The 71,576-nt window shown below is 41.7% G+C and overlaps 2 protein-coding genes across 5 annotated transcripts; one reads left to right on the top strand and one right to left on the bottom strand.

The window, feature by feature from the left end:
- Positions 1-13,732: 13,732 nt before the first annotated feature.
- AZIN1 (antizyme inhibitor 1) lies at positions 13,733-50,203 on the top strand. 4 transcript variants are annotated; one of them, XM_066379272.1, is made up of 13 exons: positions 13,733-14,074; positions 18,871-19,008; positions 27,430-27,575; positions 33,710-33,907; positions 36,658-36,831; positions 37,528-37,700; positions 39,656-39,790; positions 41,268-41,349; positions 42,055-42,129; positions 42,710-42,872; positions 45,494-45,609; positions 47,456-47,670; positions 47,888-50,203. In XM_066379272.1, exons 4-13 carry the CDS (start codon positions 33,806-33,808, stop codon positions 47,997-47,999), a joined length of 1,347 nt encoding a protein of 448 aa, XP_066235369.1. In that variant the 5' UTR covers positions 13,733-14,074; positions 18,871-19,008; positions 27,430-27,575; positions 33,710-33,805; the 3' UTR covers positions 48,000-50,203. The 4 variants fall into 4 exon arrangements, with proteins under 4 accessions (XP_066235369.1, XP_066235370.1, XP_066235371.1 ...); XM_066379273.1 differs by having other exon boundaries at positions 27,430-27,587; XM_066379274.1 differs by lacking the exon at positions 27,430-27,575 and having other exon boundaries at positions 33,728-33,907.
- Positions 50,204-54,090: 3,887 nt separating this feature from the next.
- LOC136398571 (uncharacterized) lies at positions 54,091-61,472 on the bottom strand. The gene is made up of 6 exons (XM_066372750.1): positions 61,463-61,472; positions 60,419-61,117; positions 59,435-59,511; positions 57,782-57,938; positions 55,782-55,922; positions 54,091-55,006 (listed from the first exon to the last, which is right to left on the bottom strand). The coding sequence occupies exons 1-6, from the start codon at positions 61,470-61,472 to the stop codon at positions 54,744-54,746; spliced, it is 1,347 nt and encodes a 448-aa protein (XP_066228847.1). The 3' UTR covers positions 54,091-54,743.
- Between the last annotated feature and the right edge of the window lie 10,104 nt (positions 61,473-71,576).

The following is a 71,576-nucleotide window of genomic DNA, read 5'->3' as shown; positions in this document are numbered from 1 at the left end:
GTTTTGCAAAATTTTATTCATTAAAAACAAGTCAGTAAATAGCATCCACATTCAAGGAGACAGGATTATACAAGGATGTGAATATCAGAAGACAGAATTATTGGGGGCCATTTAAATTTTTTATTATTTTTTAATTTAAGTGAGAGGAGGGGAGATAGACTCCTGCATGAGCCCTAACCAGGATCCACCCCATCTGGGGCCAATGCTCTGCCTATCTGGGGCCACACTGGCAACTGAGCTATTTTTAGCACCTGAGGTGGAGACTCCACAGAGCCATCCTCAGCACCTGGGGCCAATGAGCTTTAACCAACTGAGGCCTGGCTGTGGTAGGGGAAGAGAGAGAGAGAGAAGGGGGAAGGAGATAGGTGGAGAAGCAGATGGTTGCTTCTCCTGAGTGCCCTGACCAGGAATCAGATCCAGGACATCCACAGGCTGATGCTCTACCACTGAGCAAACCAGCCAGAGCTTTGGGGGCCATTTTAGAGGCTGTTTGCCACAATGTCTAACAGTTATATTCTTAGACACTTATTTCTTTATTTTTGTAGCTCACCCTCTTATGGAGACAATTCACCTAAATCTGCCAATTAAATAATATTGAATCTAATGAGCTGAATACAAACACAGTTGGGGCACAAAGAAAGCAAAAACAATTTTACCTAGAGGGAAAAGTCACAGAAATTTCAGAAAAGAAAATTATGCTTACATTGATTCTTAAGGAATAAACATGAATTTATTAGGAAACAAGATGGCCAACTTAAAAGTTTATTTAATAAAAAAAAAGTTTATTCAATGACTATAATTTGGTTAGAGGTGTTCTTAGGTACTGATTTTTTTCTTACCTGCTGATTTTAAAGCTGAGTAGAAATATGACAGCCATGAAGAAAATATTTCATAATTTAAAAACTCTCCAATCTTATTAAAATGTAAAATGGTAAGCAATAGAAGAGATTTTATCAATTGATTTCAAATATATCTTTAGAAATCCTAATAGTTTAACTCAATCTACCAGCTCTCAATAGCCATTTTACTAAAGTAGCACTCCTAAATTCCATTTGTTTTCTAATAGTATCTCATGAGTTCACTGATCAACTAAAAACATAAAATAGTTCTTTATGACTACAATGTAGAATGCACCTAGAAAAAACATAAAGGTATTTTCCCATTTTCAAGGCTATTACTCTATTATTATAAAGCTGAAATTCTAGTTTTACTTTTCATTGTTTTTTTGTTTGTCTGCGCGCAAGAGAGTCAGAGAGAGGGATAGATAGGGACAGACAGACAGGGAGGAAGAGAGATTAGAAGCATCAATTCTTCGTTGGGGCACCTTAGTTTTCATTGATTGCTTTCTCATGTGCCTTGACTGTGGAGCTACAGCAGACCGAGTAACCCCTTGCTCAAGCCAGCGACCTTGGGTCCAAGCTGGTGAACTTTGCTCAAATCAGATGAGACCACGCTCAAGCTGGCAACCTCGGGGTCTCGAACCTGGGTCCTCCGCATCCCAGTCCAACGCTCTATCCACTGCGCCACCGCCTGGTCAGGCAAGTAACCCCTTTCTTAAGCGAGCAACCTTGGGTTTCAAGCCAGCAACCTTTGGGCTCAAACCAGCAACCATGGTGTTATGCCTATGAGTCTGTACTCAAGCCAGATGAGCCCATGCTCAAGCTGGCAACCGCGGAGTTTCAAATCTGGGTTCTCTGCGTCCCAGGCCTACGCTCTATCCACTTCACCACTGCCTGGTCAGGCGCTATTTCTCATCGTTGAGCTTACTAATTAACTCTGTGAACTCTGTAGACCCCATAGTTGCCCCACATTCTTGTACCTCAGGGGTCTCCAAACTTTTTACACAGGGGGCCAGTCCACTGTCCCTCAAACCATTGGAGGGCCGGACTATAAAAAAACTATGAACAGCCTGACCTGTGGTGGCGCAGTGGATAAAACCTCGACTTGGAGCCTGACCAGGCGGTGGCGCAGTGGATAGAGCATCGGACTGGGATGTGGAAGGACCCAGGTTCGAGACCCTGAGGTTGTCAGCTTGAGTGCGGGCTCATCTGGCTTGAGCAAAAAAAAAACAAACAAAAGAAAACAAAAAAAAAAGCTCACCAGCTTGGACCCAAGGTTGCTGGCTTGAGCAAGGGGTTAATCGGTCTGCTGAAGGCCCATGGTGAAGGCACATATGAGAAAGCAATCAATGAACAACTAAGGTGTCGCAATGAAAAACTAATGATTGATGCTTCTCATCTCTCTCCCTCCCTGTCTGTCTGTCCCTATCTATCCCTCTCTCTGACTCTCTCTCTGTCCCTGTAAAAAAAAAAAAAAGCCTCGACTTGGAATGTTGAGGTTGCCGGTTCAAAACCCTGGGCTTGCCTGGTCAAGGCACATATGAGAGTTGAAGCTTCCTGCTCCTCCCCCCTTCTCTCTCTCTCTCTCTCCTCTAAAATGATTAAATAAATAAAAATAATTTAAAAACAAACAAACAAAAAAACTATGAACAAATCCCTATGCACACAGCACATATCTTATTTTAAAGTAAAAAAAACAAAAAACAAACAAAAAAAAAACGGGAACAAATACAACATTTAAAATAAAGAACAAGTAAATTTAAATCAACAAACTGACCAGTATTTCAATGAGAACTATGGGCCTGCTTTTGGCTAATGAGATGGTCAATGTCCAGTTCCTTATTTGTCACTGCTAGCTGTAACAAGTGATATGACATGCTTCCGGAGCCCTGATGCGTGCATCCTGCATCACCATAAGTAGTACTGTACGTGAGCGATGCCATGCTTTGTGGCGCTGCCACATACAGTACTCCTCTCACTGACCACCAGTGAAAGAGGTGCCCCTTCCGGAAGTGTGGTGGGGTCCAGATAAATGGCCTCAGGGGGCCACATGCGGCCCGCGGGCTGTAGTTTGGGAACCCCTGTCGTACCTTCTTGCTTTCTCAACTGTAGATTTGGTATCCTGAATGTTTAGAATTAAGAATAGGACTAAACTTTAAATAAGCTGGTTTGGCAGTTTCCCAAAGTGGTAAATATCACAGAACATTAAGTAGGTTTTTTTTTTTTTTTTTTTGTATTTTTCTGAAGCTGGAAAGGGGGAGGCAGTCAGACAGACTCCCGCATGTGCCCGACCAGGATCCACCCGGCACGCCCACCAGGGGGCGATGCTCTGCCCATCCGGGGCTTCGCTCTGTTGCGACCAGAGCCACTCTAGCGCCTGGGACAGAGGCCAAGGAGCCATCCCCAGCGCCCGGGCCATCTTTTGCTCCAATGGAGCCTCGCTGCGGGAGGGGAAGAGAGAGACAGAGAGGAAGGAGAGGGGGAGGGGTGGAGAAGCAGATGGGCGCTTCTCCTGTGTGCCCTGGCTGGGAATCGAACCCGGGACTTCCGCACACCAGGCCAACACTCTACCACTGAGCCAACCGGCCAGGGCCTAGGTTTTTTAAAGGCTTCTCTCCATATAACTAGAGCAGTCACTGTACACTAGCTTGTCCAGTATCTTTTTCTGCAAGTCTGGGGCTGTCTGATCATGCAGTATCCCACTCAAGTTAACCAGACTCCCAGATCTAAGCAACGAGAGAGCAGCACAGGCAGTGAGGGAGGTCCTGCGCAATGGCAGCTCACAGTATTTGGAAGAATTATTGGTTCCGCTTTTCTGATCATTGTTCTCTAACAACTAAAAGGTGTAGTTCATATTGTACTATGGTATTAGGGACCAAATATTGGGTCTCGGTGTTCAATAGTTGTGTAACCCTGCTGCCAGTGGGTACAGTGCCTGGGAAGCAGGAGGCATGCCTCAACACAGACCCTCTGCATAAATCATCTCCCACTCAAGGGCTACTGCTGGTAGCTGATTTAGGATTCAATGTGTTGTTAAGCATCATTGTTTTTATGTACAAAGAACAATGACTGAGATATTTTTTAAACATTCTTCATGTTATAATATTAGTGTGTCCCTCATTTTCTATTCATTCACTTTCTTTGAATAGCAAACACTCTTTTCCTGGTAATCAGGAACACAAATAAATAAGACTTGGCAGTTTTTGTTTGATAGTTCATTCCCACTTTCATGACCACAAAACTTATAAAAGTAATACTACTACTATTTATTCCTCTAAAATTAGGCACAGGTTGCCTGACCTGTGGTGGCGCAGTGGATAAAGCGTCGACCTGGAAATGCTGAGGTCGCCGGTTCGAAACCCTGGGCTTGCCTGGTCAAGGCACATATGGGAGTTGATGCTTCCAGCTCCTCCCCCCCTTCTCTCTCTCTCTCTGTCTCTCCCTCTCCTCTCTAAAATGAATAAATAAAAAATTAAAATAAAATTAGGCACAGGCATTAATTTTTTCTGTAACAGGCTACTGATTTCCTTGAAGAGGAGGAGGAGGAGGAAGAGGAAGAGAAGGAGGAAGAGGAAGAGGAGAAGGAGGAGGAAGAGGAGAAGGAGGAGGAGGAGGAGGAGGAAGAGAGGGAGGAGGGGGAATCGTCGTCAACAAAATGACTATTCACAAGCCTGACCAAGCCATAGTGAAGTGGACAGAGCATCAGTCTGGGAAGTTGAGTACCTAGGCTCGAGGGCCTGAGGTTGCCAGCTTGAGCATGGGATCACTGGCTTGAGCATGGGATCATAAACATGCTGGCTTGAAGGTGGCTGGCTTGAAGCCCAAAGTCACTGGTCACTGGCTTGAGCCTAAGGTCGCTGGCTTGAGCAAGGGGTCACTTGTTTTGTTGTAGCCCACCAGTCAAGGCACATATATGAAAGCAATCAATGAACTAAGGTGCCACAACTATGAGTTGATGCTTCTCATCTCTCTCCCTTACTGTCTGTCTGTCCCTCTCTATCTTGACAAAAAAAGAAGCCACTCACAGATAAAAAGCATCCTAATTTTAGAATGCTTAAAAATTATAAAGAAATAGAACTTCTTTATATATTAATATGTATTCATATTTAAAGTTAAAATAATGCTAAATTCTGCTGGTTTAAAAAAATAGTATATAATGAATAGCAATGAATATGGTTAAGAAGAAAAAAGTGTTTAAGAGGTATCTCCAGTAATCAGGGGTTGGGAACCTTTTTGGCTGAGAGAGCCATGAACGCCACATATTTTAAAATGTAATTCCATGAGAGCCATACAATGACTCGTGTACGTTACACATTATCCAATAAAAATTTGGTATTGTCCCGGAGGACAGCTGTGATTGGCTCCAGCCACCCGCAACCATGAACATGAGTGGTAGGAAATGAATGGATTGTAATACATGAGAATGTTTTATATTTTTAACGTTATTATTTTTTTTTATTAAAGATCTGTCTGCGAGCCAGATGCAGCCATCAAAAGAGCCACATCTGGCTCGCGAGCCATAGGTTCCCGACCCCTCTAGTTCAACAACCTTCCAGGAAACAAATCTCCTCTGATCTCAAGCAAATCCTATGACAAGATAGCTTTCTGCTCCATGAGACATCCCATTGCATTGTCAGTTACCACACTGTCAGAAGTAGTTAGAAGTCTGTGTAAGGCCCTGTACTAAGTGTTCCATGAGAATAAAAGAAAAAAAAATCAAAATCCTTGCCCTAAAAAAGCTTAATATCTTGTTTTAGATAATAACTGTAATAATACAAGACAAGAAATAAAAAGGGCAAATGAAAGGCACAAACCAAAGCTCGTGGAAGCTCAAGGACACGAACAAGGTAGCGTGTCTAGCCTAGAGAACCCCCTGGCCCTAGCTCAGTCATCTGGAGTAACACTGTAGTTTTTCTCATTTACCTATACAGTTTGTCATATTCTGTAGAGGAAAGGTGTCCAAAGAGGCAATATAGCTGAGAGGCTTGAAGCTGGATCTCGGGCATTAGACATCTTTGGATATAAATCAGGAATTCTATCTGGGTGACCCTGAACAAGTTACTTAACCTCACTGTACTTTTTTGTTTTCTCATTTGGAAATGAGCTTTGTAAGACCTACCTGAAAGCTTATTGAAGGATTAAAAAATAATATAAAGGGGCTTTAGCATAGTGCTGGCACCTGGTGTTAAAAAATGGTAGCTCTTTATTTTCCTTTTCCCTCCGTACTTCCCATTTTTACCGTTCCTCATAATATGTTGTTGTCTAGACCCCCTCACCTTTACGGCTATCCTCCAAACTGTCTAGTTTTCACTCTCCTGTACAAATGTTACCTAGAACTTTACAACAACAAAACAGACAAGCTACAGTTGGCATCTGACCGAAATTAAGCCAAACTGCTACCTCTGCTCTGACCTGTTGTTTCATTAATACAGTGCAAATCGTTGCTTTTAAGTTTTGTTTGTTTATAGCATTTCCATGCCTTTGTTGGTTCATGGCAAGCTCATGGCCAACTACCTTCTCTAAATAATATTTAGATAATGAACAATCAGGCCTGTCCTGCATTGTACTTGTGCAATCGATATTTTGAACCTAAATGAAGACCTTTTCTCTCTCTGATGTAGGCCTGGATTCTTGGTAGCAAGTGACAGAGAGTTAGTTGGAAGTAACTTAGATAAGAAAGATGAATTTCTTTGTTGGTATAACTGGAAAGCAAGAAAAATAGGACAACTGGAACGCTGACTCTCTCTTCTTCATAATAAGAGTTGGCTTCATTTCTCACAGATTTCTTCTGGGACCCTGGTTGCTGGCAGTTCCTGGCTCATACTGTCATTAACTTGAGCCACAGGAGAAATGATTTCCTCATCTAGTCCTCTTCCTTCCAACCAAGGAAAGTACAATTTGAATTATAAACTTGTACCAATCATTATTGAGCTGTGTCTACCCCCAAAATAAGGTGAGATGCTGTAAATCCTTAGACCCGTCACCGTGGCCTGGAAAGCCAGGGTTAAGAAGATGGCAGTTCCAGCAGAAACCAGGGAATGCAGGGAAGAAGTTCTTCCAAAGGAATGAGGAATACATTTTCTAAGATAAATGAAGGAGGCTTAGAATTAAGTGATTTAGCCAAGTAGAACCAAGACTGGATGAAGGTTATTTTTAGTTTTGTTTTAGCAAGGAGGGGGAAAGAGAGAGACAGACAGACATCAACTTGTTCTATTTAGTTGTCATTGGTTGCTTCTCATATTTGCCCTGACCAGGGATTGAACCTGTGACCTCGGTTCACCAGGATGATGCTCTATCCACTGAGCAACCCAACCAGGGCTATTAAGTGAAGGTGGGTTTTTTTTGTTATGTTTTGTTTTGTTTTTTGTATTTTTCTGAAGTTGGAAACAGGGAGGCAGTCAGACAGACTCCCGCATGCGCCCAACCGGGATCCACCTGGCACACCCACCAAGGGGCGATGCTCTGCCCATTTTGGGGCGTTGCTCTGCCGCAATCAGAGCCATTCTAGCGCCTGAGGCAGAGGCCACAGAGCCATCCTCAGCACCCTGGCAAGCCTTGCTCCAATGGAGCCTTGGCTGCAGGAGGGGAAGAGAGAGACAGAGAGGAAGGAGAGGGGGAGGGGTGGAGAAGCAGATGGGCGCTTCTCCTGTGTGCCCTGGCCGGGAATCGAACCCGGGACTCCTGCATGCTAGGCCGATGCTCTACCACTGAGCCAACCGGCCAGGGCCAAAGTGGGTTTTTTTTAAGAGTTTTTTCCCCATTGATTTGAGAAAGAGTGAAGCACTGACTTGTTGCTCTACCTAACTGTGCAAGCATTGGTTGTTTCTCATATGTGCCCTGACTGGGGATCAAACCTGTGACCTTGGTATGTTGGGAAGATACTCTATCCACTGAGGCACCTGGCCAGGGCTAAATGAAGGTTTTTAAACTACTGTTGTACATGTCTGAATGACACAAAAGGATTAATTCATTTATGTTTCTTCTCTCTGTTTTGCCAAAGAAAGAACTAATCTTTTATTATTTTTATTGTATGGACTTTCTTCTTCCATTAGAGTTAGATAAAGCAAATTTAAATTGATACAAATGCTTCCAGGAGAATTTGCATTTAAAGCTTTAAATTAGATAAGCAAATTTGGATTGCTATGTTTATAAGAAAACTTGTATTTAAAATTTCAAATTAAATGGCAAAGTCATTTAATAATTCTCATGACATACAATGTAGCCTGCAGTTACTGTTATTAACAATCATTTAGGTGTTCATGTGACAGCACCTAGGGTAGGATATTTATTAAAGAAAATAGAGCAAACCATAATTCAAACTGGAAAAGCTTTGTATATCTGCTTCTGAGCTGTTTTGAGATAGAGATACAAATCTATCTTGCTATATATTATCCAATAAAAAAACATTTGTTACTAGATAATGCCTGGCAGCAAAATGAAAATAAAGTTAATTTTCCAAGGATTTCCTAACTTCCAAGGATTAGATAAGATATTTAGTCATGGGCCATGTCCATTGATCTTTCTAGTAACATAAATTACATTTAATTTATAAAACTTGAATACTGCTTTTCCCTTTTATGTAGGTTTCTGAAGCAATCCTCTTAAATTAACAGTAATTTGACATTTCTTGAAGTAATAAAAGATATCAGTGTATTGTTTACAACTTGCTTATTACAGAAACCATACAAAGGGTAAAATGCTAACCCATATATAATGACATATACAGTAACTGAAATGAAAATACAAAAAATTTTTTCTTGTCCCTATACCTAGGTTTGAATCTGGGCTCTATCACCCTTTGCTTGCCAGTCATAACCATTCTACGATTAAATTATCCTGTGGACAAAGTTACGGGTGATGGACATGAGCAACTTCAAGTCAGTGCTAGGATGCAGACTTCTGGACTGGAATGCCATATAACCCCATTGACTTGGCCCCCAAATTCTATGAGAGAAAAAAATTAAGATCAAAAGAGTCTTTCCAAAGTGATTTCTCATCTGAGGTTAAAATCAACCTAGGTAAAGGAATTGCAACTCTAAAGAATTTTACAACAGATACTCAGCAAATAAAGGACACCTTATATTTATTCCATTCAAATGGAGAACGGTATATAATGTGAACTGTACTCAGCAAGGTTATTTGTGAACAATTTTGCCCATGGTTATTTGTGAACAATTTTGCCCATTTTTACTAGCCCATGGGAGCCATAGTACCAGATTCTAAATAAGCAATTAAGCTTTTTAGAAAGTTATCAGTGCACAAAAAAGCTGTGGCAGGTGACTGAGATATCATAACATTTTAAAATGTGAATGTTTTGCCTGGCCTGTGGTGGTGCAGTGGATAAAACATCAACCTGGAATGCTGAGGTCTCTGGTTTGAAACTCTGGGCTTGCCTGGTCAAGTCACATATGGGAGTTGATGCTTTCTGCTCCTCCCACCTTCTCTCTCCTTTATCTTTCTCTTCTTTCTAAAATGAATAAATGAAATCTTAAAAAAAAAAAGTGAAATGTTTTAACTATTCAAAACCTGTATATTTTGGTTTTCTTTATAATAAAGAGTACTCAAAGAATGTACCTTAGTAATAAAAATCCTTACTAAGCTCACTTTAAACATTCCTATTAAACTGGAATTTTTACTATTATTGGACACTTAAACTTGTGACATTTATATATGACTATAACATATTTCTATTATAGGCTGATAATTACAGGTTTACCTCTTGTTCTGAGTGACTTGTCTTTATCAACAATCTAATTCATTCAACCTTTTATCTCTACTGGCACAAAAGTAAATTTGAATCAATGTACCAGATGACCTAATTATGAATGGTTATATCATTTTATCTTAGGGTTCTCTAATGTTAATACTTTCTCTGGCACTACCTGTGTATTTATGTATGAGTAACCCAACTTGGCAAAAAACCCAAAACCTCAAACCCCAAACACAATTAAATATTCTATTCTCATTAAGAAGCTATCATTCTGTTACATAATATGTTGTCTATTTCATTACAGCGCAGTTTTCAAGTTTCTTTTGTATTCATTAAAGCTAGCATTATGTTTTCAATTTGAATACAGCAATTCTAACCCTGAGGACACATAGTTTGAATAATAAAATTTGTTGAATTGCTTCATGATATAAATCAGTGTTTTTCAACCACCGGTCTGTGGACCCGCCCACCAGAAATTTCATGATGGTTTGTGAAAGAGTTAACCATCCTGATGTTGTATGAAGATTATAACCTAATGATCTTAATTGAATTCGCTTATTCTCGGGGTAATTTCTGCTTTAGCGATCCTCAAAATAATTCTATTTTCACTGGTATCCAAGTGTAAAACGGTTTAAAACCACTGGTATGAATGACGTCGGATTAAGCTCTGGTCCAGTACCTTCTACTTGAGAGTGGTCAATACTACCTTCACTTCAGCTTTCCTTACTCAAACTTCTGTGATTCATTTGTGTCTCCCACTTCACTGAAATTGTTCAGTTAAAGGTCACTGATATCTTCATTTCAGGCCCCTGTCGTTCTTCTCAGAGGATCACAATAGTTTTCCAAGTGTTCTACCTGCGACACACTACAGTCCTTTCTCTCCCAACCTATGTTACCTAAATTTTTCTAAAATTCGAACCACCCCCACGACTGAATCTTCTTCAGGACAAAAATCTTAACTTACTTAACATGAGATTGGATTTACCAGTAATTTGCCATTTGTTAAAATCAGAACCCCTTTTTCATCCTGCTTTAGGGATATGACATCCTGATAACTCACTCCATCTTGAATGGCTCAATAGTTTATTGTGACTATCTTACTTCTTCGGCTGATCCTCTTAGTCTTCTCTGCTAGCCTCCCTTCTTTCTGGCATATCTCTAGGTCCTGTACTTTTATATCCATTTTCCTGCAGACTTGAATATTTTCTTAATTATCATGTCTATAAGTGAAGCTCCCAAATTCACAGCCAAAACGGCTCCAGATCTCCCTATTTCTAGGGCCTTTGTGCTATCTTTACATGGGTATTTCATTGACAGCTCAAACTACGATCAAAGCAGGTTCATCTTTTTTCCTCAAAATGGGTCCTACTATTTCTACCTGTTATGATTCCAGAATTCTGTTGATTAGCTTAATATCCCCAAGTCATCTGACACTTTATCTCCCTTGACATTCAAGATTACCTCTGCCTTTACTATACCTTTTCCTTCCCATCTATTCAGAATCCCTTAGTACTTTATACTGCTGTAAGAGTCTCCTTCACTGTTTCCCTCTTCCAAACTTTCTATTTTCAATCCCACTGATGCTGGAGTAACCCTTTAAAAACATTGTGGACTATATATATGTACTTGCTTAACTGGTTCCAGAATAAAGTTCAATCTCTGATCCCTTCTTGATCTCACCCTAACCAAGTCTTCAATCTCATTTGCAACCCTGCTCTTATTTTATTTTATTTTTTCTTTTTCTGAAGCTGGAACCGGGGAGAGACAGTCAGACTCCCGCATGTGCCCCACCGGGATCCACCCAGCACGCCCACCAGGGGGCGATGCTCTGCCCCTCACGGGCGTCGCTCTGCCGCGACCAGAGCCACTCTAGCGCCTGGGGCAGAGGCCAAGGAGCCATCCCCAGCGCCCGGGCCATCTTTGCTCCAATGGAGCCTTGGCTGCGGGAGGGGAAGAGAGAGACAGAGAGGAAGGAGGGGCGGGGGTGGAGAAGCAAATGGGCGCTTCTCCTATGTGCCCTGGCCGGGAATCGAACCTGGGTCCCCCGCACGCCAGGCCGATGCTCTACCGTTGAGCCAACCGGCCAGGGCCTCCTGCTCTTATTTTGTTTGTTTTTTGTTTTTTTTTTTTTTTTTTTTTCTGAAGCTGGAAACAGGGAGAGACAGTCAGACAGACTCCCGCATGCGCCCAACCGGGATCCACCCGGCACGCCCACCATGGGGCGAAGCTCTGCCCATCCTGGGCGTCGCCATGTTGCGACCAGAGCCACTCTAGCGCCTGAGGCAGAGGCCACAGAGCCATCCCCAGCGCCCGGGCCATCTTTGCTCCAATGGAGTCTTGGCTGCGGGAGGGGAAGAGAGAGACAGAGAGGAAAGTGCGGCGGAGGGGTGGAGAAGCAAATGGGCGCTTCTCCTGTGTGCCCTGGCCAGGAATCGAACCTGGGTCCTCCGCACGCTAGGCCGACGCTCTACCGCTGAGCCAACCGGCCAGGGCTCCTGCTCTTATTTTGAAGCATGAAAGCCAACACGCTGTTCTCAGAACTAGTCCATTTCTGTGCCTTCTCTCACCTGTTTGCCTTGCCTGGAATATCTGCTCTCAAAATCACTTGTTTCCCATAGTCTTGAACCTTTGCTCTCAAAATCTTTCTCTACCTTTCCCCAGCAGCCTTTCTTTCAGCTGCAATCACTTACTTCTTCAACTAGGTTCCATATAGCATTTTATCTATTTATCTGTCAACAATTAGGTTATTTTGTGTTGTTGTCTTATTTCCCTTGCTAGATTGTAAGTAAGATTTCAAGTGGTGTATTCATTTCTTGCTTTCCTACCTCCACCAGGGGGTCTAGTAAAAGGCTGTGCTTATAAATATTCTGATTCAAAAAGAATTTTTAAAATGAAAGAGAAATCCAAGAGAGCAAAGTGAAATAAAAACAACATCAGGAATAGCGTAGACAACTCAATTTCTACCTGGTATTTTCCTCCAAGGCTTACATTTCAGCATTGCTACCTTTCCACACAGAAAGGCTCCCTTCTTTCCCATTTGATGATTTATTAATCAAGCACAGCTGTTCACAAAATAAATAGATGGTGGGGAAAAAAGAAAAAATTCAGTCTTAACTTTAGAGGGGCGTATCAATACATATTTGTGTCGTTGTGTCTCCGTTGCAAGGCATTAGCACTTTTGGACTCAGGTTTTCTGACCACTAGTGCGAAGACATTTTTAAAAGATTAGAGTAAATTAAAAGCTATGCAGGTCGTCTTAGGCCAGCCAGTAAAAAAGAAAAAAAGTATATTATGGAATAATAACATTAAAATGACGGCGAAAACAAGACGTGGGGGTTATACTAACGTGAGCTTGTAACATCAGTAATCCACTCTCCAACACTAGTCCTTTATTTTTTTAATAAGGGCTGGGTCTCACCGCACCAACACTTTCTGAAATGAAGACATAAAGCCACACTCCTTTCAAAAAATATTCCTACTGCACTATATTGAAACTTCCGAGCACTGAAGACATTTTTTGCGCGGTCACTAACCTCCGCAACCACCCTAACACCAGGCCGACTGGTCCTGGCCATTAGGAACTCGCTTCCATAAAGAAGCGCCGCAGTCCTCGTGGGCACGAGCCTCTCACTGGGAGGCAGCCCCCAGGCGTACCCTGCCGGGCCTTCACAAAGCCGAGTGCTCTCGAGGGTGGACGCTCCGGGATAGCCCCCGCGGGCCTCCCTTACACACTCTCCAAGGCGGGCGCGCGTCCCACCGCCCTGGCCCAGAACAACAGTCCGCGCCGCGGCCGCTGGGAAGCCAGGCCCAGCGCCCGGGGAGCTCCGGCCCGCCGCGGGCGTCAGCTTAGGCGCCAAGGGGAGGCAACAAGGGGCCACGCCGCGTTCAGGCCCAGCCGCCTCCCCTCTATCCCTTCCGCCCAGGTCCGCGGGACAACCGGCCGGGGAACTGCAACCGCAGAAGGGCGGGAAGCCGCTAGACTGTTGGCACCTGCACCGCGGGGTCGCCACACCCTGTTCCCTTTGGCTCCCTTCGCGCCGTCCCCTGCGCCCTCCCACCCCTCCCTTCTCTCCTAAACCGTAGCCCGACTCCGCCCCGCTCGCGCGGCCCTCCGGCCGACAGTGACGTCACCACGCCCCGCCCATCACTATAAATACGGGCGGCGTCGGCACCACCTCCCCACACTCTTCTGGCCCTTCGTTCTGCTGCAGGGTTTCCTTTTCTTCGCCTTCTGTCTCTTATCCTTTCTCGCTCTTCGGTTCTGTGGTGTGAGGAGGCAGAATCCTCTTCTCTCCCAGCCCTCGCCTTTCTTCTTGTACCCGCGCTGTTCTAATTCTCTCCGGCTGCCGCCGCCGCCACTGCTGCACAGCTGGTGTCGGTGCCGCGCTTTTCCCCCCACGTCGTCCCCGCAGCTTATGGCCCAGGCCGCCTTGGGTATTTCTGCTCAAGGTAACCACATCCCTCTTTAAAAATTCCGCCGAAAAAGAGAAGACGCTTTACCCGACTCTTTGGGCCGTTATCTCACGTGAGTACTGATCCGAGGGGGTGCGGGCGGGGCCGGGGCGTGGAGCCGGCCTCGGGGGCGGCGGGGTGCCTCCTAGCTGGGCCTCGCTGCCCGGCCGGCGTCCCCGCGGCGCCCTGCGGCCGGCCGCCTCGAACATGGCGGACGATGGTGTGTGAGGCGGCTGTCGGTGCCCCCGCGGCGGCGGCGGCGGCGGGCGCGCCTGGGGGCCCGACGCTCGGCGGAGCCGGAGCCCCAGCGGTTGAGGCGAGGGGGCGTGTGCGTGTGGGGGCGCGCGCGGGGTCTCGCGGCCGGGGGGCGGCGGCGGCGGCGGCGGCGTGAGGCCCCCACCCCTCTCCCGTGGTGCATTGCTGTTTCCGGGGAGGGGGCCGGGCCGCACGCTGCCCTGAGGGGCCTCGGTTTCGCAGCCCTGGTCCTGAGGGGCGCCCGGCGGGCGGTGCGACGGACCGCGACGGCTGGGGCCTTAGGTTATGAATGGAGCGGGGCGGGTCCAGTGCCGGCCTCCTGTGACAGCTGCCGGAGGAGGCCGGGTGCTGGGAGTGCGGCCCCCCTCTGCTGGAGGAAAGTTGACGCCACGCGGGGCCCGGCGGCGGGGAAGCCCCGGTGTCAGGTAGCGAGTGAGAGGCCTTTGGCCCCTTCTGGAAGCCTCGGGGATGCTGCTCCGCCCCCTGCGGCGCGCGGGATTGGGCCTAGTGGCCTTCACTCACCCCGTCGCCGCCTGGAGTCGGAGGATTAGTCACCATGGCTTCGCATTCCCGGCCGCGCCACGATTCCTGGGCAGGGAGGGAGAATGGTAGGTAGGCTCGGGTGGCTTATCAAGTACTAGTTTGACTGCCAGCAGCTAATGGTGGTGACGTGAGTTTTAACCCTTACCCGATATATACCCTGGGTGTAGTTTCTTAGACTAAGCTGCTGGTTCATAAAACTGAATAGGCCGGTACACAGTTAAAAACTTCATGATGTTTCAGCAGGTTTAACTGGATTTTGTGTTGGCATGTTCGATACGTTGATATGTTTTTTGTGTCCTGTCTTGTTCCCACTCTTGAGCTCCAGCTCGGGTGGGAACCCGAGGACACTAAAGGGGAGAAAATTGCTGTGTTAGGAAAGTTTGATGCAGAGGAGCCTGGCAAGGCCCTAATAACCCTTTAATTTCTTTTACAAATAAATATAAGAGTGCAGATTGTGCTGGTCATGAAGACAAATAAGCCCTGAGGCGTTTACATTTTGTAGGAGAGAGGTCCCTAATGACTGCGGGTGGGATGGAAGGTGCAGTAATCAAGTAATCAGTACCTCCCCTCTTGCCATCCAGGTCAGTCTAACTTAGAAGTTTTAAAACATAGAGAAGGGGAAAAGAATTTGTACCCTCACTTAGATGGACATTTTTTTGCCTATCTGCCACCCTGGTATCCATTTCATCAGTCTATCTTATTTTTCCATGTATCTGAAAGAAAGTTGGAATTGCCTTCCAACACTTCATCGCTCCAACTTCATTCAATATGCACATTTCATTAAGTAGGATTTAACACTGTTTATTATTTTTTTAAAAACTGCATAAAATGCACATGACAGTTCAATACACAAATCTTAATACCATTTGATGAGTTTTAACAAAAATATCTCTGTAAATCCAGACTTCTATCAAGATATAGAACATTGCCTTCTTTACCCCAGAAAGTTCTCTTTTGCCCTTTCAAACCCCATCTCCTCATCACAGAGACAGCCATGATTCTGTTGTTTTTTTTAACAGTAGATTAGTTTTGCCTATTCAATAATTTGTAAATAAATGAACATATACCCTATGCATTGTTTTGTTTAAAAGGTTTCTTTAACTCAGCATTTTTATACTGGTCTGTGGCACTTTTATCAGCAGGTTTTTCCTTTTTATTGCTCAGTAGTAGTCCATTCTATGAATGCTTTTTCTGATTTTTAAAAATACTTTATTTTGGAGTAATTTTAGATTTATAGAAAAGATGCAAAGATAGTACAGGAGATGGTACTGCATACTTCTCACCCAGTTTACCTAATTAACATTTTAAAGTATGTGGTAGATTTGTCAAAACTAAGAAACTGACATTGGTTCATAACTGTTCACTATACTTCAGACTTGGGATTTCACAAGTTTTTAATGCCCTCTTTCTATTTAGGAGGATCTTATCTAAGGTACCACGTTGCATTTAGTTGTCATGTCTTCCTTAAACGTCTCTGATCTGTGGCAATTTCTTAGTCTTGTTTTGTGTCCTCGACAGAAGTATTGGCCACATATCAAGTAGTGTGCCCTCTGATTTGGGGTTTATCATGATTAGATTGGAGTTTGGGGGTCTTAGGAAAGAGTACCACAGAGTAACTTGAAAAGTCTTTGGGGGGGAAAAAGTCTTTGGTAAAGGCAGTGTGAGTTGTTCAGAGAAATATTGATAATTTAATTTTTGGTAGTTGGGGATACTAGGTTTTTGGGTAGTTTCTGTCTAAATGATGGAAGAAGGGTTTTTGGGTTTTTTTTGGTTTCTTACTGGCTTATGACTGACTCAGTTGAGTCTAACTTCTCTCCGTGCTATTTATCAAGATAAAGAGACAGTCTCTTCAAATAATTGTTAAGGAACTCGAAGGCAATGTTGTATATGATCCAAATGACACACTATTCTATGTAAATGAGAATGATTTATCTTTTCCTATAACTGCTTTTCTGCACATTTTTTGTTTAATCTCTCACGGTTTATCTTAACTGTACCAATAAACATTATTTCTATTAAGATGTGCCTTTCAAATTTAGGGCCTGCATTTCCTACTTTTATCTTTTAGTTAAAGGAAATATTTTAGAGATGATGCTGAAGAACGTTTTTGAACGTCTGAATTTAATGTTCTTAACGTTTCACATCACTGTCTTTGGTTGCCTTAAGTAGCAAGATACCTGGAGATATAGCAGGGAAAAGATGAAAGTGTCTCTCAGGATCATTATTCATTTCTTAGGATAATTGAGAATAAAACTGTCTCCAGGATGAGTCTTTTCATTTATTTTTAATATTATCTTGGTGTGGGAAGAATCAGAACCTTTGTTTTGGACTACATTAGTTGAAGTCTGATGTAAGGTTATAATCACTGTTACATGTTGGTATCTTGGCTCATCGTCCATTAGTGTCATTGAGAGTAAGAGGAGACATTTTACCTCCCACAAAGGTGGTCATCCTGTTTCAGATTGAGATGTGCTTTAGGTGTGCCTAAAGTGCTTCTGAAGTCTCTCAGATTTTTGCCCTTATAATTTCTAGCTTCTTTTTTTATCCCTTTTCTAGCAAATGCTGTGAGGTTTTATTTAAAGTAGCAACCACTGAATTAAGAAGTATGAATAGGTATCGTGTTACCTTAGAGAGAGAGATGTCCATCCTGTCAAACCATAATAAGTTATAACCATTCCTAAAACTTATTTAGCATTTTGTAGTGTGCCAAGAACGTTCACATTCCTATCTTGTTCCTAGTGTAGTAGAGTGACTTAAGTGTAGAGAGGTTAGGTATGAGGGGGTAAACCTTTTGAGGTCATTTACCAAATATGGGCAGTTCTCAAAAGTTATTTCACATATATACATAATGTATTAGATAAGTCATAAAATCTTTTTACTTTTTTGGTATATAGTAGGATTTTATACTTTAAGCAAAGAACTTAGAAGTGGGAGAATAAAAGAAATGCTGAATAGTTCCAGACTACAGATTGTTAGAACATATATATATATATACATATACACACACATATACACACACACACATACATATACATATACATATATATATGTATATACATATTGTGTGTATGTGTGTGTAGTATGTATACAATATACATACTAAGTCTTGCATAGGCCACTGGACATTTTTACATTTTAGGTCACTTAGAAATTTTGGTTTTGGAGGACAATAAAAGCAAAAATGAAATTTGATGAAGGCTGGAAACTGACTAGGTAGGTAAGGCAACTTGGTAAGATGACTAAGATGACCAGGACATCAGGTTATGTAAATTTCATACTGTAGCAGCTTTGAAATACTGAGTCTGTAAAAGAAGATAACTTCCTACTGCCTGACCAAGCAGTGGCGCAGTGGATAGAGCGTCAACCAGGGATGCTGAGGTTCCAGGCTCAAAACCATGAGGTTGTCGGCCTGAGTCCAAAGTTCACTGGCTTGGCTTTAGCCCCTCCTGTCAAGGCATGGTAAAAAGCAATCAAGCCTGACCAGTCAGTGGCGTAGTGGATAGAGCATCGGACTGGGATGCAGAGGACCCAGGTTTGAGACCCCAAGGTTGCCAGCTTGAGCGCGGGCTCAACTGGTTTGAGCAAGGCTCACCAGCTTGGACCCAAGGTCTCTGGCTCGATCAAGGGGTTACTCGGTCTGCTGTAGCCCCACAGTCAAGACACATAAGAGAAAGCAATCAATGAACAACTAAGGTGTACCAACGAAAAACTGATGATTGATGCTTCTCATCTCTCTCAGTTCCTGTCTGCCTGTCCCTATCTATCCCTCTCTCTGACTCTGTCTCTGTAAAAAAAAAAAGAAAGAAAAGCAATCAGTGAACAACTAAAGTGATGCAACTACAAGTTGATGCTTCTCATCCCTCTCCCTTTCTAAAAATAAATAAGTAAAAATTAAAAATACTTTATTATGATAAATTCTTCGTATTTGTGCAATGTGACATTAATGAAACACTATATTAACTAAAACTTATTCCCACAGTTAATCTTTAAGTCAATTTAACCTGTGTGAAGTACAACCTAACAATTTTTAAATATAGGATTATGTACAAATACTTTTATTTCATTCTTTAGGGCGAACTTTCTGACCAAGTATACAACTACCCTGAGGGTTTAGGAGAAGTGCTGTATAGAGAGCAGTTCGACTTCAACGCTGAGCCACCTTGGGAACCTAGCTGATGATAGGGGTGTTCCATCTCCTAACTTGTCCATGTAAGTATTTTCACATCTGTGTGCAGTTCTTATAAAATTGAAGTAAAAGAGAGTTCTTGTTGCTCAATCTTTTTCAAAACTTGGAATTATATTTACCACTTAGAGTGTAGTGACGCTTAAAACTTTTTAAAAAAAGTTCTAAAATAGAAACTTGACATTAGAGGTATACTGATTCAGTTATATGCATTGTTTACCAGTAGCTGTATAACTTAACATTTATTTTGAATACATGCCAAGTATTGCTAAGCTTGAGTATATACAGTATTGTAGGCTGTTTTAGAAAATCATTAGTCCAGGTATTAATATAGATTGGAGAGAGGTGTTTTTTGATTTTAGAGAGAGGAAGGGAGGGAAGAAGGGACAGACAGAAACATTAATCTGTTACTGTATGTGCTCTGACTGAGAATTGAACCTTCAACCCTTGTGTATCAGACGATGCTCCAGCCAACTGCCAGGACAAGAGAGGTTTTGTTAATTTAAGATGTGGGCAATACTTTATCACATCATTTAAGTAGAGCAAAAAGATAATGATGCTCTCCATTCATTCACTGCACCTGTATCCCAGAGCATGGGATATGAGAGGTGAATCTTTTCCTTGTTTTCCTAGTTACAAACATCTTGTCAGACACAGTGATTTTCTAGATTCTTTTTCATAAAATAACTTTATATACTACTCAGCTGGTGGAGAAAAACTGATTGTTTTTAGAGAACTTACTAAGACATATGCATATGTACCCCTTCCAAACAGATTTTTCAGGGGTCGTTTTGTATTGACTATACTTGATTTTCTATGTATGAATCTGACTTGAAGTAAATCTCTGTGAAAAATGTAATTCCACTGTAAATTTGTTTGAGTTTCAGTTTGTGCTGCTGGATTTGTGTGGTTCATTTTTAAATTTTATTATTTATAGATTTCCTGTAACTGAAATTTGGGTTTTGATGTTGAGGTTTGGATGTTTTTAAGTTGGCTTGAGACTTAGAGAGAACACTTGAAATTTTTAGGAAAGCTGAGAGTATCAATGTATTGTTTGCTTAGTCTGATATTGTTGAATAGATTCTATCAAAAGTATTTGCTCTATCAAATTAGGTAGAGTATGTTAAAGTAAACCTTTTCAGCACATTTGATATTGATCTCAAATTAGAATTTTAAAACTAAAGTTTTCTAAAAGTTAAGGGGGGAGGGTTAAATAACTAGAGGGTTTCCCATGCTGGCATTCAGATTTTCTCCTAGCTGTGTGAATTTGAGCAAATTGCTTATTTTTAAAATCACATCTGTAAAATAAAGGTGTGATTTTAAGATGAAGTTCCCTAAGTCTTGGAATGATAAAATTAGTTCTGAGTGTAATTAAACACTTTTTGTTAACGCAGTGTGGTCTTTGGAACAGCAGCACTGGCATCACCTAGAACAAAAATGCATAATCTTGGCCCCACTCAAACCTTAATCAGCCTGACCAGGCCGTGGCGCAGTGGATAGAGTGTCGGACTGAAATGTGGAGGACCCAGGTTCGAGACCCTGAGGTCGCCAGCTTGAGCGCAGGTTCATCTGGTTTGACCAAAGCTCATCAACTTGGACCCAAGGCCCCTGGCTTAAGCAAGGGTCACTCGTACTCGATCTGCTGTATCCCCACGGTCAAGGCACATATGAGAAAGCAATCAATGAACAACTAAGGTGTTGCAACGAAAAACTGATAATTGATGATTCTCATCTTTCTCCGTTCCTGTCTGTCCCTAGCTATCCCTCTCTCTGACTCTCCCTCTGTCTCTGTAAATAAATAAATAAAAACTCTTAAAAAAAAACAAAACCTTAATCAAAATCTGCATTTTAACCAGGGTGCATGATGCATATTAAGGAGAAGCACTGTTGCCGCCATGTCAGTACCAAGTCAACTTCTCAATTTTTAATTTTTGTTAATCATCTGTTCTACTTCCAACACATCTGATGTTTTTCCCCAGGTTGGCTTGGATATTTAAAACGTTTCTGGGGTGCGATCTAGTTGACATAGTCCCGGAAAGATTCTAAGGTGGTAATTTAAGAATAAGTTTCATGTTTTAAGGAAGACCATTATTTAAGGATAGGCTCCTTTTAGTTCAAGTCTGTTGCTATAATGGAAACTGAACAGTGATTTATATTTAACATCTAGTGATGTTTCCCCCTTTAGAAACCAATTTCAGTGAGCTAATAGACTAAATGATTCTTCCAAAGCAGGGGAAAGTATTTAGAATAATTAATGATGTTGCAGAACTTGTAATGTCCATAGTTTCCACTTCTTCTGGGGGGTATGGTTGGGCCAGATAGAATATGGTAAAGATATTCTTTGGGTTCTGGTAGCCAGAGTAACTGATTCTTACTAATTATGCCCCAGTACAATTATAAGTTGTTAAATGAAACTTTAGTTCCTGATGCTGTGCTGTAAAGCAATGGTCCCTAATCTCCTATTCGTATAATCTCAAAATCCAATAGTTAAGGGAAATATATTTTATAGCTTCTTGCTAATAACATAAACTCATTTGGGAACAGAAACTTGACCTGACTCTAAGCTGATTTGAGGCCATTTATATCTTATGATGTAATGTTCCTAAATTTTGCTGCAGATACTGTGATTATAGGGTATTGACTAATATCCTAGAGAGTGTAATATAAAGTATATGTACTGTACTAGTGCGCTAAAGTCTGAAAAATTTTAAATTCAGAAAGCTGTCTGGCTCCAAAGGTTTCTTGACTAGAATTAGTAAAAATGGCAAGAGAAAACTTGATGTTCCAGAAATGTCCCGGGCTGTCCATAGCAGTTTGTTAATACTGGGCATTGAGATCCCAAGATTAGTTTTTAAAGGCATGTCATATACTGGCTTTTATGGAAAATACTTGGCACATAGCATTACAGAATGTATAACTGAATTTATATGAACTTTATTTGAACCATGTAATGCACCAATATTTCCAATAGGATTTTCGTGCAAGGGGATCTAAGACCTAGGCGTTGGCTTCAGTTAGATTTTTAAATGAGGTAACCATCTGGAAGTTTTGGAAGTTTCTTACATAATAAAGTTTTTTTCTTTCAAGACTTTTCTTTAGAATATGTGTATGATATAATATGTGACCAGTATAAAAATACCTTAACAGATATTCTAACACCATTAATACTTCAGATTAATGAAGGGCCTCTAACTGTGGAAAGTTTTTTTAAGCGTTTAAAAATAATTCTTTAGGGGTTTGTGCTGGAATGTTTCTTTCCCCTAGTGGGCAGGATTTTCAAATTGTTTTATAGCTCTAATTATAATTAATAAATTTGCCTAATGGAAAATTTTTAAAGACTCCATTCCAGAAAACTAAATTCCCTTCTAACGAACTCTTTCTATTAGCAGATGTGGTGATGAAGTCAGATTGAATTAATCATTAGCATATTACATTATGTGTTGTATTTAAGTATAGAAAAGGGATTCAATTAATTGATTTGTTCAAATAGACACTTAAAATTTTATTTATTTTTTTTCAGAGAGAGAGTCAGAGAGAGGGATAGACAGGAACAGACAGGAATGGAGAGATGAGAAACATCAATCATTAGTTTTTCATTCCGTGTTGCGACACCTTACTTGTTCATTGATTGTTTTCTCATACATGCCTTGACTGCGGGCCTTCAGCAGATGGAGTAACCCCTTGCTTGAGCCAGCGACCTTGGGTCCAAGCTGGTGAGCTTAAGCAGATGAGCCCTCGCTCAAGCTGGCAACCTCTAGGGTCTTGAACCTGGGTCCTCCGCATCCCAGTCTGATGCTCTATCCACTGCGCCACCGCCTGGTCAGGCAAAATTTGCTTAAAATTTTAAACAGGGTTGTCATTACTTGACTCTATATGTTTTCATGTAGAAATTTCATATGAATATCAGCATTTTAAATATTCATATTCTATTCATTTACATATGCCATAATAGGACCTGCCCTACCTAAATTGGTATTTTAACTAAGGGAATAAAATACTCCTTATGAGTTTACTAGTAGTTTATCATGTTTCACTGCTAATTGTCAGTAGAAAAGGAAAACTTTTGACTCAAGATTCTGTGTGATGCAAGCAAATCCAACAGTATGTTCATGAATGGTTGTTGGTATTCTTTGACCAAATGCTGAATAAAACTATCATTGAAATTAAGGACTACTTTTTGTTTAAAGTGTGTTTATCTCCTTGGCATGCATAGAGTAAGTAGTGTTTGATGGTGCTTCATTACTTGTGTAAAATTAGCAAAAATATATTCGTGACAGCTCAGTGAATAATAGCATGTTAATGGATAAAACTGGGTTTGAGGGACATGGTATTCTTTATTTACAGTCTTTTCTGGGTTTTCCAAAAAGATTGGAAAACAGTTTAGATCCACTTTTAAAATGGATAAAATAATTCTTAGTTTATAAATGGAGACAATTGAGCCTAGAGACTTAATAGTGACTATAAATGTGTGTTCATTACACTCTTTGCCTGATGTTATTTCAGTGATTTTGAGTTTAAAATTTTCTCCTTCCAAAAAAGAAATTTTTTTAAACTTGATTTCAATTAGGAGTAAACAAGGTATTGTTTAAACTGTATCTTGTAAACTATAAAATCTAGGTAATGAGAGGCTGCCATTCTAAGCTGACCTGAAGCTGTTGAAAGTGAAGTGCTCTCACATAGTGGTAAAGGCCTACAAAACAGATTTTTTTTGTCCTTTACCTCCATTTCAGGGTCATCCATGCACACTTAAGCAATTTGTCCAAAGCTACTAACTGTAGCAAAGAATTGGTTATTTTTTTCCTTCTAATCCAGTGGTAGCCATCCTTTTCTTTAATCCAGTGAATATTCTGAAGAACATTATGGCATAAATAGAAAATACTTGTATAACATAGTGTTGCAAGGATTAGGCTAATGAAGTTCAGCCTGCCCAGACCATACCCAGCCATCATGAAGTTTGTAACTGACTTGAAACAGGAGCCAAGATAACAAACCTTTTTGGAATAGTCTGCTCTAACAATTTTGCCTTTTTATTGTATGTAAGCACACATTTCAAATCTCTCTTCAGAATTAATTGCTGTGGAGTATTGTTACTTTTTGTTACCTTACTATCTGGCTTTGTTAACTTGTGAATTGGTCTTGGTTACCTTGAGCAAAGTTATGGGGAGGCATAATCTGTAAGGTATATGGACTTAGTCTGCAGTGTAAAATTTTTTATGAAAACAGCATCATCTAGAAATGTTCTGTTTATGTTCAGTACAGCAGCAACTAAACAAGTAGCTATTTAAAATTTTAAAACTAAATAATATTTAAAATTTAGTTCCTCAGTTGCATGAGCCACATTTTGAGTGTTTGGAAGTATATGTGGCTAATGACTATTATTTTAGAGATAAAGAAGATTTCAGTCGCAGAAAGTTCTATTGGACAGCATCATGCTAAGATAACTTATTGTGAATATAAGTAGTATTAGCCATAATAATAAAACATTTATTAATAAGAATCATAAGAATTACACATTCTCTTCTTTCTCCTTAGATTTGTCTAATTAAACAGCTGTTCTTTAACAAACACTGTAAGGACTTCCCAGTTTTATATTCTAGTGGAAGTCCTTAATTGCCTCATGTTCTTAGGACACAACTCCCTGCTATGGCTTTTATGTGCTCATGCAATCTGAAATTAACATTAGGCTTATGTTGACTATATAACTTCAGATTATTTTTATTTCTTGATTTTTACTGCAAGGATCCTCTGATGCCCAGTTTATAAAGAGCTCCTAAATAAGTATAATGTCTTCTTAGCTCATCATCTAAGTTTAAAATGATCAACATGTTATATTTGGCATGACCAAAATCAGAATGGGATGTCCTAGTGTGTTCCACATGGGCACTATAACAAAACTCCTCAAATAAATAAGGAGTTCTCAAAGTAAGTGATATTTGCTATCCTGAATTTATGAAGACCTCCAACAGGTAAATAGGAAAAAGAAAAAGATAAAGAAAATAAGCAAGAGGCTTGAAAACCACTTTTTACCAACAACATAGCAGTTCTTCTCTCAGGTACATGGGGCCTAGATCAGTGTACCAATTCTTCTACCAGAATATAAAATAGCATATGCTTGGTTCTTAACCTTGTGGGTTAGATTGCAGAGCACAGTTTGAACAGCACTACCCTTGAGTACATAGATAATAGCAAGAAATTAAATAATAAGGAAAAAGTGGAAAGTAATCTATCGGTATATCTGTACACAAGAATACTACTCAGCAATGAAAATTAAAGGACTCCAGTCCCATCAGTCCGCATGGATGAATTAAAACTATAAACTTGGCCCTGGCCGGTTGGCTCAACGGTAGAGCGTCGGCCTGGCGTGCAGAAGTCCCGGGTTCGATTCCCGGCCAGGGCACATAGGAGAAGCGCCCATTTGCTTCTCCACCCCCCCCCCTTCCTCTCTGTCTCTCTCTTCCCCTCCCGCAGCCAAGGCTCCATTGGAGCAAAGATGGCCCGGGCGCTGGGGATGGCTCCTTGGCCTCTGCCCCAGGCGCTAGAGGCTCTGGTCGCGGCAGAGCGACGCCCCGTAGGGGCAGAGCATCGCCCCTGGTGGGCGTGCTGGGTGGATCCTGGTCGGGCGCATGCGGGAGTCTGACTGTCTCTCCCCGTTTCCAGCTTCAGAAAAATACAAAAAAAAACCCCAAAAAACTATAAACTTGAGCAGATATAGTCATGGTTAAGAAACAACGATTGTATTCCTAGTTTAAGACCACTAAAGCCAATGTTTTAGGAAGATACAGAAAACTAAAAACTATTAAATAACAAAGGAATGATGATTTGAAAAGCCTGAACATGCCTGTTCTAGGGGAAGTACAACCACTTCACCTGGGAAAATAAGTTTTCCTCTTGGAGAGTGACTATGTGATTGCTTAGTGTATTTGTTTTACAGAGTTAAACAGTATGCTGCACCAGGAAAGCTAGAAAGCTTTAAATTAATATGGTTCTGTATTTCCTGTTTGTGTTACATTACAGTAGTTACTTTGAATGTTACCACATCTTTTTTTTTTTTTTTTTTTTTGTATTTTTCTGAAGCTGGAAACGGGGAGAGAGTGAGACAAAGTCCCGCATGCGCCCCACCGGGATCCACCCGGCACGCCCACCAGGGGGGCAACGCTCTGCCCACCAGGGGGCGATACTCTGCCCCTCCGAGGCATCGCTCTGTTGCGACCAGAGCCACTCCAGCGCCTGGGGCAGAGGCCAAGGAACTATTCCCAACTCCCGGGCCATCTTTGCTCCAATGGAGCCTCGCTGCGGGAGGGGAAGAGAGAGACAGAGAGGAAGGAGAGGGGGAGGGGTGTAGAAGCAGATAGGCGCTTCTCCTGTGTGCCCTGGCTGGGAATCGAACCCGGGACTTCTGCACGCCAGGCCGACGCTCTACCACTGAGCCAACCTGCCAGGGCCTAAATGTTACCACATCTTAATGACTAAAAGGGGTACAAATTTAGTTTTCATACCAAACAATGGAGACACATAAGGGAGCCTAATCTTGTTAATTCCACATGCAGAGCATATTACTATGAAAATCTCATGTTTTGTCTTCTCATTAGGATGTATTTTGAATTTATTGTGGGACGTTTTATTGGGCAGCTTTACACAGGTGCTTCAAACTTAGCCTTTTGGGCTCATATTCTTTAGAGACCCCCCCCCCCCCAAATATAGTCATTCTTGTTCTTGTCTGTCTTTTAAAATCTTAAGCATTTGGCTTTAATGCTCTTCCTCTAGAATTTCTTTTTTTTTTTTTCTTCAATCTCATGACCTGAAAAATAACTTTTTAGGGTGTTCATTCATTGCCATTACTGGCTTTTCTCTTCCTGTTAATTGATGCAAATTCTGTCCTGATTGTTCTGAGTACATAATATAGGCTGTTGTTGTCCATCACTTATTTTGAATCCAGCAGGGCTGTAGTTCGTGTGGTAGGATTATTGTAATTTATTGGAACATCTTACCTACCAGTTCTAGTATGTAGCTTCCTGGAACTACTTTTTTTTAGCGGGTATACCTGTTCCTAGCCTCACATCTGTAGTGCCAAAGTCATCTTTTAGAAGCCTCTTCTAATATTCTTTCGCCCTATTATTCCCAAAGGTATTCTGTGTGGTAAGTAACATTTTTCTTTTGGAGGTAGAATATGAAGGTGACTAACAGCATTATGTCTGTTTTTAAAGCTGTGAGCTGAGTGCTAAATTATCAAATGTCAATGTAATGAAAAATAAAGGTAGAAGTGCCCTTAGACTTCTTCTTCACAGTAGTAGTAGTAGTGTAAACTTCCAAATATCTCAATTACTCATTTATAATGAGTAAAAAGTTCTGTTAGAAAAGTGGTTGATGTATTAAGGTTGGGTTTCCTGAATTAGATGTCTTTGAAACAGTGCTCGTCAACCTTTCAGCTCTCCCTGTTCTACTTCCAGGGAGGTCTTCACTTCAGAAATCCAAGACTCATATTCATCCAGCCTGGTGTCAAGTGGGCTGTTGCTGCCAGAATAATCTTGTGATTATTTGAAAGATGTATCAGTTTCTTCTGAAGTGCAATCAACTGTAGAAGCCTTTGTAGCAGGTGTGTAACAAGGCAAGTGCCCAGCTGCTGCAGCCATTACTCTTGGAGCTACCTTCTCGATGAACATGAGGACTCAACTACCTCATGGAAGGCTCCAAGAAGAGCAGTGTGCAGTTCTTGGAGGTTTTTTTTTTGGCAGCTTATCATAAAAAAATGTATTATCAAAATACACCAATGTGAAAGGTGTATAAAAGGAATGTTAAACATTTTTTTCTTCTTAGCGCTACAATTTCCAAAAGGAAATTATTATAAAAATAATAGTGTAATTACAACAGTTGTATTAGTGTAAAATACGATGAGCTTTCTTTCACCATACAATGTATTGGTAAGGTGTTTGGTTGTGAAAGTAGCTTCAAGACTTTTGGGATGAGAACACTTCCTAGTATCTATTTTTAAATTCCTAAATTTAAATTTTTTTATTTATTGGTTTTTAGAAAGGAGAAACATCGATTTATTGTTCCACTTATTTAAATATTTATTGATTAATCCTGTATGTGCCCTGACTGGAGATCGAACCCACAACCATAGCATATTGGGTCAACAGTAACTGAGATACAGGGCAGGGCCCTAGTCGCTATTGATAGAAATAAACCTCAGAACTTTCATTTTAAAAAATTTGCTCTTAAATTCTAAAGCATTTTGGAGAGAAGATTTACATAGGATAGATTTTCTTAGGTTTAATGTAAACAATTCAATATCTAGCAGCACCAGACTATAGTATGTAGTGGTCTATAATGTATTGGAGCCAGTAAGTCAGTGCAGTTTCTGACTTATAAGCCATAAGGAGTGACCATGTCTGTTAGGAATTTTACCCAGGATTGATTGGAGCACTAGGAAGTTTGGCAGACTGGGGAGCGTTTAAATTGAGTTGGATTAACTTGGCAGATTTGGCATAGTATAAACTCTGCTTACCCCCCAACATTGTACACTTATTTTCATTAATCTTTTTGCAAATGTGTTTTTAAAAATTGTAGGCAAAGACTCTTGGCAGTATGATTAAAAACTGCTTTTTAGGACTTTTTCAGGGAGCTTTGGTTATAATGTTGGGGGTAGTAAAGACTCCAGATCAGCCCACCCATATGCAACAACTTTATGTAAGCCTTTTCACTTTTAGAAATATTGGGCTTCTGGTTGACATTTCATTTGAACAAAAGGGAATGCTGACTCATAATATGTTGAAAACCTTTCTCCTGAAGTTTTTGTGTTTTGCAGATTCTTTTGAGGAATTAATTTTTCTTGGGCATAGCTTTCTGTATTTTAACAGTAACTGACAGTTGAGCTTTACATTTATATGGGGATCACTTGTGTATCAAGGTTTTGGGCTCCTCTTAAGAATGTGAAAGATGAATCATGTTTTTCAACACACTCTAAGGAAGTTTATTGCTGTCACCACCATTGCTGAGTTCCCTTTGTCCTATCTGTTTCTGAGCACCTGGTTTGGGCTAGGAATTATGGGAACAGCAAAACCTTCAAAGAGCATCTAAGACAGCGGTAATAAATATTTATTATACAATACATTTTTAAATAAAATATGTATTTCTGATGGCTTTAGGCAACCCCTGTGTTTTGGTCGTTCGACCCCCACCGGGGTCGCGACCCACAGGTTGAGAACCGCTGATCTAAGAAGATGAACTGAGATGGAGCTCACTTAATCTCCACATTTACTCACTGTTATATATAGGTTTTATTAGTATTGGTTTTAATTGACAATTTTTTTGCAGCGCTCAGTGTCACTAAGGAAATCAGATAATATTACATGTATGTACTACATCTGTTTTAGTGGTTGTAATTACTATATGTTAGTCCCTTAGTCCTTTTGTGAGTCAGGTGGGATTGGTAAGCTAACCCTATGATTACCTCTGAATTGAGATTTCCATTTCAATGATATTAGTTACTCTACAAGCTTTGTGTTTTTCCCTTAGAACAGGGAATACTTTCTAATATTTTTATTCATGTCGGTAGTGCCATTATTTGTCAACTGTTTCAGTTTGGTGCCCTCAGTTAATGTTTAAAATTATTTCACTTATAGTCAGATTACACAGAAAACAGATCAACAGTTGCCTGAGGTGGAGTTGGAGATTTACTGCAAAAAAGGTCATGAAAGAACTTAAATTGTTGATAAAGTGGATGAAAAAGGAAAAATAATTTTGGGGTTTATGTGAGAATTAGACAAAAGATACAGAAGGAATAGCCAGTAAGTTAAAATGTAGAAAATAGTCATGAAGAAATAATAAAAAGCCTATGAATAAGAAAGCTTGATAGGATGTTTTTATACCTTTTTTTTTTTTTTTTTTTTTTTTGGTATTTTTCTGAAGCTGGAAATGGGGAGGCAGTCACAGACTACTGCATGAACCCGACCGGGATCTACTCGGCACGCCCACCAGGGGCGATGCTCTGCGCATCCCGGGCGTCGCTCTGTTGCGACCAGAGCCACTCTAGCGCCTGAGGCAGAGGCCATGGAGCCATCCCAAGCGCCCAGGCCATCCTTGCTCCAGTGGAGCCTTGGCTGCAGGAGGGGAAGAGACAGACAGAGAGGAAGGAGAGGGGGAGGGGTGGAGAAGCAGATGGGCGCCTCTCCTGTGTGCCCTGGCTGGGAATCGAACCTGGGACTTCAGCACACCAGGCCGACGCTCTACCACTGAGCCAACTGGACAGGGCTTTATACCATATTTGAATAATTTTAGAGTTTATATTAACAGCTATAGGACTTCACTCTGAAAAATGTTATGGGGATGTGGTAAAGCTCTATCAAAGAGAATGATAGTTGTGTTGGATTTCCAAGAAAAGGAATCCTGTGTACAGGGAAGATAGATTTTTCCTTTTATTTTAAATATAATATGATCAACATCTCGAGAGCTAGACCTAATCAGTTGTTCTGTACCTGTGTCTTCAGATGTTGGTTACATCTGAAAACCAGAAATGTGGTTTTAAAGGCTAAGAGAATAGATACTCTATAGAAGATGTACTTAGAACAGTGCCTAGCACACTGCAGTAATAAATTGTTCACTGTTAACATTTAAGCTAGCTTAGCAGGCAGTGAGAGAGTTTAATTTATAAACTATTTAGTTTGAAAGTAGTTGGGGGTAAAAACTATTGCTGTGACCATACTAGTCCAGAAAAAAACTCAAAAGAATATGGGTACTCAGCAGGTAAGACTGGATGGAATGGGTCTGATTTTTTTTCTATGTATTGAGGATCCTGATGTCAGGAAAATTACCCTTTCTGTAAGCTAAGCACTGTCACCGAAAAGGAATTGAGATTCATCTTGTCCTGACTTTGAAAGTTTCTTTGAATTTAGTAGCAGGTTGCCTGCGGTTGTCTGTAATTGATAACCCAAGGTTCCCAAGTAAATAAACTACCTAAGTACTTATCAGTTTAATAAAATGCAACATTAGGCTAAAGATCTTGATCAAATTACCAGTATTTCATTGTTAATACATAGAATAAATGAAAACTGTTTTTGCCAGAAAGCTTGTGGTACAGTTTAACAGTAAGTTCCTGCTTAACATATTTACATTTAAACTTTTTCATTGATCTTTTTAAATGGGGAACTTTGTTTTTCTTAATGTGTAGTTGACCATCTTCCTAAATTTGATGTTTTAGCTAGAGTTATATTGCTTAAAATACGTATCTTCAAGTCTAAAATGTCTACTTTATGGGCACAGATTTATAGCAGTTCTGGTATAACAAACTTCAGAGAACCCTCAGGATACCCTTTGACATTACTGCATAAATATACTGCTCACAAAAATTAAGGGAATCAGGGAACGTGTAGATACTCCAGTAATTTTAGGCCTTTGTATAGTGCATTTTCACCAATGAAATAAAAGTTGGTTTTGCATCTCATTTGCACAAACAGCTTTCCTTGATTTGTCATTTGCTTTTCTGATGTTCTTGTATAATAAAAAAAAAATCAAATGTTTCTTTTTTCAATCGTTCCATATTCATTCAAAATATCCCCTAATTTTTGAGAGCAAAAATATTAGGTCTCATGTGAATGTGCCCTCTTAACTCCTTTGGTAAAATAAAAGCATCCCCAACTTTTTGGTTTCTACCATTTCAGAAAGATTTGATATCCTAAACAATATAATTAACTTCTGAAGTTACTGTTTTAAAATTTAAAACTAGTTCATGAAATTTGACTAGTATAATGGTAGTTTATTAATGAATTTGTTTGGGAACCACTGAGGTGGAGTACGTATATTTCTAGGATGAGGGTCATCACTCATGGTGGAGACTATCCTAGAACAGGGTTGAGGGATGAAAAGGAGTCACAGAAAAGGCTGTGCGAGTTTTAAAATAGATTGACAAGAGCTGGTCTATGCCCATTGTTAATGTTTCAAGCAAAAATCAGTACAAGACAATGAGTATAGTATTCTATCTGGAGGACTTCTATTCTTTATGGACCTGATGTTAAAAGAAATCTTTGCCTAAAGTAAACTAAGGACCAGTGAATTCAGCAAAAAAGTTAAACACTTTACCATATATCTCCATGTATAAGATGCACCTTAATTTTGGGGCCCGAAATTTAAAGAAAAAATGTATTACATAAAGTTATTGAATTCAAGTTTTATTCATCATAAAATTCATATAACTCCTCAACAAGCAGGAAATCCAAGTAAAATAATCTTCAATCACTGTATAAGTTGCATCCCATTTTTAGACCCCAAATTTTTTGAAAATGGGTGCATCTTATACATGGGGAAAATACAATATTTCAGCCTGTGCTATCCCAGAGAAGAATAGGTGGGTGGTCTGTGATAGGGGAAACGGTTCTTTGATTGATTAGAGAAGGATTCTATTTAGTCTGATGCCTATTTTAAAAAAAAAATCTGTTTAGTAAATGGTTTAGGATTTACTGGTAACTAACTGGATTATACCTAGTTTCAAGTTATGACATTTTTGTATTATAATTGATAGCTTAATTTTAACTATTCTGAGCTAACACTTAAGTGGTTTTACTCATGTGCTATATTTTTTTTTTTTCCACTTTTCCGAAGCTGGAAACGGGGAGAGACAGACAGACAGACAGACTTCCACATGTGCACGACCGGGATCTACCTGGCACGCCCACCAGGGGGCCATGCTCTGCCCCTCCAGGGCGTAGCTCTGTTGTGACCAGAGCCACTCCAGCGCCTGGGGCAGAGGCCAAAGAGCCATCCCGAGCGCCCGGGCCATCTTTGCTCCAATGGAGCCTCGCTGAGGGGAGGGGAAGAGAGAGACAGAGAGGAAGGAGAGGGGGAGGGGTGGAGAAGCAGATGGGCGCTTCTCCTGTGTGCCCTGGCCGGGAATCAAACCCGGGACCCCTTGCACGCCAGGCCGACGCTCTACCACTGAGCCAACCGGCCAGGGCTCATGTGCTATATAATTTTATTTTTAGCCACTACCTTTTAAGGAAGTAGTTAAACTCAAACTTGTTAATTGAAGTTTATAGAAATTGACCTAAATTTAAGCACAGCTATTAAGTGACATGGCCAGGACTAGGTCTTCTGACTTTTAGTTTAGTTATTTAAGTTAACTGTAGCATGTTATGTTTTATCTGGCTGGCAGTATACTGAGATTTAGTATTTTAATTTCTTGGCTACAGAAACTTAATTCGCTAGGTTTCTTTACTTAAAATGAGTAAAATTTGTATGTGTTAAGGAAGAACTATAAAACAAGATGACTAATACAGACCAGGTCTGCAACTTTGTATAAATAAGGTAACCATATTAATTTGTAATAAATTTTGCACATATGTATGTGGATTATCTTTTCAAATTATAATGCGATTTTTTTAAAATGTCAATTTTATTGACTTGAGAGAGAGAGGAAGGGAGAAAGAGACAAGGAACATCAATCTTCCTGTATGTACCCTGACTGGGGATTGAACCAGCAATCTTTACGCTTCGAGATAATGCTGTAACCAACTGAGCTATCCAGCCAGGGTTATAATGAGCTTTTTATAAAAATATATAAAGTACACATTCACTTTAAAATGGACACTAAAGGATATTAATGATCAAATGTTTCTGAAAGTGTTGAGTAATCACAGATTCTTCACTCAGTCGGACACTTAGCACACTTTCATTGACAATTCATACATTAAGATTAGTTAAATAATACAAACTTTGAAACAACTTCTATTTTGACAGTTTGTTGCATATTCTAAGGACCCAGACATAAGGCTTGGTGGCCCGTCTCTTGTTTTTCCTGGTTTATGACTTTCGGCTTTGTGGAATACGGCTGAGATGAAAGGATTTATTGACGATGCAAACTACTTCGTTGGCCTGTTGGATGAAGGAACAAACCTTGGAAATGTTATTGATAACTATGTTAATGAACATACCCTGGTAAGTGTGTTGTCTCATATTCCTCAAATTTCTGAATTCTAATACATCAATGCATTGTTTATTTAATCTGATCAGAGTGCCTTGTTCAGATGTTAACTTTTCTAGGTTGTCTTTTATTCTAGGTTGTCTTAAATCTATGCTCCCCATTCCCTTGAGTAGTGCTGAGGTTTTCTTTCTAGCCTACATTTTTGTTTTTTAATGCTCCCTGACTGCCCTTTCTCTGCTTGCTGTGCATTTTAGCAACTGGCTCTTGTATATTTTATTTTCTTAATATGTTGTCAGCTCTCCTCATTAGCACATGACTTCTTACTCATTTTTCTCAACTGTACGCTTTAGATCTTAATTTATATTTCAAATAATTTTGCTTCTGTATATTGACTGCCCAAAGTGTCATATTCTATAGATTTATTTTCACTTAAGATTATTTATTTTTGTTTTGTACATATTGATAGAATTATTTTGGTTTATCACCTGATTGAATTGTTTCAATTGTTTTCATCTTACTAGTGTTTGGTAATAGGATACAAAAATAAAATAAAATAGAACCCTATTCTCCTGGGGGTAAGGACATGGAGAAAAATAAAACCAAAAACTATGCTTCTCCTGATCTCACCTCCCACACCCCAGCAAAGTTTCTTTATTTCTGTCTTACTCTGCCAACAAAATTCTTGGAGGGAGAAAAGTGACACTTGTCATAACCTATTCTTTAACCCAGGGGTCTCAAACTCATGGCCCGCCCACCAATTTTGTATGGCCGCAGACTGGCCCGCAGATTAATCCACGAAGTTTGATTAGTCTGCGGGCCGCACAAAATTGGTGGGCGGGCCGCACGGCCACGAGTTTGAGACCCCTGCTTTAACCAAATCACTCTTCAGTTAATTCTCTAATGTAACTAGGAACCTCCTCCTGGAAGTATGCTGACCTTTCTGTTAGTCCCTTAACTTGCATACATTCTTCTTAGGTCAGATGTGACTTTTGATAATAGTCCTCTCATCCATCTTGTCTTACAGTCTAAATTATCCCACATTTAGTAATATTTAGTAAAAATCTCTCCTCGCAATCTTACTTAATTGTATGACTGAAGGGTAGTTTACAGCTGAATATCTTAATTTTCTTGGCGGCACCCATAATTACCTTATTTTTTTCACTTTGAAGTAAAAATAAAATTTCTATCTTCAGAACATTAGAAATGGCATGTCTTTTGAGAATGGGGTAATTTCATTACAACTGTCCCATATCTGCTACACATAGCCCATAATTGCCAGTCATGTATTTCCTGGTCAGTATCTTCTGGTGGTATATACATTTTCAAAAATGTGTTTAAAGAATAGGAAGCAGTAATACTGGCTTCATGTCTTTTAAAACAATATTTGGGGCCCAGGCCAGGTGGCTTAATGTATAGAGCAGGCGTCCTCAAACTGCAGCCCCCTGAGGCCATTTATCCGGCCCCCACCGCACTTCCAGAAGGAACGCCTCTTTCATTGGTGGTCAGTGAGAGGAGCACTGTGTGTGGCGGCCCTCCAACGGTCTGAGGGACAGTGAACTGGCCCCCTATGTAAAAAGTTTGGGACCCCTGGTATAGAGCATTGTCCCAGTGCACCAAAGTTTTAGGTTTGATCCCTAGTCAGGGTATAAACGAGAAGCAACCAATGAGGACACAATATGATGTAACAGCTAAGTGAAACAACAAACTGATGCTTCTCCCTCCCCTACCCCCCAAATCAATGAGAAATTTTTTAAAAATAAAACAATATTTAGATGTTGTATATTCTTAATAAGACTGTTTTGTCTGCCAACCAACATTGAGTAATCTACGCTCTGGCTGATAGGTAGAATCATCTCTCTACCTGTAGTATAGGAACAATTCTAAAAAATCATTACAGATCATTCCCAAATCCCTAATTAAAACCACTTTTCATTTGAAGGAAGAACACTTTTACTTGGGTTTATATGATATTTAGTATACTTTTGGAATTTTAAATTTTGCCTTTTTTTTTTTATGAACATAGACTGCCAACTTTGTCTCCTTAAAAATGGGTGTCCAGCCTGACCTGCAGTGGTGCAGTGGGTAAAAGCATTGACCTGGAACACTGAGGTCGCCAATTCGAAACCTCGGGCTTCCCTGGTCAAGGCACATATGGAGTTGATACTTTCTGCTCCTCCCCCTCCTCTTTTTCTCTCTCTCTAAAAATGAATAAATAAAACCTAAAAATAAATAAATAAAAATAATTTTAAAAAAGATTGTTATAAAAAAAAAATGGGTGTCCAGTGTAGTTGCTCCCTGGTTTTACATTCTTGTCATTAGGTGCAATTTTTAAAGGAGATACAGAGTTTATTTTGTTTAGCATTCCTGATTCTCCTCATATACTATATTAAGAAATTAGATCCTGAACTGTCAAAGTAGGCCTATTATAAACAGGTCCATGGAAAGAAATCGGTGATCTTCTTTCCCTCTTCCTTAAAAGTAATAATGAGGCAAATCTGAAACAAAGTCACCATAATATTTTTTTTTAATTAAAGTAGAGAGTAGTTTATATACCAATGTAGCCCAACAAAAAGTCAAGTTTAAAAAGAACAAATGTGTTGGATTTTCCTTTGTTTGCTCAGTCTAGCTTAATTCCTTAGCCTTGTATATGATAATAATATATGTCTTAGCTTATTTGTGGAGGAAAAAAGGGAGTTCTTTACTATATAATGGCACTTTATTTTCAGTAGTCTGATTTTTATCTTCTTTTTTATAACCATAATAGACAGGAAAAAATGCGTTTTTTGTGGGAGATCTTGGAAAGATTGTAAAGAAACACAGTCAGTGGCAGAACATAGTGGCTCAAATAAAGCCATTCTACACAGTGAAGTGCAACTCTGCTCCAGCTGTACTTGAGATTTTGGCAGCTCTTGGAACTGGATTTGCTTGTTCCAGTAAAGTAAGTATTTTTTCATTATTTTGTCATTAAATTACTGCACTCAAAAATTCATTTCCTAACCCTGGCCATTGAGTAGATAAAGCATTGTCCTGGAAACACATTGGCTCTAGCCCTGGGTCTCCCGTACCAAGGTCGCCCATTTGAGCCTAGGTCAGCACACATATGATAAGCAATTAATGGCACAGTTAAATAGAATGAAATGATGCTTCTCTCTTCTCTCTCAAAAAATTAAAAATAAATATTTGCTTTCTAACTTGGTTACCCACAACATGACTTCTGGATGGGTTTTTAAACTCTTGTTTACATTTGTAGCCTAATACTGGAAATTTATAAACTTTTCAAGTGTACCAATGAAAGCTTCAGTGAGATGAACTCTTTAAAAGTTTTATCTTTAGTCAAAACCTTTTTATTCATTTTTAGGCTAGAGTTAGCTAGACCAAGTTATTTCTGATGACAAGCAATGTAATACTGTATTCTAAAGTATGAAATTCCTCTGATGGTAATTAACACCTTTTTAAAGGTTTTAACAAAGTAGTAGTATAGTAAGCATTATCAGGATATAAACTTTGACATTGAATAATCCTAACTTAGCTTCATATAATTTAACCAAAAAATAAAAATACAAAGTAGTAGTAAAATGTAAAATAATAGAAATTTTGCTTTTTAGGTGTCACTGTTAAATATCTATTTTTACAGACTGAAATGGCTTTAGTGCAAGAATTGGGTGTCTCTCCAGAAAAGATCATTTACATAAGTCCTTGCAAGCAAGTGTCTCAGATAAAGTATGCAGCAAAAGTTGGAGTGAACATCATGACATGTGATAATGAAATCGAATTGAAGAAAATTGCACGTAATCACCCAAATGCCAAGTAAGTGTAAACCTAAGTACCTGGGAATATTATCTTACTTGGTTAGGGTTTGGCTTTGTCTTTAGCCTGGCAAAAGGAGGCTTTTATGTAGAGCAGTGATATATATTGTAATTATTTTAACTTATTTAAAATCTCTGTATGAAAAAGAGATTTTATTTTATTGGCTGCCTACTCTGACCTTTCCTGTGGAGTTGGGATATGATAAGGGCAGTTTGGGGCATGAATTTATAATGTTCATCTCAAGGAAGATGTGGTTGGTGAGGTGATCAAGTTAGGACCACAGCTGTATTTTTATAGCCACATCAACTCTGCTAGTTATTTGTCATGTTGGGAACTGGACATATTTTGCTCACCTTTTACCTAAGGCTATATAATCTGTCCTTCGCTATAGTTCTTGAATGGTTGTCCTTAGTGATTTGAAGTGTTCTGAAAGCCCACATTCTATTTGAACAGGAAGTGTAATTTTTTTTACTTGTTCCTGCTTGTATCCCAAGATAAAATTTATTTTTAAAAATTATTTGGGCCTTGCCAGTGGCTCAGTGGATAAATCATGCAGCATGCCATGCCCAGCATGCAGGCAAACTGGGTTCAGTTCCTGGTCAGGGCACATAGGAGAAGTGACCAGCTGCTTCTCTCCCTCTTTCTCTCCTGCAGCCAGTGGCTTAGTTGGTTTGTGTGGGGCCCCAGGTGATAAGGATAGCTCCATTGGTCCAAGTATGTCAGCCTCAGGCACTATAAATAGCTCATTTGAGTCAAGCATTGGCCCTAGATGAGGGTTGCCAGTAGATCCTGGTTGGATGATGCTCTAACCAACCAAGCTATCCATCCAGGGCTAAAAAGTGTATATTTTAAAAGCAAAAAGTTTTAAGGCAAAATTAATGTCATGAACTGTTAGGTCAGAAGGACTTCAGAATGAACTAAAATACTGTATTAGCCCAAAATTGTTTGTTTACTTTGAATGAATTATTGTATGTGTTATATTTTCCTTGAAATATTTATTACCCATATTTTCCTTTTATATTTATAATTTTCTTAGTGATGTTAATTATAATTTTAGAAAGATATCCTGGATCAATAGGATTGATTACCCTGAAAACCTTTGTTTAGATAAAGGGCTTTTAAAGAAAATTCTAGGGATCCTGTCTCTAAAATATGATCTTCTGACTACAAGGCCCAAGTTGGACTGTTTACTGTGTTAAATTGTAAACTGAATGGTACATTCTTGATAGATTTGATTCTACCCTTAGGTAAAATAATTTTGCTTTTATCAGATCTGGCCTGTCATTACTCATCAGGACTTCCTTGGGAGAAAGGAGCATTTGTATACTATATTTGTAGTTTTTAATGGGTTTGTGATTACTAGAAGATTCTCTTGATCATTTTGTCTAGATTGTCATAGTGTGGAAAGAAATAATAGATTTGAATGAGTAGTCTAGATGGCTGCTTTTAAACACATAAAGTAACACTTCCCAGGTTTTTTTGTTGGCTATACAAGATTAATTAATAGGAGTGATACTCAAAATAAGTGGGTGATTGGTTAGCCAGGGTAGAATAGTTCAGGAAATTTGAAATATTTGAAGCTCTGAAACTTTTTATTGAAAAACAATGATGGCATTGCTATTCAATTTAGTCTTTCTAGGTGGATTTATGGACACCGGTGGACTTCATTTGAAAGTAATGTCTTTCATTACAGAGCCCTACCTATCTTTGCTGCTACAAGTCTTAAACTTCCTGCATATTCCAAATTCCATCCTTGTAAGCTTCATGCTTTAGGCCCTAATTGCTAGTTTTTTCTCTGTACAGGATTGTTTTTCATTAGGTTCACTTGATTCATCCGTCGCTGGATTTGGGAACACTGGCAACATAATGAAAACAATTCCTACAATCTTCAGGCTTCACATGTGCTGATGATGATGTAAACCCACTCTGCCCCAATCATCTTCCCCTTCTCTTAGGGTCTTACTACATATTGCAACAGAAGATAATATTGGAGGTGAAGAGAGTAACATGAAGTTTGGCACTACCCTGAAGAACTGTAGGCATGTGTTGGAATGTGCAAAGGAACTTGATGTCCAAATTATTGGAGTTAAGTGAGTATTTGTTTTAAACTTCATTTTATGGCCATAATTTTTGTCTTAAGATTATTGACTTAAGACTTCATTTGTATGGATTTATAGATTTAACCTCTAGTTTTTATATATAGAGATAATTTTTCTTATTCTTTATTTAGGAAAAACTAAAAATGTTTTATCACTTTCTTTTAAATTGAATGGAGGGGATTTACTTGAATTCTAATGATTGCCTAAATGGCATTCATCTTGTAACTTGTGTTATTTTTTTCTTCCCATCATTAAGACTTTTTTCATCTTTTTAATCCTTCAAGGAGCACTCAGTAGACTTTGTTTTATCCTCTTGATTTTATATGTGAGCAAACTGAGACCCAGAGAGATTTAATGATTTGATTATAGTCTCAGAACTAGGGTCAGAGTCAAATTTTGAGCATAAAGTTTGAAATTTTCTGAGTTGCCAGTCTTATTACAGTAAAAGTTCTTGCTTTGTTTTTTTTTTTTTTTTTTTTTTTTGCATTTTTCTGAAGCTGGAAACAGGGAGAGACAGTCAGACAGACTCCTGCATGCGCCCGAACGGGATCCACCCGGCACGCCCACCAGGGGGCGATGCTCTGCCCATCCTGGGGGTCGCCATGTTGCGACCAGAGCCACTCTAGCGCCTGAGGCAGAGGCCACAGAGCCATCCCCAGCGCCCGGGCCATCTTTGCTCCAATGGAGCCTTGGCTGCGGGAGGGGAAGAGAGAGACAGAGAGGAAGGCGCGGCGGAGGGGTGGAGAAGCAAATGAGCGCTTCTCCTGTGTGCCCTGGCCGGGAATCGAACCCCGGTCCTCCGCACGCTAGGCCAACGCTCTACCGCTGAGCCAACCGGCCAGGGCAAAAGTTCTTGCTTTTTAAAGAATCATCACCATTAAATCACTGCCTTAGGTGACAATATTGACATGAAAGTTTTCATATTTCAACTGAATTTATTTTTAAGTTAACATAGAGGAAAATGGACTTTTTGGATGTATACTATAAATTTTAACAGATTTGTGTAACCACTTCTACAATCAGGATACAGAATTATACTTCAGTTATTAAATTTAAGTATTCTCCTGATCTGTATCACTTAAATAATATTAACAAGTATCAGTAATACTCGGCTAAGTTAATGTTCGTTTGTATTTATTTCACAATACACATTTTTATATTTTGTCAGATAAAATTATACATTCAAATTAAAGATTTTGTGACCCAGTTTTATTGTTAAAGCCTGTCACTTGATTATATATACAAAAAGCATGCACCCAATCTGATAGCAATGAATCATGATCATTAACTCATTGTTAAGTATGGTAACTTTATAAATCAGAAGCTAGTGCTTTTAATACTTTAAATATTTGGTAAGGTTGAAGTAAATACTTGCTGTGTCAATATGGTGAATAAGAATTGAAAGGAATTATAGAAAGGGCCTCCAAAACTTGCTGCTGCTTTAAATTTATTACTTTATTTTTTTCAGATTTCATGTTTCAGGTGCTTGCAAAGAATCTCAAGTTTATGTACATGCTCTGTCTGATGCTCGATGTGTGTTTGACATGGCTGTAAGTTTTTTCCTTAAATTTTGACATTTAAACCCAGGATGTTATTTAAGTTTAACTATAATACATTGTTTATCTGTGAAGTATTTTCATACGTATTACACATTTTTTTACACTGTAAGCAGTTCTGTACAGTTACAATTTTTAAAGTGGGTGAAGGGATTAAATAGTAATTTACTTATCTGCAAGACAGTACAGTTAACATCAGGAAGCCAACATACCTGCTTCTGTTAGAAACCAAAAAAATATGCTGTATTTTATAAAGGTCAGAACAAATATATTTACCTCACTGGGAGTAGGGTTATTGAAATGTCTCCTATATTCGTTGTAATTTGGGAAAGCATTTTTTTTTTACAGAGACAGAGAGTCACGAGAGAGGGATAGATAGGGACAGACAGACAGGAACAGAGAGAGATGAGAAGCATCAATCATCAGTTTTTCATTGCAACACCTTAGTTGTTCATTGATTGCTTTCTCATATGTGCCTTGACCACGGGCCTTCAGCAGACCGAGTAACCCCTTGTTCGAGCTAGCGACCTTGGGTCCAAGCTGGTGAGCTTTTTGCTCAAACCACATGAGCCCACGCTCAATCTGGCGACCTCGGGGTCTTGAACCTGGGTCCTCCGCATCCCAGTTCGATGCTCCATCTACTGCGCAACCGCCTGGTCAGGCTGGGAAAGCATTTAAAATCCTTTTTTTCATCTTCAGGCAGAATTCGGCTTCACTATGAACATCTTAGACATTGGTGGAGGCTTCACAGGAACTGAATTTCAATTGGAAGAGGTAAACTTTGTTTATATTGGAATAATCTCTCATTCTTTGCTACGTTAAGTGTAGATGTTTAGAGAAGGGATTTTCCAATGAGAGGAACTTAAAGCTTTTGTAACATGTTTAAAATTTGATTCTGAGAAAATAGGCAGTGAAAAGACCTAGCTAACTTAAATTAAAATTTTAACTCTATAGCATAGTAACTTTTTATGACAAAAACATTTCTATTCAGTTGTGCTCTTACGGACTACTTGATGGCACAAATTTACTGCTTGCAAAGCCTAAGCTCTTTTATCTAGATGTACATCACTCCTTACCTTCTTGCTCTGCCCTTCTTTCTACATTCTATAATATCTAGAAACTGATTTGAAATTTTGCTCCTTTCTTCATAGACAGAAATATGACTACTCACCAGTAGGTATTTGCCTTTAGAGTTAAAATTCTTCATTATTTCCATTTTGTTAAACTTGGATGACTTATAAGCCTGCATTAATTGCTTGAACAATAACAGCTAAATAGTTAAGCTTCATGGGCTATAATTTTTGAATTCTCTAATTCAATATTGGAACCATAATGTGGGATTTCAAATCCATAGGTTAACCATATTATCAGCCCTTTGTTGGATGTCTACTTTCCTGAAGGATCTGGCATTAAGATCATCTCAGAACCTGGAAGCTATTACGTGTCTTCTGCATTTACACTTGCAGTTAATATCATTGCAAAGAAAGTTGTTGAAAGTGATGAATTTTCCTCTGGAGGTAAGTTACACAATTAATAGTTTCTGTTAGTAGATAAAGTTTTGGGTGGTGTTCAGCCAGCTATAGGCCATTAGGGAGCTTTTCAAAATGTCCTAGTCAAGGTTTCACTCCATAATAGTACCTGAATCCAACATTCTATACTGTTGTTTAGATGTATTTATTTTAGATACTCTTCCCCCCAGGTGATTCTTACCTGTTGTTAAGAACCAGCTAGTGTTTTATTGTGATCTCTGTTGTGTTTCTCTTAGTCACATGAGTCACAGGGAGAATCTGCCCCATATTTAACATATGTGACAAGGGCCAACAGAGTACTTTTAATCTGTCTGTAGGCAATCCAACAAAAGTATAAGCACCACTTTTTAAAAAAATAGGGCCCTAGCTCAGTGGTCAGCAAACTCATTAGTCAACAGAGCCAAATGTCAATAGTACAACGATTGAAATTTCTATTGAGAGCCAAATTTTTTAACTTAAACTATATAGGTAGGTACCTTCCTTATCGAGGTAGCGCCCGCACGTGGTATTTTGTGGAAGAGCCACACTCAAGGGACCAAAGAGCCACATGCGGCTCATGAGCCACGGTTTGCCAACCCCTGTCCTAGTGGGCTCAGTGGATAGAATATCAGCCCTGCGTATGGCCATCCCAGTTTCAATTCCTAGTCAAGGCACACAAGAGAAGCAAACATCGGTCTCTCCCTCCTTCCCTCCCCATCTCTCCCTCCTCTCCTCCCCACAGCCAGTGGCTCAGTTGGTTTCAAATGTGTCACAGGGTGCTGAGGATAGCTCTGTTGGAGCGCATCAGCCTCCTGTGCTAAAAATGGACTGGAGCATCAGTCCCAGACAGGTGCTGTTAGGTGGATCCTGGTTGGGGCACATGCAGGAGTCTGCCTCACTATCTACCCTCTTCTCTTAAAAAAAATGTGTTGGAGGTATCCTTCTACATTAAGGAGACTTATTTCATCCTGTAGTTTTTTTCCTTAAATGAGCAAGAGTAAGAGCTATTTTTACTTTTTGAGTTTTTTAATTTCTTAAACATCTGTATTATCAAAAGCTGTGAGTGTAATATACCACCGGGTGCATTCTGTTTTTCTCCCTTTTCCAACCGTGAGAAACCTAGCTCTCATTCTTTCTCGCTCTCTCTCTCTCACTCTGACTCTCTCCCTCACTTCTGTAAGCCTAGAACACACAGAAGGTGTTTTTAGAATAGCTAACCAAAACCACTGCAAAACAGTGATTTACCTAGACTCAGTATCTATTTAGGGTTTTTTTGCCATAAGTTTATATACAGTAAGCACATCTTAGTATATAATTCGATGAATTAATGAAGGCATACAACATCCTATCAAAATACAATTTTTATCTTGGAATTATTTTTTTGTTTTGTTCCCTTGCCAAACACGATTCTGATTATTTTTCCACCATAGATTAGTTTGAACTGCCTTTGAACTTTATATAGGGAATCATATAGCATATATATATATATATTTGTATACATATATACAAATACATAATATGTATTTTAAGCAATAGAAAAGGAGGGGTACAAAGAGATGAGAGGCATCAACTCATAGTTGAGGCTCTTTTGATTGCTTGTCTTACGTGCCTTGACGGGGGGCTCTAGCCAAGCCAGTGACCCTTTGCTCCAAGCCAGCAACCATGGAATCATGTTGATTATCCCATGCTCAAGCCAGCGATCTCAGGTTTTGAAACTAGTATCTCAGCCTCCCAGGTCAGTGCTTTATCTCCTGCACCACCACTAGTCAGGCTATCATCATTTTGTTTAAGAAAGCTCTGTGTAGCTTACCGGTGCTGGTGCAGTGGATAAATCATTGATCTGTGATGCTGAGGGTCCCCATATCAAAACCCTAAGGTTGCTGGCTGGACCCCACTAGAGACAAGGCATGTAGGAGAAGCAATCGGTGAACAACTAAAGTGAATCAACCACAAGTTGATGCTTCTCATCCTTCTCTTCCCTCCCTCTCTCCCCGTCTCTCTTAAATAAAAAAAAAAAAAGCTCAGTATATCTGATGGACTATTGTTTTATATTTATTGCTAATATTTTATATGAATATACGTTTATACATTCTCTTGGCTGATGAATATTTAGTTTTAGTTTTTGGCTGTTGTAAATGAAACTATATAAACATTCTTATATGAGTCTTGTGGACACTTCATTTATTTGGGGTATATGACTAAGAATGCAATTGCAGGGTCATAGAATAGATGTTTTCAAAGATTTCAAAGTGGTGTTAATATTTTACCGTCCCACTGACGGTGTATATGTGTAATATATGTAGGTTCTGGGTTTTGCCTACCTTCACTGTTACACTTTTGGTCTTATCTGTTCAGTGGGGGTGTGGTGATGGTAGCAGCTTGTTGCAGTTTCAATTTGTATTTTCCTGGTGATGAATGATACAGAGCACTTTCTCATGTGTCATCTTCCTTTGTGAAATGGGTTATTTGGCTAACAGTTTTAAGTTATGTTAGTTACATTGTTACATATTTTGAGATGTAGAAACTAGAAGCAGTTATGTAAAATTTAAATATATTTGATAATACTTTGCATAATAACTGTATGAGGCATTTTACTATAAACTCACATTCATTTTTCCTCTTTATTTCAGTAGAAAAAACCGGAAGTGATGAACCAGCCTTTATGTATTATATGAATGATGGTGTTTATGGTTCTTTTGCAAGTAAACTGTCTGAAGACTTAAATACCATTCCAGAGGTTCACAAGGCAAGTTCTGTTACAAATAATATCAGATCTGTTCATTTGGTAATTTATAAACTAACTGTTAAACTATGAGCTGTTACTTTCTAAGATGCATCCCATTTTAGGTACGCGTTCTTCTGGCTTTAGTCTGATTCCTGCAGTCTGTTTCCTTAGAGCAGTGGTTCTCAAACTTTTTGAAGTTGGGGCGCATTTAAAATCCTACAAATAATTGTAAGCGCACTATATACAAATTTCTGAGAAATATGTTATAATAATTAAGTCAAATATTACAGAAAAAATATAAAGTCCAAGTGTGCTTTTATGGTAATTAAATGAAATAAATACAACAAAATTAAATTTATTCTGACATTAAACATTTTGTTGCATTTTTTTGAGCTATGCTTTTTAGAATTTGTAAAAAGAGGGCTTAAAAAATAAAAAAAAAATGACAAAAGAATTATCTTTTTATATATATATATATAGAGAGAGAGAGAGATACATTCTTAGTAAGATTTAGTAAATATGGCAGGTCCCGGCATGAATGTGCTTTTTTATTATTGTGTTTATGAGAAACATGAGCCTGATGTGTCCTAGCGATTTCTTCAGTGTTTGGGCATATATTTGAATGGAAAAGTCTCATTTCCTCGTCAATACATGGAAGAATCCCTCTCTTTTTACTCTTGTGTTGAGGGTAGAAAATCCTAACTCACATAAATAGGATGTTGAAAATTGTAGTAAAATGTTCAAACCTTTTTTAGATACTGCCACATATTATTTTATAGAAATTCAAAAGGCTTCAAGAGACAATTCCTTATGTTTCATCATCAATCCATGATCAGTGGATATAGCTGCCAGTTCTTCTTCTTCTGTTAATGTTAAGCCAAAATCACTTGAAGCTACCATGAATGGGTTTCTAATCCAATCGTATTGTTCAGTGTTAAGTGATGGAAAATGCTATAAATTAAATTCGGCCCATCAGCTTTTAAGTCCTATTTTATTTACATTTAACTTTTGCTCACTTCCAGAATCGGATTCTTCAATATCTCGCTTCTTTTTGAGAAATCTATCCATTTTATTTGGGTGTATTTATCTAAAAATAATGATGTGTTAATAATAAAGATAATGATGTTAATAATAAAGATAGTGTTGACAAAAAGTGGTATTTCTGTAATGAAATGGTATAATAACTTTATTTTTATGTCTGGGCACATGCTGCAAACCAGCGCAGCTAGTAATTCCAGGTCCCGAATGGGAATGGTGCTGAATTAAGAAAATACAGAAGAAAATATGGGGTTGGGAGGGCCCTGTAATTGCTGCTGGCAAGAACAAAGCGTGCCCAAAGACCGCATCTTTCTTTCTTTATAGGGCAAAGTGAGGCCATTAGCAAATCAACATATATCATTTTTACACCAAACAAAGGATAGAAGAAACTTGCCTCCAGTCTTTCTGGGGAGCATGAGGGTAGTGTAAACAATCCAGCACCAAAGCTTAACAGCCTTTTGCAACCTAATCAGGCAAGTGAAGTGGGGTTTGGGCAGACTGTCAGCTTACAGCCAATTCCCCACACTTGTCCCCCCAAAATCTAAACTCCAAAAACCCTGTTGGTTATTTGGTCCTCAACAGGTACATATTTCTCTGGATAACCATAGGGAGCACCTGGAAATCTTCTACGGCGCACTAGTGCACCTTGGCATACACTTTGAGAACTACTGCCTTGGAGTTAAGGGTCACCACTACCACTGCCCCTTGCTCTATCTAGATCTGCCTCTCATGGGCATAGTGGACCCAAGATAATGAAAAATGCTCTTATCTACCCTCAACTTCAATACCTGTATGAGTAAAAATAATTAAACACTTTTTTTTCCTACAGAAATACAAGGACGATGAGCCTCTGTTTACAAGCAGCCTTTGGGGTCCCTCCTGTGATGAGCTTGATCAGATTGTGGAAAACTGTCTTCTTCCTGAGCTGAATGTGGGAGATTGGCTTATCTTTGATAACATGGGGGCAGATTCTTTCCATGAGCCATCTGCTTTTAATGATTATCAGAGGCCAGCTATTTATTACATGATGTCATTCAGTGATTGGTAAGGTGTTTTTCTTTTAAAGCAGATTAGTTATTTTAGTTGACAAAATGTTTGCTCATTTTAATTTTGTAATGAATGCGTAACTTAGAAGTAATAGCAAAGTTTTCGTCTTTTAAGAGTTATTGAAAGATACTTTATAGTCCTATTGTCTGTTGGGTGGTTGTGTTGCCTTTGTGCATAAATTCAGAATTATGCTTACCTTTTTCTTTTTATGTAGGTATGAGATGCAAGATGCTGGAATAACTTCAGACACAATGATGAAGAACTTCTTCTTTGTGCCTTCTTGCATTCAGCTGAGCCAAGAAGACAGCTTTTCCACTGACGCTTAAACAGGCATTAACGCTTCTTTAGATCTGAAGTTGCAGGTTAAGTTTGTCTGGTCTACATTCCAGTTTGGAAAAAATTCAAACAATCTTATTCTGTTAATTTTCTTGGAAAAAAAATATTAGTAATAGCTATTTGGGACCAGACAAAATCAGCTTTCATCTATAATTCATTGGGGGTTAATTGCAAGTTTAGATAATTGTATTCAGATTTAAACTTACCAGTTTGTCCTTAGCCCTTAAGCGTTTAAAATAAAATATGCAACAAAATGGATGACTTAGTGGAGATGGAAGCCCACTAATTGGGTTCCCCATTAAATCGTTTACATACAAGTACACAGTTTTTATACTAAGGATTCGTGTTTAAAAGTCTTGTAAAGTTAATGTCTTTCACCCAGATATATCAAATGTCAGTGGAAGACCAGTGTGACTTCATTAGATATGTTTAGTGTATTTAGAATGTGTAAATTTGTGCTTTGAACTGTAGTTTAATAAATGTAAAATTGCATCGTAGTATTTGTTGTATTTGACCGAATGTAACCCTTGTATGATCGCAATAAAAATTTGTGTAGATTTTACTGTTTTTTTCAGGCTAAAACTTTGGGAAAGGGGCTAGCTAGCAAAGGTAGTTTTGAAATAGATGTGTATATGGACTGTTTTGAAGGTTATTTTCCTTATAGGCCACTTAAGTTTAGTTTGACAATACATTTTTCAGTTATTTAATTAGTAATTTAAAATAAAATGTTTGGTAAGTCATTGTGAAGTTCAGATGCATCATGGAGAGTTGATGTGCAGCAAGCATGATGTTTAACAATTTTAACACCAAAATGTTAATCCTGCATAAGCCAATAGTAATAATAGGTGTTTCTGTATAGATAGAATGTGTAGAGTACCTTAGTAAATCTTTGAATCACAAATCTTTTGGCTCAGATGGACAATTCTATTAAATACTTTGAATGAACCTGGGGGGAGGGAAATAAAAATTGCAGAAAACTCTGCAGCGCACTAAAACTTAAAGAAGGGCTACACCTATATTCAGAAACCTGATGCTCTTTTGCACGGAATATTATTTAAATTCAGAGTTGTGAAAGATTGGGGGTTAAGCACACCTATTTTCAATTTCTCAGTTGCAATGATTTCAACACTTTAGGGTGGTTTGTTTAGCCAATCACTTAGTTTCTTATTTCCCATTTGTTAAGTTTAGTAATTGCTTTTAATTCTTTCATACTAAAATTTTATGGTGATTGGGGGGAAAGAAGTGTCACTAACCTGACAGTTGTTGCCAGGAATTTGCATTGTTCACTGCTAGTATATTAGTAGTTCTAGATCTCAGAATCACAATAGTAATAAACAACAGGAGTCATTTTTTCCTAACTTACTCTATGTTCAGAGGTGGAATTTCTGTCTCCCAAGAGGAAATGTGACTTCACTTTGGTGCCAATGGACAGAACATTCTACCTTTGCTACATAGGAGAAGTTTGGAATGCACTTAAATAAGCTGGTTTTTACACCTTGATTTCAAGGTAGAAAGAAATAGATCATGACTCTCAATAAATTTCAATCTCTTAAACCAGTAGGTGCTTAATATTTTTTGATTTGACTAATGCCCATTTGAATTTTATGGGTTATACTAATATAAAAATATTTAGGACTCCAATCCATTGTCATCTTATACCTTGGACTTTTCGCAAGGTATATTATGGGGTTTTATGCAAAATTCCAAGCTACCATGCAACTTTTTTTAACCGTAATGAGGAGGAGGAATTGTTCCTAACCTTTACATGTTGTGCTTTGGTCCAGAAATGCCAGATCTTTTAAAAGATGGTACAATTTTGAGTCTTTGGCTTGACTATACAACTTAGAGCTTCACGGCATGTCAATTTTGCCATACTCATAGGAGAGCTGTTCTATGTATAAACAGCCTAGAATTGCAAAATCACATGTGAATGATATGGTAACTTTAAGAAATGTCTGTATTGTATTTGTTGAAGACTGCCATAAATCTGAAGTTTGAACTTAATGTATTTCAATTTGTATGCTAAAAAAAGTACTGCATTAATGTAACAATCTTTTTTTAATTTACAGTATTGTAATCTTGGTTTAGAATTTAACTGAATATAAACCCAAATGATTTCTATATAGTAAATTGAACTGTAAAGGTAACTTGTGTGTGATTCTGAATACACGGATAAAATGTTTTTTATTCCTCATGTTTTATTTTGATGGCTTCTATTGTGAAAGTTGAAATTTCACATGTCAGCTTTGTATATTACCATACTTTCCCATGTATAAGACACCCCCATGTATAAGATGCACCTTAATTTTGGGGCCCAAAATTTTAAAAAGACAACAAGCACGAAAAAGCGGGAAATGCAAATTTAAAAAAAAAACTGTACAACACTGTAAGATGCACCCAGTTTTTAGACCCCAGATTTTTCAAAAAAAGATGCATCTTATACATAGAGAAATATGGTAGATTGTCTTTCAGACTCTTCTTTATTACAAAGCAACAAACTGAATTTGGTCAAGTGATGCTGGACATTACATATGGAACAATGAAGGTTTTGATAAAGTCCAGTATATATGTGAGCACTATGATGTTTCTAGGGCCACATTTTTTAGGCACATTGGCCAACCGCCTAACAATTTTAAACTTAGACAAAAGGAAATCATCTATAAATTGAGCTAGATATCACAAGTATGCATGAGCACTGATAATACCATTTAGTGCAGATTGGGTTGAAAAAGTCACACTGCTGTTTCTTTTTTTCTTTGTTAGGGGGATTACTCTATTTCATCACTGTAGTTATTAGCAACTTGATCAGCAGTAATGAAGAATGCTTGCTTGCTTGCTTAATTGGCTTATGAAAAAAAGTATGAAATCCTACAAATACTTTAATTCTTGTCCATCCTGAAGGCAAAATAGAGGTATAGTAAAGTATACTGTTCACAAAACGTAGGGGATATTTCAAAAATGAATATGAAGCTATAAAATATCCCCTGTGTTTTGTGAGCAGTATATTTGCAGGTACAGGTTTTCATAATGGCCTAGGAGTTAGTGACAGAAAAATTAGTTCTGTCTTTACTGGCCATTTGCTGGGGGCGGATTGCTACCTGCTTAAAACAATATGCTACCAGCTTTAAGGTGGCTGTATTTTGATGGCAAAAGTAAGTTACACCTATGTTTTCTGGAGCATTTTTTCTGTTGGGCCCAGAATCAAATTTGAGTCCTGGATTGTTCGGGTTAATATTTTCCTAGCTTTATGTGATTGCTAATTTGGGGCAGGGAAGATGTAGAAAAATAGGAAAGCGCTTTTAAGGTTGAAAAAATTCTGGTAACATATGATAATTTGGGTAAGTTAAAGCTAACTTGAAAAGTAGTAGTTCCTATTAAATATTCTGAGGAATTTTGTGCTTCATTTGCTTATTACAGATGTGGGTGCTGTATCATCTTTTTTGTTTTTTGTTTGCTTTTTTTTTGACAAGGATAGAAAGGGAGAGAGATGAGAAGCATTAGTTTTTCATTGAGGCACTTTAGTTGTTCATTGATTGCTTTCTCGTGTGTATCGTCTTAATCATAATACACATCTTCACCCAGAAGGGGGTATTGCCACTCCAGGCCCAAGGCACTCTGACTTTGTCACACAGTTGAAGTTTGGATTTATCTATTGGAAACGGACTGGGCAAACTAAAAGTTTTTACTTTTTTTTTTTTTGCAGAGAGAGGGATAGACAGGGACAGACAGGAATGGAGAGAGATGAGAAGCATCATCAGTTTTTCATTGCAACACCTTAGTTCATTGATTGCTCTCATACGTACCCTGACCGCAGGCCTTCAGCAGACTAAGCGACCCCTTGCTCAAACCAGCGACCTTGGGCTCAAGCTGGTGAGCTTTCCGCTCAAACCAGACAAGCCCGCGCTCAAGCCCGCAACCCCGGGGTCCCAAACCTGGGCTCTCCAGGTCCCAGTCCGACGCTCCATCCACTGCGCCACCGCTTGGTCAGGCTACATTTATTGATTTGAGAGAAAAACGTTCCACTTGTTTATGTATTTATTAATTTGAGTCTTGTGTGTGTGCCCTGACTGGGGATAGAACCCACAACCATGGTGTATTGGGATGAAACTAACCAACTGAGCTACCCAGCCAGGGCAACCTTTTTTTTTTAATGTAGTGACTAGAAGACTTAATTACCCAATGTGTTCATTTTGTATGTTGTGTTGTACTGGCTTCAAATGCAATTCCACTGTTATATGGTCTTTTCAAATTCCAACTCGACCATTATACTGCTTATGCCTGTCAGCCTTTGCAGTTGATAGCTTAGAAAATTAGTTGGTCAATTATAGGAAATTGGTAAGTTAAGAATCTGCAATTGGCCCTGGCCAAGTGGTTTAGAATAAAGCATCGTCCCCACCCACTGAGGTTGCAGGTTCAATGACCAATTGGGGCACAAATGAGAGGCCATGAGTGCACAACTAAATGGAACAACTAAGTAGAACTGGCAAGTTGATGCTTCTATCCCCCTCTTCTCAAATCAATGGGGAAATTAAAAATCTGTTATTGATAGATGAAGTGGTTGTGCATTGGTAAAAGGAGTGCGCAAAAGATGATATTGCAGTAAACTAGTAGCACCCTACTCGATTAAATGTTCTAGATTCTAGTTGAAGCTTCCTAAGAATTGGTGCCAGACTTCATGTTGTGTGTGCCTGTGCCTACAGGTCACCAATTTTTAGCAGCAGTATGTAGAGGGGACACTTGGCTAAATTGTCTATTTCACTGATTTCCTCCCATCTATTATGTTTCTTAAATTGCTCTACTTTTTCGGCTCCATATCCCATCTTGTTTTTCACTTCTGCAACTTGAAGTTCCCAAGCTAATGGTGTAGTATCTTATTTCTGAGGATTCATTTTTTAGACATTCCCTCTCCAGCCTTCCCCAAATTCTAGATAGTGTTTTCTCCAAATTATTATTTTCTGTTTTTGACTTGGTCTGTGTCTTGCAGGATTTAAAGGTATTCCTCTGGTGTCTGGTAACCCTGTGTCTGAGTTGAGCTGAAGAGCTAGTCAAAGCTGTGAGTGTAGTTTTCTGCTGAAACAATGTCATCTGTCTTGCTGGTTTAGTTGGATGACCTCTGACATCGTTATTTTTAAGTCTGCTAATTCTCAGTGAATTCTCTTCATATTCCTGCCTGAAGGGTGATGGGCCATCTGCCAATGTGTGAGAAGCCAAGTGAGGTCAGAGGGTCAGGCTTCTGTATACAGTGTACAGTAGGACAGCTCTGCTTCCACTGGTGTCTTGTGTCCACTATTCCGGAAGCCTGTTTGCCTCTAGACAACGAATGTCCTTTTTTTTTTTTTTAATCTTAGAGAAACTGCTGTGTTGTTCTTAGTTATGCATTCACTGGCTGATTCTTGTATGTACCCTAACTACAGGTCAAACCCGAAACCTTGGCATATCAGGATGATGTTCTAACCAACTGAGCCACCCAAATATCCAGTCTTGCTGAATGAGAGGAGGACTCTTACCCAGCGTGCAGCATAAGGATCTGGGATTTAAATGCTTAGACTTTCAGGCAGTCCATCTTTGCCAGTGGTCAGGGCTGTGGCCAACTTGTGCACCCTTTAGAATTTGAGCTTTTGGTTTTCCCGATTGCCTGCTTGAGACTCTTGTTTCTTCCAGCTGCTAAGTAATTTACTAATCTCTCCACTTTCCAGGTTCTGTTTTTTATCTCCTAATCTATCATTGTGTTTTTGCCCTTATAAATTTCCCTTTTTGTTCGGGAAGAAACAAAAATAGATAGGTGAATGCCTTTGTTACTGTGCCTCAATATATAGAAAAACTACATGCATAAACCTTGGTGTCAAATTAAAGGGTCTTTTACTGGGGAAATCAAACTATCTCCATGTGCCTCGTGGAATCTAATTTGGAAGGAATTTTAAAGATTCTATTAATAGTGTCCAAAATATTAAAAGTTTAAGTTTTTGCACAAGGTTATAGGAATAGTATATATGATAGCATTTTAACATTTGACTCGAATCTCTTCTGGATTGTTGGTATAAGTGAACCAACAATCCTTTACTATAGTCATAGACTATGGTACAGAGTTTTAATTTCTGTATTTATTTAAAATTGATCTTAAGTTTACTGAGTGGTATGTGTATAAATTGTATCTTGTGCAATACTTAAATACACCCTGAGCTTATGTTTCAGTGCTCGGTAATGTCCCTTGGCATTAATTCTTGTCAATGATGTCAACTTTCCTGAGATATTCCCCCTTACTGTTAAGTTCTCAGCAGAAAAGGAAGCAAAAGAGCATTTTCAATATTATGGTTTCTTCCCTAATTCTACAAAAATGTAAATACCACATAAAGCATGCTGGAAGAGAGAACTTCAGTGATTCCCAGAAGAAACATCATTTACAAGTTTCTGAAGAATGAATTTAGGTAATATACCTTCATGTCTCGGTAAGAACTAGGTTTAGAGTATTTTAGACTAATGGAAAGGTCCGGGTAGGGCATAAAAGTGTCGAGTTGAACTTAGGTGGATCAGTTTACTTACAAGGGCATGCTGCTGCTGCTCCCTTCCTTTTAAGTATGTGGGTTTTGCTATAACTTCAGATCTGCTTTCCTAAAAATCATTACACTGTGGAATTGCACAGCAAGGTGATGGAAAAATGGGGTTCAGAGCAAAACACTCAAACTTTGTAAGTGCAACATTACAATATTAATATAACCAAACAGTAGTTTTACATGTTAAATGCATAAATACACAATCACTGTAGCACTTAACCTTGGAAAAGATCCACCGTTTGTGGAAGTGAAAGGCTTCTGAGTTCTCTGAAGTGGGCAGAGGGTTATCTGGAACTGGATGGAAAGTTGTAACATCAGTGGTGGACAGTTGTAGCTCATACACTTGACAACGGAAATCGCTGGTAGATAGCTGAGGAGTGTATATGTTGTATGTTCCAAAGCAATGTGGTTCAACTGGGTGTAGCTTTCTGCTTTCCTTGGTGTTTCTATAAGACAATATATTAGGACCCATGAAGTTTGTTATCTTAATACTGATCCCTAATAAACTAGTCACCTTGGAACAAAGTGGTTTAAATGTATAACATTTATTTTCAAATTGTTGAGAGTAGAGTTGAAGAGTGTATCAATAAACGATTATGCTCTACCTTTCACTATCAGCAACCCCACTCTTGAATGACAGCAATTTGATATCAACAGAGCAAAGAAAAGCAAAAATGTATGCCTGACGTGTGGTGGCGCAGCACTGACCTGGAGTGCTGAGGTTGCCAATTTGAAACACCAGGCTTGTCTAGTCAAGGTGCATACAACTATGGGTTGGTGCTTCCTGCTCCTTCACCCCTGTCTCTCTAAGAATAAGTGAAATCTTAACAACAGAACAACATAGGACATAGACACTGAAACTAAAAGCCTAGCCTTCAGCTATTTAGTCAAGGACCAACCTCAATAGCCTCAAATGTCTAGTGAGACACAGTCAGAAATGAGGAGCTGTAAGTGCCCTAGAGATTTTCTCATCTAATTTCCTTGTTTTGCATTTGAAGAAATGAAACCCAGATATGTTGAGGAATGTGCCCCAAATTTTACAGCTAGGACGTATTAGAGCAGGGATTTGAAACTAAGACTTGATAAATCTGTCACTGTCTAGGGCACAAGAGACAGCTGTGTGCAGGTTGACCAAAAGTGCTCTTGGGAGATGGGAGGCAGGAGCAGACAGGGAGAAGCGAATCCACAACGTGGTTCCAGTAGAGCTTCAGCTGATCTTACCGGGAGTTCTGGAACTGGGCTGGTCCTTCAGAGCTGAACCAAATTGAGAAGTGGGGTCTGGGACTTTGGATCCCAGTATCAGCCAGTCATTGGCTACAGGCTGCACCTTGTAAGGAGACTTAATCTGGGACAAGCAGTTCCCTGTGACAGGGCAATTCTCAGTGATGGATCAAGTTGTGAGCCTTCAGCAGCTGATATTCCTGGTAGTTGGAGACTATGCCCCTCAGCCCTGCAGAGAATCTGGGTGGAGCACCTCTGTATCCAGTCATTAAAAGGAAAAGGCTCTATTGTGTTTAATATCTATTTAAGAAGCCAGAACCTTATCTGCACTACCCAGACGGGGGTCCAAATGACATTGCTGTTAGACCCCACATAAACTCTCTGTTCTCTCTGCTGGCAAGTTCCTTTTCCAGCCTGTGACCCTGAAACAACCCTCTTTTCCTCACTCTAGCCTCGACTGATGCTTGACTCAGACCTCATGGAGCAGCAGTAGAGCCTAGTGGTTAATGACATGGACTTGGGGCACCTAACTTCATTTCTACCACTTACTAGTTGTGTGACCTTGGATGAGTTACTAACCTCTCTGAGCCTCAATTACCTATTCCATACAAGGTGTGTATTATCTATTGCTGTGTAATACATTGTCCCAAAACTCTGACAGTTATTTCTTCACCTATAAAAATGAGATTACAAGAATTGAGTGAATTTTTACATTGAAGTGTTTAGAAAAGTGTCCAGCACAAGGTCAAGGTTCAGTACATGTTAGCCATTGTATCTCCTGGGTTTCCCACTGAATCTCAGCTTGATGAGTCCTGGGATTCTGAACTGTCTTGCTCCTGATGACTCCACTTCCAAAAAATTATTTGAAATATTTTTATATTAGATGTAAACTAGATAAGAAAAATGTCAGTAAAGTGGACAAAAACTTTAGAAATTAGATAAAATGGAGGTCATGTTAGTACAAAAGAGATCATTATAAGGTTCTGCTAAAGGTTGAGCCCATTTGGGCTCTGAAGTTGCCGGCAGCCAGAGTTAAAGAGAAATACGTTCAGTTCAAAAAAATTTTAAATGTCAACAAAATTCAAAGCATTCAGATGATATGAGTGAGGCCTTCTTTCTCAGCACAGAGCACAATGGCAGGAGCTATTAAACTCAAACTGCTTTCTCTGGCAAGAGCCCCATGCAGTCAGTCGCTGGCCTCCCTGGGGATGGAAGAGCTGGGATCTGTCAGGCTTTGAGTTGCAACTCCGAAAGCGCCCAGAGACCCTGCGGCAATGGCATATTTTCCCACTAGATGGAGCCTGTGGATTACCTTTGCTCATAAGCGCACCGGAAGTTGCAGCAAATAATTGTTTCTCGGTGTCTTTAGCATGATATCATGTTCCTGAAGGTCACAGCACCCCTACATCTTTGTCTGTTACATTGCTGCAGTGGATTTTGAGGTGGGAGTCAGGAGGGAAAGGGGAATTCCTGCCTCATTACCCCTACCCCGCCCCCAACCCAATTCACCATGCCTAGGAGCAAGACCCTTTGCCACTGCATATCCCAAATTACAGGTTTCCAGTTATCACAGCTTCCAAAACTCAGCCCAATGTGAACTGGTACTGCTGGGTGTGAGGCAGAGGAAGCAAAGGCCAGAGACCTGGATGCGCAGGGGATGTGGCTTTCTGCGAGTGGGTTTTGAACTCCAAGTTGGAATGTCAGGCCCACCAAGGACATGCCTATGGCCACACCAAGCCAGGAACCCACACACCAGGCACACCTTCGAAACCTCTCTCTCTGAGTGGGCTTTTTGAAGGGGCAGGTGGTTGAGGCAGCTGGCAAAGCAGGGAAGAGTTAGGACTGGTTGGTTGGGAGAAAGGAGACTTTTGCTGATTGGTTCAGGCTCAAAAAAGGGACATTTTATCTGTGGGAAAAGTTCCCTCTGTGGCTATTTCTTTGCTAGGTCAATGGATCTGTTTTTGTGACTTAAAATTTCAGATGTTAAAGGCAGTCAGTACCTGGTCTCTCAGTCTGCTGTCTCGGTAGCTCCTGAGGACATGAGCTGCATCTTTTCCATGTGTCCAGAGCCTGGCACTTAACAGATGCTCTTAGTTGGATGAACAAACTCACAAACACTCCCTTTTCTATGCTTCTGGTTCTCCTCCTGGGCTTGTCCTGAGAGGGGTAAGCAGAACACACATTACCCTGAGGGCAAATAAACAGGGCGAGTAGTCATCATTTACCCACACATTCATCAAACAAGTATTGATGAAGCACCAGGTGCTGGGTCAGGTGCTGGGCACAACACGGCAGTGTCCTGAGGGAAACAGGCATGGATCAAATCAACCAATAAACTTAAGACTATGAGGAGTCGCAGCTGTGAAAGAGAATGTGTGTTGCTGAAAAGCATGGGATGGGCACTTAGCTTGATCAGAAATACTTCCTGGAAAAATGAAGTTGCACTGTGATGTGAATGAACTAAGAGCAGGAGTTAACTAGATAAAGAGAGGGAGAAAGTTCCCCACAAGGGGTAAAACACGGACAGAGGCCATGGGGAGGAAATTCAAGGGTCTGAGGAAGAAAGCCAGTACCCCTGAAGCTTAGAGACTCTTAATGCAAGCATTAGGCAGGACTGGGCCAGACCAGGCAGGGCTCTGCAGACCTTTATTATGGATTTCTGTTTCCATCCTAAAGGAAAAGAGGGAGGCATTACTGTTTTTATAGTCAGGGGTGGGTGTGTTTCGCAGCTGTCAAACAATTTTGCAGGTCCTGTGCTGCAGAATCCTAGGTGAGGCCAAAGGCCTGGGCAGCTGCTCCTGGTGGCCCCTGGAGTCTGTGTGGCATAACTGACTTGGTGCTTCAAAGGGATTCAGGTTTCACTGTGAAGAAAGGACCTGTGTAGAGTGAGAGTTGGAATGGGACTGGATATGGTGATGGAGGTGGAAGCGGAACGGTTGGAAGGCTGTTTCAGAGATAAATGGCAAGACTTGGCGTGAGCTGGATAAGGATAGAGAAGGAGGTGGCAGATGCCTCTGGGATTCTAGCTCATGTAACTGGATGGATGACACTGCTATATGTCACAACAGAAGAGGACCGGGTTTGAGGGGAGGTTCGTCAATGTGGTCTTGGACATGTTGCACTTGAGGTGAATTTGGGATAGGAATCAAGTGAGGACATCAGCAGGAGGCTGGATATTCAGTCTGGAGCTTGGAGAGACTGACTGCATGCAGCTCTGTATATGACAGCACAACAAATGATGCTGGTAGGATAAATGTCTTGGTTCCCATACCCGTCCTGAGAAGTTACAGTGGCACCCTTTGGGTCGCAGCAGAGCTCTGGGTGAGTGGGTGTCTTCGGGCGGAGTTCAGCCACTTTGTTTCAAAATCTCTAGGTAGGGTTCATGGGGACAAGCATAGCCTTGAAAGTGAATCCAGAAAGAGGAAGGTGTCACCATGCAAGTTCTGATGTCAATTGCTTTGCAGCTGGGAGTCAAGAAGGAGGTGTGATCACATCCAGAAGTGTAACCCAACCAAATCCTACCACTCCACACCCCTTGCCCCACATTCACTCATATCTCATCACCTGGCACCTCAGGTACCTGGAGTTACCATGCACCCCAAGTGCGTAAGAGACTAAGAAACGGGGAAGCACAGCTCATAGCAGAGACGCACGTGATCAGACCCTTCCTTGGGAATCCGGGGGTTAATATTTGGTCCACAGTCTTTTCGAATCCAAAATTCAAAATGCCCTGGAAACCCAAAGATTTTTGTTTAGTTTGGTGAAAACTCATTGGGCCTCAAAACCTGACCTAAGTGACATGAAGCTGTTTGTAGTGTTTATTTATCCTCTTTAGTGTGACCACACATACATTTTGCCCAGGAATGTGGTGTGTTTGGTTACAGGGTGTTGTCCAGACCCCAGTGGGGTGTTACCTAATATGTGCATGCTGAATAATTCTGAATGGCAAATACATCTGGCCTTCGATTCTAGCTAGAGGGGCTAGTACTAGGTCCATTTTACCATCAACCTTTTTTACATATGGGTCAGGAGATCATAAAAGAAAATTGTAAGCCTAATAAAAATGATAGTCGTGACCGCGTGTAAAGCACAATCCCTTGGGGTAGAAACAACAAATGGTTTGGAGCACTGCCTGTGTCCTAGACACTGAGCGCTAAGCAATGAAAAAAATAAAGCCTCTGCGTTCACAGAACTGACAATGCTGTATTTTTTATTCTATGAAGAATGCCCACACACGTAGGCTTGCAGATCAGAAGCACCGAAAGGGCAGACAAAAATTCTAAGTGTTTCTTTATAGATACAGGCGAATTTTTTTCTTCTCCAAATTTCCTGCAATGCTTAGGTAGTGCTCGTTTTTGTTTGTTTGTTTGTTTTTTTATTTATTCATTTTTAGAGAGGAGAGAGAGAGAGAAGAGAGAGAGAGAGAGAAGGGGGAAGGAGCTGGAAGCATCAACTCCCATATGTGCCTTGACCAGGCAAGCCCAGGGTTTCGAACCGGCGACCTCAGTATTTCCAGGTCGACGCTTTATCCACTGCGCCACCACAGGTCAGGCTAGTGCTCGTTTTTAAATTAGTTTTTCTAAAGAGAGAGAGAGAGAGAGAGAGAGATGATCTTTAGTAATTTCTAAAGTCCAGACCTGAGCTGTCTGTCCTCGACCTCCGCAATCGGGTCGTCGCTGTAGGTGCGGGTGTTGTCTCTGTGCAGTGTCGAAGTTGCACCAGCAGAGGGCGCTGTGCCCGCCGGGGCGGGGCCGCAGCGGCGGCGACGGCGGCGGCGGCGCTTTTCTCCCCAGCAACACCAGCCGGCGCGCCGCCCGGGGGCGCGGACTGGCGGCTTCCCCCGCCGGGCCTCCCCGCGCCCTGCCCCCTCCCCACCCCCCTGGAGCTCCCGGCAGGGGCGGTGGCTGAGCGGCTACGGCTTCTCCCGCGCCTCGCCCCGTGGGCCGGGCTGACCCGGGCGCGGCAGGCGGGAGGGAGGAGGGCGCCGGCCCCCGCCCCCGCCCCCGCCCCGGCGCCGCCTCCCCTGCTCCCGCCCTTCCGCGGGGTTGGCGGGGCCGCGGCTGACATGTACTTTGGAGCCGGATGGGGAGACGTGACCGCCGAGCCGCGGGCTGCGCCGGGAACAGGCGCGGGAGGGGGAGGCCGCGTTTCTGGGCACCTGGCGGCCGCGGCGGATGGGGGCCCGGGGAGGGGGGCGGCGGCCGGCGCCGGGTTCCCCGGGCTGGGAGGGAAGTGGACTCCTCCCCGGCTCTCCGGGCCCTGGCCCTTGGCCTCGGTTTGTACTCGTGCCAACACTGTTCTCCCGCTGCTCTGCACCGCCTCGCCCGGGGCCACCCCTGCAGCGGAAGAACGTGGTTCCGGAGGGTGGCTAGGCACCGGGCCTGTTCACTGTAGGTGTTCTGGCTTCCCCCAGGGCAGGAAGGAATTTATGGGGCCCCATCCAGCCTCAGTTGAATCCCAGTAGTAACTTTCCAGCCTCAGTTTCCTAATCTGTAAAATGGAAAAACGAATACCCACATCCCAGTAGACCCACAGGCTTCCCTACCAGGAAATTTGTGATGCTACCAGGAGAGGGGAGGTGGGGTGCTCTCCCAAAGGAGAGCAAAATTGTTCATCCCTAAATGCAAGAAAGGCATTTGGTGGCACATCTCCATTTCCCTAGACCTCTGACAGTCTCTTGCCTGCCCTCATTTTGGCCATAAAAGACTGTCCAGTGAACACGGGTTATAATTTTTTTTTGTGGTGGGGTTTCAAAGGGAGAAGTGGGTACAAATATTTCAGTGACACGGTTTTCCTTTTGGTTTAATGCCCAAACTATAGAATTAAGTGTGACTTTTCTGATTGCAGTGTTTGAAATGAAAAACTTAAAATCACAGGATCTTACAGTCAAAAGGCCCCACTATTTTTAACTGCTACTTTTTCAATTCCAATCTCCGCTCTGCCACTGTGGTTGCTTCACCAAGTTACTGTCTCTCAGCCTCAGTTTTTTCAGCTGTCAAATAGGAACAACATGGCTTGGTGATGACAGGGTCAGGTGCTCAGGATGACTTGCAGACTCTCATGAGTCCTTTAGTCAACATTGTCATTTGTCAAGAAATTCTTACAGTTCTAGATCCTTTCTAGGCTGAAGACCGTACTTCGGCTCAGTCCAGGAAGAGGACAGCTGGTCACCCCCTTGTTAATTGATGGCAGTCCTCTTGCAGCAGGAGGACCATTGCCAAGTTCCTCGGCCTGGCCTGACCTTTTCACAGGGCCTCAGATACCGCTTCAGGGTCCTTCCCAAAGCCTGCAGACTGGGGAGGCGTGGGTGGACAAATGCTGAGGGAGTTGTGAGAGCCAGACCTGGAGATTTCCCCCCAATTTGTGACAGGAGTTGCTAGCAAAACAGGAGGAATAAAATGCTCACTGAAAACTCTCCATGCTGGACTGATTTATCTCAAGACACATACCAGAACCTAGGGGCAGGAATCATCTCCATTTTGCCAACAAGAAGCAGACCTATTGCTCAGATCTCCAATCTGTCTTTAGTTGGATCTTATTCCCTCTCTGAGAGTCAGTGTGAAGGAGATGGTGCCACGCCCACCCAGGCCCCATTTCAGGTATGCAGAGTCCAGGGGAAATGGTTGCAGCTCCTACTGACGCCTGGTTCTCCTGCAGTGAGGTTCCTGTTATCACTAGCTTGAAAGGCCAGCTGACTCTTGTGAAACAAACAGAAGCCTTACCCTCCCTTCCTGTTGGAAACTTTGGTCTCAGCTGCAGAATGGATGCCTGGGAAACACGAATTTCAAGTCCAGGCTCAGGGAGTCCAACTGCTTCCGGAGATTTGCCAAGGCTGCTCCAGGGCAGCCTGAAGGCCAGGAGGCCCTGCTCGGAGTGTAGGCCTGAGCCCAGCACACTGGATGGTGACCACCTACATGAGGGCTTCTTATCCTTGTGCCCACGGAAAGAATGCTGAGGGCTGGACTCCACCCCACGCCAATGAAATAAAATTCCCAGCAGGAAGCCCATATCAAAAATTTTGTTTTCTAAAGCACCCCCAGGAAATTCCTATGTGCAGTAGCACTTGAGAAACACTGAGAGACATCAATACAAACAGATAGTGATCAAAGGACAAAATAGGAAAGTATTTGAAATCTGAACAAAAGAGGATTTACATGAAATACTAAGTAACAGAAGCCAGGCAAGGCAGAGAGGCCTCTGCAGCTGTGACTGAGCAAGACTGTGTGGCATTCTTGGAAGGCTCTCATCTGTCTGGGAACGGGCATGATTCAGTGCCCCAGCACAGAGGGTGGGACCTCAAGGCTCATATCCACATCTGTGTTCCTGTGAGCCTCGGTTCTTCCAGTCCAACTGGACTGCCTGCCATTCCCAGAACTCACCCTGCTCTTTCCTGCCTCTAGTTTTTGGTTCCAGGCGTTTGCTTCTGCTTGGAAGTCTGTCCTTTCCCCGTCTGTTCAAATTCTTCTTCTTCAAGGTCCCTGCCCCCATGCCAACTCCACGAGGATCTGTGTGTGCCTGCACCCTCCTTCCCATGTTGTCACTGGCTGTCTCCCTGGCCAGGCTGTAGAGGTAGGAAGGGTGAAGACCCATCAGACCCCTTTGCCACTCTTCTTTCCCCATCTGCCACTAGGGGTGGGAGCACCTTGCTAGAGGAGTTTCACACATTTCTTTTGTTTTTTTCTTTTCTTTTTTTTTTTTTAATTTTGATTTTTTTGTATTTTTCTGAAGCTGGAAACGGGGAGGCAGTCAGACAGACTCCCGCATGTGCCCGACCGGGATCCACCCAGCATGCCCATCAGGGGGCGATGCTCTGCCCATCTGGGGCATCGCTCTGCTGCAATCAGAGCCATTCTAGCGCCTGAGGCAGAGGCCACAGGGCCATTCTAGCGCCTGAGGCAGAGGCCACAGAGCCATCCTCAGCGCCCAGGCCAACTTTGTTCCAATGGAGCCTTGGCTGCAGGAGGGGAAGAGAGAGACAGAGAGGAAGGAGAGGGGGAGGGGTGGAGAAGCAGATGGGCGCTTCTCCTGTGTGCCCTGGCCAGGAATCGAACCCAGGACTCCCGCACGCCAGGCCGACGCTCTACCACTGAGCCAACTGGCCAGGGCCTTTCACACATTTCTTGAATGCTGTATAATTTGTCCCTGTTCAAGGACAGGGTGAACAATCAGAGAAATCCTCTCTGCTCATGCCTCTTCCTGATAGTTCTCTGGCTCCTCTGTTCCATTTCCTTTGTGCCTTGGGACCTTGTGGTTAGCCAGCAGTGACAGGAAAGAGCTGGGGCCTGGCCTTGACCCTGCACGTTGTGTCTACAGCACCAGAGCCGCTTCCCCTGGAGCGGGGCAGGGCAGATAGAGTGAGGTCGGGAATGAAAGCCTTGGATGCTGGTGCAGCCTCTTCCCATAGACCCAAATTCTTAAAAGGAGGGGGGAAACCCAGCGAACTCAGGCGCCACTGAGGCCAGCGCTGGTGTCTCGGAACCGCTCTATCCCAGAGCGGAGCGCGTGCCGGCACCTCACCCCTCCATCACTCCGGGCTTGGGGGTGCGGGACTTCTTCCCTCCTGTTGTCCGCTCGCGCTGCAGGTGACCGGGGCAGCTGCCAGCCGTCCCCGCAGCGCCCCTGCCGCAGCCTTCTTGGGGTTTTCCGGCCCGAGCCTCAAACGACCTGGGCCGCGGCCTGCCGGGTCTCTTCCCAGCCCTCAAGCCCCGGGCAGCACAGCAGGGCTTTCTGATGAGTCAGCGGGAGAAGGAGCCCCCAGCCGCCCCGGGCATCTGCACCGGTGACGCAGCGTGACTCACGGGCGCCCCGGCAGCCACAGCCCCCCAGCCGCGGCCCAGAGCCCCCCGGGCTGGGCCTGGCTTCCCTCACCCGGCTCCCGGGTCCTCCCGCCGGCCCAGCGCCGCCCGCCAGGAGAGTCCCCGGCACCCTCCCCCACCGTCCCCGCCCCTCACTCCCCGGCCCGACGCCAAGCTGACATCAGACGCTGGCCGCCGGGCCACCCTCTGAGTCAACAGTTTCCGAAGCGGAGCCCGCTGCCAGGGGCGGGGAGAAAGCGCGGCCTCCGGAGGAGGCGCTGGGGGGGCCGGCCCGAGTCTGGCAGCCGCGGGAGGGCGGGGGTGGGTGGGGACGAGCGGAGCTTTTACGAGAAGTCACGGCGGGTGGGGGGGGGGGGCGTGTAGGTGGGAAAGAAGGTGAAGAGGGTGAAAACCACCCTGCGGAGCTGCGGGGCGGGGAGGAAATCTGTAGCCCCAGAGCCACGTGCTGCAGCGGCAGTGGGTGGGTGGCTAGACCGCCCTAGAGGGCTTGGGAGGCTGGGGGAGGGGGAGGGGCGGGGGCCCTTCTGGGAAAGGCCCCAGGCCAAGTGTCTGGGGGAGGAAAAGAACTACTGGTGGACGCCCTCGGTCACAAGGCACCAGCGAACATTTGTGTCTGGATAATTAGGCTTAGTTCCCTTTAATGGGAGCAGCTCTGAACTAGCTTAGGGCTGGCCCGGGCGGAAGAAATGCACTAGTTTAAGCTAACTCTGGAGGTTCCCCAGCCGCCCACCCCACCTCACACCCTCCTAACAGGGTGTATGTCCAAGGGTGAAGGAGTTGGAAAGCCTCAGTGAACCGAGGGTAGGTGGTGGTCCAGTGAAGGAGTCATAGTAGGAAGAAGGAAGCATAAAAAAGGAAAGAATTTTAAGTACTTGTGATGGACTTAACGGGAGTCTTTGTGAAGGTGTTTCCTACTACCTGAGAATTTAGGCCAAAGCCCCACGAGGGGAAAAAAAAAATAGTAGATTGGCTGTAGGAAGGCGTGAGAACTGTTGTGAAGGGGTCTGGGCTGCTTCCTCTGGGTAACGAGGCTGGAGGTCTGTGGGCGCTAGGGGCTGCCACTGAGTCTGTGCTCAGTAACCACTTGAAAAGGCGGCATCCTGTGTTTCTAGGATGCTGGAGGAGGTCAAAAGACCCTGTCAGAAGCACCCACCCTGACAGCTTTTCCTGCCCTTGTCAGACAGGAAGGAAGGGCGAGAGGACCCAGGAGGACAGGATGGCCAGGCAGCAGCCGACCTCCGCAGTCCCTTGCAGTCCCTTGAGTCCTCCCCTCCCGTCTCACCCACCATCCCGTGACCCTCCGGATGAGCAAGATACAACTGGCGTTGGTGGGCTTCCAGATGGAATTCATTCTCAGTCTCAGTCTCTTTTTGGGATTTGATTTGCTGTTCTTTCCAAAGCCACGGCCCAACAAGTGATGCCAGCCCGGGGAGGGGGTGTCTGTGTCTCATCTTGCCGGCAGAAGTAACACAACAGCTGGGTGAACAAAACCGGTCCGGATCTGTCTGTAGCTGCGTGTCAGCACAGCCTCCATGGGGACCATGTGAGCTGCTTCTTGCCCCATATGACCCTCATTCAAACTCATACAGAGCAACATCTCTCAGCCCCGGTCTCCTTGGGCAGCCTTTTCCCAAGTGTGCGGGTGGGCGGCTCGTTTCTGCCAATCTAATCCAGCTCAAAATAGCTTTAAACCAGACTTCTGGGAAGCCCTGTGCTTCAGGTCTCTGTAGACAAGAGTGAAAAATGACAGCTCTTGGAGTCCAAGGGGTCTAATTTGCTGAGACGGACAAGATGTTGAGCCCTGTGACTTCAGAGGGCAAAAATAGTGGCCAGGGATTGGTATGGAAAGTGTTAGTGTGGCAGGTCCCTGGCCCTCTGTGGTTGTTCTTCTGGGAAGTTGGTGGGCCGGACCAGTGGGGATTATGCTGGGAGCTAAGGCCAGGTGCAGGAGGAGGCTGCGGTCAGATACTTAAACCACAAACACCACAACCCCCAACTTCCACATTTGTTTTTCAGGCTGAGAACTCTTTAGGTATAGGGGCTGCCTCCTCCACTATTTCAAATTCTTATTTATCATGTTTCAGACTTGGGCCAGATCAGCTGCCACCTTCTCTGTGAAACTGCTTTCTCCTATCCCACTGAGCGCACTTAGCCCAGTGCACCTCCACATAATCCTGACCCTCCTTTGCTCGTTCTGAGAGGTTTTGCTGTATTCAACTTCCCACTCCACCCAGAGGTCCCCTGGGAGGCCCAGAGTTTCATATTAGCAGCTCCCTCTGGGTGGAGGTCCTGGGGAAGTGCGTTAGCGGTCAGCTCTGCCCTCTTCTGCCCCCTGTGTACTCTGATAGGCTTCCTTTGTGTCTGCAGGAGCTTCCTGTTTGCCATGTCTGCTTCCATGAGAGCCTCATCCTGGGTTTTGACCCAGCCTGCTCTTGGCCTGACACTTGAGGCCAGCCTTTGGGACCCTGGCTCATCATCCTGATGGACTCCTGGCAGCCATTCAGCAGGAAGAGCCTTTGCTCCCTCCCTCAGCAATTGGAACTAGGGCAGAGGGTCAATGGCCTGCGTCTACCGCCCTCAGACTAAACTGTCGTGTGTAAATCCCCGCTCAGAAACACAGGTGGCTCTCAGTAAAGCTAACATAATATATCATGTGTAAATATTCATGCATACAAAAACTTTTTTTCAGAGCATACTGATGAAAATCAGATTCCTTGTATGCATTTAGAGGGCTCACTTTCCTTTGCAACTTTTGGGGGACAGATGTATTGAAAATGAGATATAAGATTAGGAGATGAGTTAGTAGGGATTAGACTATTTTCAGGGGCCATGTAATAAAATCCTGTATTATTGCAAATGCCAAAAAGTTGGAGATGAAAGTGACCTGGACTGGGAACATCTGCCTCAAATGGTTTGGCATAAATCTCTAAACATCTGGCATCCCTTGGTAGCATTTATCACTTCACTGAGAAGCTAGCCTTCTCAAACCACTGTTGAGCACACAATGGAGCTGAGAGTAGGGGACTCTGGGTTAGGAAACCTTGGATCCACCATTGGCTCTGCCATGTCTTGAGTTCTGCTACCTGGGGCCACCTGCTGACCTGTCTGTGCCTTAGTTTCCTTAGCTGAAAAATAAAGATTGTTACACCCGCCCCTTGGAGCTCTTGTGAGGCCGGAGGAAGTGACTCCCGGTGGGCACACAGTGAAAAGTAGCTTAACATATTTTAGACTTTCTAACTACGAGTGTAACAACTTCCTACATTTATAAAATCTTTTCTGTCTGGGGTTCTTTAAATCCAGGTTCTGTCCAAGGGCAAGAAGGTCAACCTAAGAGAGGAAGTCATTCTTCCAGAGCCACCAAAGACCAGTATTTCTATTGTAGAAATAAGGGATTTAATAGTGGCAAATCTGCCAACCAATAGGGCCTGAGAGAAATCTGATCATGAATCAGTCTGAGGCCTAATCAGTGGCAAATATGACCTTTGTCCAGACACTAGGCATGTTTGAGCCCCTGAATGAGGCTTTAATCTAGGATGTGTTGAAGGAGTCTGATAAATACTCCATTAAGTCAAATCCAAGAATTTGAAGAAAAATGGAAAGTTTAGGGTTTTTTATTTTTTTTTAATTTTTTTTACAGGGACAGAGAGTCAGATAGAGGGATAGATAGGGACAGACAGACAGGAACGGAGAGAGATGAAAAGCATCAATCATCAGTTTTTCATTGCGACACCATAGTTGTTCATTGATTGCTTTCTCATATGTGCCATGACCGCGGGCCTTCAGCAGTTACTGAGTAACCCCCTGCTCGAGCCAGTGACCTTGGGTCCATGCTAGTGAGCTTTTTTGCTCAAGCCAGATGAGCCCACGCTCAAGCTGGCTATCCTGGGGTCTTGAACCTGGGTCCTTCCGCATCCCAGTCTGATGCTCTATCCACTGCGCCACTGCCTGGTCAGGCACAAAGTTTAGGTTTTGTATGCCCCTCCACCATGTGGGATGTGACTGAGGAAGATGCTAAGCCAAAGCCTGTTGTAATGGGTGAGGGGACCCAGAGCCTCCTGCCAGGCCCTGACTCTTGCTCCTGTGAATGGGAGCAGGAAGGCCACATTAACCAACTGCACTGGACACCCTTTTGGGAGGAAGCAAGAACTGTCCTTTGTACCACAGCTCATTCTGGCCCCCCTGACACTAATTCAGGGAACATGTGTGTATTGATTTCCTAGGACTGCATAACTATACACCGCAAACTGGGCATCTTAAAGCAACAGAAATTTATTTGCTCAGAGTTCTGAAGGGTAGAGGCCTGAAATCAAGGTGTCAGCAGGGCCACGCTCCCCCAGAGACTGGGTAGAATCCTTCTCTGTTTTTCCCTAGCTTCCTAGCCTCGGGGAGCTGACAATCCTTGGCATCCCTTGGTTTACAGAGACATCCTCCAGTCTCTGCTTCTGTCTCCACATGGCATTTTCCTCTTTATTTTTTTATTTGTATTTTTTTGTATTTTTCTGAAGTTGGAAACAGGGAGGCAGTCAGACAGACTCCGGCATGCGCCTGACCAGGATCCACCTGGCATGCCCACCAGGGGGCGATGCTCTGCCCATCTGGGGCGTTGCTATGTTGCAACCAGGGCCATTCTAGAGCCTGAGGCAGAGGCCATGGAGCCATCCTCAGCGCCCAGGCCAACTTTGCTCCAATGGAGCCTTGGCTGCAGGAGGGGAAGAGAGAGACAGAGAGGAAGGAAAGGGAGAGGGGTGGAGAAGCAGATGGGCACTTCTCCTGTGTGCCCTGGCCGGGAATCGAACCCGAGACTCCTGCAGCCAAGCCGACGCTCTACCACTGAGCCAACTGGCCAGGGCCGGCATTTTCCTCTTTATAAGGACAAGGTCATAGTGAATTAGTGCCCACTCTAACTAAGTACCTCTTCTTAACTTGATTAAGAAGAATCTGTTTCTGAATAAGGTCACAGGTACGAGGGGATTAGGACTTCACAATATCTCTTTTAGGGAAAATAATTCTTACATGGTAAGAGTGACAAATATTCTTTTAGGGAATATGCTTTTTATATGGTAAGAGTGATACCTTTGGTAAACAGGCTGCACCAACAGGCGGAGGGGTAATTAACACAGGACTGTTCCTCTGTATGCCAGCGAGGGGTCACACTGAGTCAGCAGACTGGCAGTCCTTCTATTAGGAGCCTGAAAACATTCGTGTCCTTTATGTAGTGATCTACTTCTAGGAAGCCATCAAAATTGTTAAAACTACGCACAGAGATACTCATCTCAAAGTTGTTTGTGATAATTACTGGGAACAACTTCAATGCCCAACAGTTAGGGATGGTTATTAGAATAAGGCATATCCACATGCGAGGATATTATGCAGCCTTTAAAGGTGATGTTTCCAGAAAAGAAAATAACAGGCGAAATGAAAAATGATATATTTAGCATGTTGTCAACTTTATAAAAATATACAAGAAAGGAAAATAAAAACAACATAATGTTAATGTGTCCCCCCCCCCCATATGGAGGAATTATGAGTGATTTTGTTATTTAAAAAAAAAAAATAATGGCATTATGTAAGTTCTCTGCATTAGCTCTATAACTAAGGAGGGGAACTCTAATGATATTTTAAAAATAGCTACATCAATAGTTTCCTGGAGTATACATTCCAGGAAAGTCCTGGCTGGGAGGGACGCAGCAGCTGCGGGGCCAGCTGACTTCTGTGCCTGTGAGCCCAGCCATCGTCCCCTGGAGGTTTGCAGCCTGTAGTTGGGTGGCTCCTTATATCAGAATTACCCATGATGCTTATTTTAAAATGTGGAATTCTAGGCCCCACCCCAGACCCACTACATAAATCAGGGTTTCAGGATGCAGGGCCCAGGAATTTGCATTCTCACATTGCATTTGAGACTGAATTCCCCCTGCCTTAGAGACTATGGATAACTTCCTCATCAGTAACCCAGTGTGGTTTGTCATACCAGTTATCTATGCCCTCTCAGCCTACACTGTGCTTTAAAGGATAGAACCAAATAAACAGAGAAGTTATTCTTTTTAAAAATACCATTTTTGGCCTGACCAGGCGGTGGCACAGTGGATAGAGCATCAGACTGGGATGCGGAAGACCCAGGTTCGAGACCCCAAGGTTGCCAGTTTGAACACGGGCTCATCTGGCTTGAGCAAAAAGCTCGCCAGCTTGGACCCAAGGTCACTGGCTCGAGCAAGGGGTTATTTGGTCTGCTGAAGGCCCATGGTCAAGGCACATATGAGAAAGCAATCAATGAACAACTAAGGTGTTGCAAAACTAATGATTGATGCTTCTCATCTCTCCGTTCCTGTCTGTCTGTCCCTGTCTATCCCTCACTCTGACTCTCTCTCTGTTTCTGTAAAAAAATTTTTAAAAAAATACCATTTTTGGTTGTCCTTCCTAAAATGGGAAGCTGCACAACACAATATTCAAAAGAATAGAAAACTCATAATTATGTTTTGTTTTGGAATTAAGTAACAGCAGATTGCATTTCTTCACTTACGTCTAATAATTAAAATAAGTTAACATTCCCAGACTCTGCCCTAGTTTGGGGTTTAGAAAGTAGCAGGAAGACAGAATAAAAGATTTGCCCATTAACAAGGGGGTATTTCATGTGCAAGTAGTTGAGAATCCTAGTTATAGATGTGATTTCTTTTAACTCACAACCTTAAGGTTTCCTTTATTGCTTGGCTTAGGGGAGTGTGGGGAAGCAGCAGTGTTAGGCTTGCTCACTGGTTTACTGGCTGCAAGCACTTTGCCTGATTGGTGCATGAAACCGTGGCAGCACCATATGTGTATGGCCTCTTTAAGGCTATGGGTGCTTGCACTTAGGTGGACTACAGAGGGTGAATGGCGGATTGCCTGTCCACCATTGTGAGGGGCCCTTTTGCTGTTTGTTCACTTGTTGCTGTGAGAAGAGGGTTTCCCTGGCCTGTTTGTTCATCTGCCATTGTGAGAATCTATT

Source organism: Saccopteryx leptura, chromosome 3 (assembly GCF_036850995.1).
Source record: "Saccopteryx leptura isolate mSacLep1 chromosome 3, mSacLep1_pri_phased_curated, whole genome shotgun sequence".
Lineage (NCBI taxonomy): Eukaryota > Metazoa > Chordata > Mammalia > Chiroptera > Emballonuridae > Saccopteryx > Saccopteryx leptura.
The sequence above is the reverse complement of the archived record's forward strand: the minus strand, read 5'-3'. Positions and strand labels throughout refer to the sequence as shown.

Coding starts and splice junctions, on each gene's coding strand:
- AZIN1 (XM_066379274.1), top strand. CDS start 33,806: ATGAAAGGATTTATTGACGATGCAAACTACTTCGTTGGCCTGTTGGAT. Junction 39,791..41,267: donor GTCCAAATTATTGGAGTTAA/GTGAGTATTTGT, acceptor TATTTTTTTCAG/ATTTCATGTTTCAGGTGCTT. Junction 45,610..47,455: donor CCATTCCAGAGGTTCACAAG/GCAAGTTCTGTT, acceptor TTTTTCCTACAG/AAATACAAGGACGATGAGCC.
- LOC136398571 (XM_066372750.1), bottom strand. Junction 59,512..60,418: donor GTCGAGGACAGACAGCTCAG/GTCTGGACTTTA, acceptor TTGGGTTTCCAG/GGCATTTTGAATTTTGGATT. Junction 57,939..59,434: donor CCAAGGAAGGGTCTGATCAC/GTGCGTCTCTGC, acceptor TACCCCTCTCAG/GACAAGCCCAGGAGGAGAAC.